General features: G+C 34.7%; 4 protein-coding genes across 5 annotated transcripts in view; 1 reads left to right on the top strand and 3 right to left on the bottom strand.

The window, feature by feature from the left end:
- Window positions 1-8,684: 8,684 nt before the first annotated feature.
- Window positions 8,685-9,395, bottom strand: LOC113751285. Its single transcript, XM_027295232.1, has one exon. It carries the CDS (start codon window positions 9,393-9,395, stop codon window positions 8,685-8,687), a length of 711 nt encoding a protein of 236 aa, XP_027151033.1.
- Window positions 9,396-31,917: 22,522 nt separating this feature from the next.
- On the top strand, window positions 31,918-33,541 carry LOC113754196. The gene has a single exon (XM_027298551.1). It carries the CDS (start codon window positions 32,038-32,040, stop codon window positions 33,316-33,318), a length of 1,281 nt encoding a protein of 426 aa, XP_027154352.1. The 5' UTR covers window positions 31,918-32,037; the 3' UTR covers window positions 33,319-33,541.
- Window positions 33,542-57,189: 23,648 nt separating this feature from the next.
- On the bottom strand, window positions 57,190-67,129 carry LOC113753846 (secoisolariciresinol dehydrogenase-like). Of its 2 annotated transcripts, none has more exons than XR_003465089.1 (3): window positions 58,810-58,997; window positions 57,774-58,695; window positions 57,190-57,469 (listed from the first exon to the last, which is right to left on the bottom strand). XR_003465089.1 is itself a non-coding variant. In XM_027298109.1 (3 exons), exons 2-3 carry the CDS (start codon window positions 58,851-58,853, stop codon window positions 57,852-57,854), a joined length of 888 nt encoding a protein of 295 aa, XP_027153910.1. In that variant the 5' UTR covers window positions 58,854-58,880; window positions 67,119-67,129; the 3' UTR covers window positions 57,521-57,851. The 2 variants fall into 2 exon arrangements, 1 of the variants encoding a protein (XP_027153910.1); XM_027298109.1 differs by lacking the exon at window positions 57,190-57,469 and adding an exon at window positions 67,119-67,129 and having other exon boundaries at window positions 57,521-58,695; window positions 58,810-58,880.
- A 4,504-nt stretch (window positions 67,130-71,633) lies between these two features.
- Window positions 71,634-72,089, bottom strand: part of LOC113753766 — a 1,770-nt gene continuing 1,314 nt past the window's right edge. Inside the window, exon 1 of the mRNA XM_027298007.1 lies at window positions 71,634-72,089. This exon is cut by the window's right edge and continues 1,314 nt beyond it. Coding sequence (XP_027153808.1) covers window positions 71,793-72,089 — 297 coding nt within the window. The 3' untranslated portion in view covers window positions 71,634-71,792.

The following is a 72,089-nucleotide window of genomic DNA, read 5'->3' as shown; positions in this document are numbered from 1 at the left end:
GAAATAGAGAATGAGTAACAGACATACTTCTGTAGTTCAAAACAAGTATTAGTCAAACAAGTTTTTCAGAGACAACAATTTCTTTGAACAGAATATGTTATTGTTTTTCAAAATTATACGTTGGCCACGGAGGTGTCAACCATACGGATTTACTAAAGAAATATAACAGGTGAATTGCCAAACCCAACAAAGCAAGATAAAAAATTGGGAAAGAAAACTCAGCAAAGCAGATAATTCCTTCAGGTGCAGAAGTAATTTCATCCAACTGGAATTAGTACAAGGCTGAAACTCTTTACTTTGGTTCAATCATTGGGAGCTCCGATGGCATGAATGCACAGGGAAAACAGAAAACTACTTTTCAAGACTACTTTCTTCATAACTGCATCTTAAATCGTAATTCATCTGACAGTTCCCCAACAATGTCACAGCTAAACAATCAAACCAGCATGTTAACAGAGAAATTTCAGTCATTTCTTGATTCAATATCCACAAAAGTAAAAAGATAGACATGGGAAACTAAAGCAAATTCCAACAATAAACTGTATCAACAAGTATATACGTCATGTCAACAGTGATTAACCACCAAAAAAAAAAAGAAATTCAGGATCATGGTAATTTTTCTTAGAATTGCCATCAAGAATTCAATAATAAGCAATTCAAGCATTAACTCCACAATAAAAGCAGGAGGAAATAAGAATCAAATAAAAAAGGGATATATTGGTTTTAAGGGAAAAATAGCAATAGCACCAAACTGAAATTTGGCCATCTCAGATCCAAGTCCAACAACATTCCGAGCCTGAAGAAGAGGACACTTAATGCTCCAAACAGTTACTTGTCTCCTCATGCTTTCTACTTCTAGTAGCACTCATATGCACACTTGAAATGAGCTTGCTAGAAGATCAAAAACTTGTGAGGTAAATGTAAGACAAGGGAATCAGGAACCCATAGAACACATGAAATTCATTTTCAAAAACTCCACAAACACTAAATCACAAATTTTATGGAACAACTGACAAGCAATTTCATCCAATCAACACATTCTGACTAACAGAATTAAAAAAAAGCATCAAACTCGTACAGCAAGAATGCATACATTAATAAAGATATGATACATATCTTCGCAATTGTATTGAAACCAAATTGATGCTACACATATAATGCCTTAACCGTTAAATGCTGTCCAAAGAAATATCCAACACTTTAACAAGAGCCGGCAAGAACTCCATCACAAGAAGGCACAAATTGAGTGATGCAGTGCAAACAGGGGTGATCTGATTTTAATTTATTTTATTTTTTTGGTTGCTGTCCTACTTTCGCATTGCAATTTTTCAAATCTTAATTGCCCCTTTCCTGTAGGCTGCAATATGGGAAGACGAGGGGAGGAGACAGGAGAAGAGGTGTTAGAGAGAGGACAGTTGTGGCGGAGACTACAAAGTCAGGAATAAATGAAACACCTCATAAATTTGTATCCGGACAATATTCTCCCTCATAATAGCAGTTCAAATACAAAATTGGCCACCTACGGAAGATGTCTACAGAAGACCAGATTACTGTTCATAACTCCAACTTCCCATTGCTATTCTTTTAGGATATAGATGACAGGAGTACATCAAATCAAACCTTTAACTAAAGGGCAGCTACACAGTAAAATGTCAACTAGAATGAGTTAAAGGATTACGGTTCGACCTTTCAGTGATCCATCCACATTACTCAAGCAGCGTTATTGCAATTCTGGAAGTCCAAAAACCAAATAGTGCCATGTTGGCGCAGAAATTTATAGAGAAAGAGGTAAATAGAACTAATAATGAATATAAGCACAGGTTCATCTTGCCAGTTTCTCTATTCAACCATCAAGAGCTTAAAAATACATGTTAAATCTTACTTCTACTACTGGATTTACTGGATTATATTAAAATCACAATCTCAAAGCCACCAAATATGTTGTCGACAAACTCCTCAACAAATTCCATGAGCTATGGGTACTAAGGCACAAACACTTCTTTGCATCCTACACAAGTAATAAGAAAAATTAGACACTCAACATTATCCCATCATTGTCAATCAGTTTCACATTTGTGCCTGCATCTAGACTTTCAGGATAAAGCCGTGGTAAAACAACTAACCTGACCTTTATTCAGGTTCACATACAATAAGAAATTACTGCAGGAAAACAATTTCAAGGCTATCATGCAGCAGATATGACCTTAAATTTATCCTAGCACTTACAGAACAATAAATCTAATGACCACACAATTTAGAACTACTTTAAGCAATCTAAATCCACTAGTTATAAGTTGAAGCTGCAGCACAAAGATGAAATTTGCATGATAGAAGAGAAGCACTAAAGAATAGAGGCCAACTAAGCTTGTATGATATCTGAAATGCATACGAACAACCAGAATAAATATAGGAACTTGAACTGCTGGACTTTTTTTTTTGGATGGAAAGTCAAACAATTAACCATTCCAATCTGAAAGTATTAGCCAGTAAAATTTCAAATTGTTTATATAACTGGTTAACACTATAACAAGTAGTACTCTCGGAGATTACATCCACTATCAAAACTATTCATAGCAAGCTCTGTAGTTCACCACCTCCCAAATCTTAATCCAAAGCCTTACAAGTGTACTGCTAAGTATTAAAAATGAAAAAGTTATCAACTTTCAAGTTAAAATTCTATACGTAACACTTAGAATACGTATGAAGCTCCTCCTATCCATCTAAATTTTACTTGTACATTTGGCCAATCCATTAAAAAAAAAAAGCTGAACTACTTATGCCACAGAACTTGGTCCCCTCCCCTCAAAATGCAATAAAGCATGCATCCAATTACCCGTACAGCACAACCAACCTTTGGATTAGATATACAAAAAAAAACTTCAAAACCTAATGAAAAAGGTACAGATTACCTAAAAGCGCATAAGAGGAAGACTGAATAAAAAGTGAGAAGCTCAATAAACATTCGAAAGTAAGAACATCATACATAGCATAATGGCAACAACAAAACATCCAAATAAAAAGTGATAATTATCATAAAGGAACTAAAGCCCCCTCAACTTTCACCTAAGTTGCAGTTTGTCCTCCCCAACAACATCAACAGGCATTTTATACCAACTAACAGACTGCGTTAAGTATTTAGATGGTGAAACGTCATGTCCCAAACACTTGCCACCTGCTTTTGGCTCAGTCAACCATGCAACTGCTCATCAGTAAACGTGCAGAAATGGCAATGCCTGTTGTCAGCTTTCAAATAGGTTACATTAACTCTGTTAGAAGGAAATATACTCGGATGAGCTGTCTTCTTCTCCACTGTCATTGAACTCTTAGCAATCAAGTGAAGCAGACTCCAGGTCATTAGATTGATCCAGATGTGACATTAGACCATTATCCCTACAATAAATAGCAAACTTTTAGTAGTCAAATGATAATTTCACTAAAGCAAAATCTAATCGCCAAGATCCAAAAAGGAAATAAATCAGCTTAAACCAATAAAATTCACTCAAAAAATAAAATAATGCCAATTTGCACCTGGAACAATGCTTGATGAAACAAACTAAGTAAAGCCTGGAGACAATGTGGAAGGCCAGCAGTCTCGGATACAGTTGTCCTGTACACAATGAAAGACCGAAATTCACCTTACCCTTAACTGCAAAATCATTCTGAAACCAGCAGGAAATTGGCCTATTAAACAAATTCTGGAGCACAATGACCAAATTTCAGCTTCATCTACATGGAATTATATAACACATATCCTGCAAATGAAAAAAAGATTAACAAAGAAATTGTAATAAACAAAGCTGAATCTTCCATTAGGGCCTCATATCCATCAGAACTGATTAGCATTGCACCTAATATTGCTTTCTTCTCTTTAGCTAATCTTCATGCACTTAAAGTGATACGTTATTTTGTAGGTTACAAGTGGCCCATGTGAGCCTAAAGTGCTTGGGCAAGAATTATTGTCCATGAGACAAACTACTGGTTCATGGACATCTAATAACTTTTGCTTAATTCAGCATTCTGATAATCTTCCAAAAGAGACGAAACAATACAGGACAAAGTTCATTCAAAGTGCATCCAAAAGTATGAATACATATAAAACAATGACCCATCAAATGATTTGACTGTGCACCTTCCATCTTCAAGAAGCAACAGAGTTTACAATTGCACGCACTCACAGTCAAAGGCAACTCACAAAGATGCACCTGACATCAGTTCCATAAGGAGAACAAAGAAAAGAGGAAGGCACATATTTAGCAATTTGCTTCCTACTGATAGCTAGATTGATTACACAAAGCTCCAGATGCTTCTGAGTTCACCCCCAAAAGGGGGAAGCGAAACTTAAATGTGTTGTGTCAATATAACTTTTGCGGAGACATAAACCGCTGAACAAGGAACTCAACTGATAGACATCACCTGCGTAAAGGGGAAGCATATCCTCCCTACCAAATGAACAGGGAAAAAGAAAGGAAAAAAAAATGCAAACAGTAACACTGCCCTGTTTCTTTCATATTTTCAAGTGAAATAACTTGAGCAATTCGTACAAAAATAGAAGCTTTTCCTCAACGTTCCTACAAAAACTAAACTTCTTGAAAACGACCCTTTTAATGGGTGATAGCTAAAGTCAGATCATGCCTTTACCAACAAATTACTCACTAATTGATCGTTATCTAATTAGAAATGGAAGCTCCAGTTAGGTACCACCATTGGATCTAACTGCTGAATCAAAAATACATCGTAATTCACTAGGCAAAGAAAAAAGGGTATAAAATGCATTTGACAAGAGCGAGAACAAAAAACACTTTTAGAACATCAACAAAATTGTCACTTAAATTTAAAAGATATAAGCTGTAAAATTTGCATAGTAATGTAACATATAGGTCATCCAGCTCAATTTTAAAAGTCAAATAACCAGCTTCATCTGTAAAGCTAATAGGACAAGAGAACGACCCATAATCCATCATATATTCATATTAAGCTCCCTGCAATAACCAGAAAACTGAGCAAACTATCTAATTTTCTATTGCCATGAATGCCTCAGGCTCTGGGTGCTATTTGAGGAGCCTGCCAACCACAATAATCATAATTTAATTTGAGTTCTTGCTTGCAGCCCAAAATGTGTATTTCAAGTTCTAGAACACACTAAGCCACACATTTATAAGTCAGTCCAAATGTGCCTCTTCAACTGGGGGCTTTACTGGTATTTGCCGATCCATAAGCTTACCAGATCAAACCACTGCCCCAAACTCCACCACAGCAAATGGAACTGAAAAAGGAGAGACGAAAGAAATATGGAACAAAATCAAATAAAAAGAAACAAAATAAAATAAGTAACACATATGGAAAAGCCATTGAGAGCTGCTTTATAATTTAAAATCCATTAAAATACATCGACAGCATGCCGCTATAGATAACAAACTTTAGACTGTCTAACTATTAAAAAAAGAAAAACTTAATCTGAAAAGTAAGAGATCAACTCAATTTTCAGAGTCTCCAATCAAAATTTAGAGTATCTGTTCTTAAGATCTCTAGCCAAATTTTCCCGACCAGTCTTTTGAAGTTGTTTGACAATATTAATATAAACTCGAAAACTAGGCCTGAGACCCTTGTCCATCAATTCTACAATGATTCCTTGTGCAGCCATAAGATTTCCTTTTGCTCTATGAAGGTCCGCAAGCAAACTGTAAATTTCTGCACTTGATTGCTTATACTTGACACTTGACTCAATCACATAGTTGTGAGCCTCCTCATATTGTTCTGAACTCATAAAAGCTTTGACAAGCGCAGCATGTGTACTAAGACGTGGTTCCGTACCGCTGACTTCCATCTTATCCAAAAGCTTTTTTGCAAGGTCCATCTTGCCCTGGATGCATGAGCTATGTATAAGAATCTCAAAGGTTATTGCATCTGCAGCAATCCCTTTATCTGTCATTTCCTCAACCACACTGTATGCTTCAGCAATTCCATTGTTCTTGCACAAACATCCAAGCACGAAATTGTAAGTCTTTACAGTAGGGGCAGTCATCTCCCTAATAATAACAGCCGCTTCTTCACAATGGCCTCTCTTGCATCTTTGGCGCATTAGTATATGGTAGAGTGAATCATGCCTTCCAGCTATTTCAATCGCAGACTTGGCCATCTCAAACATGTCCAAATTGCAGAACATCTCAACCAATGCACAAATGCCAGAATTACAGCAAGAGCCGCCAACATTATTCAACAAATCTATCATTTCCCTCACTGATTTTACAAGCGAATCCTCACTAGTACTCAATACAGGTAAAAAGCCAAATGCATTTGTATCAAGGCAAATTTTTTCAGACCTGAATTCACGCAGTAATGACTCCATGCTAGCATAATCACCCAAAAATCCACAATTATTGATAACTAGACTACATACTTCAGCACTCAAACGTAACCTCGGATTATCATTCCGAATCCATCTAAAGAAGCGTAATCCAGAGATGTTCTGGCGATTTAAAACAGTAAAAATAGGCTTAATAACCTCAATAGGAAGCTTTGAACCCACCAAGCTCAACTCAATTTCCATATCATTATCCTTACCCCCATTCTTGATTATCTCAATAATCTTTGAATTTCTACTAGGAGATGAATCAACTCCATCTCCTCCTTTTCCCATCATCTGTGTATCGCATTTCCACACCTTGTCTTTCAAATTTTCAATATTCTCACAATCTCTGCTATTCTCTGCTTCAGACACCAACAAATTCATGCCACTACTACCAGAAGATGGAACAACAGAAAATAATCGACCACAAAACCTTCTTCCATCATGAAATGGTTTTTGCACAGTAAAAGATGATCGATGAACAACTGAACAGAAATAAATACTGCTGCTGCTAGTACTAATGCTACATTTTGACAGCCCAGTCAATGATCCCTTCAACAAAGATTGAGAAATTGAAGAAAACCCAGATGCGGAATTGGAAAAGAAATGCTTTTTCAGTAGTGGGAATGAACCAAAATAGCAACTTGGAGGAAACCCATGTGAGTCATTATCAGTATTAGGCTGCAAAAAGACCTGTTTTTTCTGAGGAAGCCTGCTAAAATCACGAATTTTGCAGCAATCTGAGAGTGACCCAGTTGAGGAATTGCATTGAGGAAGTGAATGTGAACGTGAATGGAGAGCGGCATTAAGGAAGTTGGATGAGAGAAGAGAGCAGGGTTTAGAGGAGAAGTACCTAAAACTCCTTTTTCCAGAGATTCTTGATGAGATTCCCATGGTTAATAATAGCTCACTTCTCAGAAACCATCCCGCTGTTGCTCTTCTTCTGCTGATTGAACTCGTTGGTAGCGTGTAACAAATTCCTCTCCTTCGGCGTCTGGCTGCGAAAGGATGAATTGGAGACGGTACCGGTTAGAGAGAAGAAGGGCGTTAATCTCACTATAATCCCTGCAATTAAGTGTTAGTCATATTTGCCGCTTAATGAGTTTATTTTATGGGCAAAGGGGGGGAATTTCCGACCAAAACCTGAATACTGACGTGAATGCAAAAACCCGGAAAAAACCTGAACGAAATGCAATCCGGAGCGAAGTTTGTATTGTAAATGGGTCGACACGAACACCATACGCAAGTGGATCATACGGGTAACCGATGAGTATGAGTTGGATGTGATCAACGCGTTATTAAATGGTTAAAAGTTATATACACTGTTGACACATAATTTAAATTTTAAATTTTATAAATGTAGTAGTGTTCATCCAATCGTAATAGCGTAAATACTGTCAATGTATATAAGATTTACTCTTTTAAAGATTAATTTTTCATACACTGACAGTGTACACACTTTCACCGTTAGATGTATGAAACAAAATTCGAATTTAAATTTGAAACCCAAATTTTACAAATGTATCGTGCATTCAATCGTAAATCGTAATAGTGTAAACACTATCAATGTATATAAGATTTACTCTATATTTAATAGAAACTTATAAGGTGACATATGCTTTATGACCTGAATGAAAAATTATTTTATGCCTTTTATTTCATTGATTTCTTTCCAAAACATAAGCAGAAATTTTTTCAAAAGAATTACTACTTCGACTCCTTCCGAAATTTATACCAAAAAATTGGTAATTTCATCCTAATTTTATAGTTTGAGAATCAAACTAATGAAATTATATCCTTCACGTATATATGCATAGTCCTTAATTAGATCTAATCTCCATAAACCCGTATATACAATCTCTGTGATTTCAATATTTTGGTCATCATTTTTACTTCCACATTGATGAATGCTTACCTTTTTTTTTTGTCAAAAGGTCAACAGTTGATATATATGAGAAAGGTTACAATATTCCTAGCATATACAATCTACTGGCACAAAGCCTGGGCATTTTTGTGGGCTTCATTCCTAAGCCACGCAGGAAGTCTAGCTCCCATCCTGTTTCATCTATTAGGTTAATGGCAAATTTTGCCAAACCATGACTAGTGCGATTGTATTCTCTTCCAATAAATGTAAAGGAGCATCGACAAAAGTATCGACTAAGACGTATAACATCATCTACCAAAACATCTAACTGAGATAAATCAACACATCTGTGATTAATTCTATCCACTAAAACTTTGCAATATGAATGAATGAGCAAAGATGTCCACCCTTCTTCAAGTGCTTTAAGCATGGCTGTTCTAATTGCTTCAGCTTCTAGTATGGTAGCATCATTCTTCATTCCACTAGGGATTGCCCAAGCTTTGACAAGTTTTCCATTATGGTCCTTGTTGCAATGCCAATTCCCCCTCTGCTTCTTTTTTTGTCCATTGCTGCATCAGTGAACATTAGGGTGGTATGTTGGTTCTGAAGCTCTTTTGTCATGGCCTTCATTTGTACTTCTGAATCATCACTTCCTTTTTCCATTTTCACCATGTTCCACAGCTGTTTGTACTCGAGCCATTCCTCTAGAGCTTTGTCTGAGATCAGGTTACCATTGATGCTTTCCTTGCTAAAGTTCCAGGTATTCCTGGCTTTCCACACTTGCCATAGAAAGTTTATTGTGGCTTCTATGTGACTGATACCATTAGTTTTCCTTCTAGCTCTCTGCAGCGCTTCCCACCACTTCCAAAAATTCCATGAGCTCTCTTGGATACTATCCCATTTAATACAGAATGTCTTCCAAGCCTCCTCTCTAGCTTTACACAAGAATAACAGGTGCTCTAGTGTTTCTACCTCTTCACCACAACATTTGCACCATTTATCCCCTTTCCCAGTTCTTCTATATACTTCTTCATTGGCGGGCAGGATGTTATGAAGGCATTTCCACAAGAAATGCTTCAGTTTATGTTTTATGTTTAGATCCCAGACTTGATGCAATAGTGTAGGATCATCCTTCCTTGTGCTGGATCCATTATTTGGTTGCACTTTTTTGGACTTCTTGCTCATTTTTAATCTAGCTTGAACGTATCCTGACTTGATGGTGTAATCTCCACTAGTTCTATGCTTTTAAACAAACTTATCCTGCCTTTCCTAAATACTGAGAGGGATCATTAGTATTTGTTCAACCTCCTCCCGAAAGAAAGTGGATTGAATAAGATTGATATTCCACCTCTTGTTAATGATCAAATCACAAACTCTTTCTATGCTGCAGTTATGAGATCTAGCTGATTTAATCAATCCAGATATGCCATTGGAAAGCCATCTATCCTTCCAAATTAGTGTTGATCTATCATTCCCTATCTGTCTCCTAAGACCGTCTTCTAGCAAAAGGATTGCACTATGAATGCTCTATCAGATCCAAGAGGAGCCTAAATTTACTTTGGCCTGCAAGATAGAGGAGTTTGGAAAATATTTTCCTTTCATTACCTTACTGACCAGCAAATCAGGTTTTGTTAGAAGTCTCCACACTTGTTTGGCAAGCAAGGCTTCATTAAAGCACTTTATGTCTCAAATACCAAGTCCTCCTTTACCTTTGATATCTGTCAGGTCCCATCATTTTTTCTAGTGCATTTTCTTCACACCTTGATCATTTCCCCACCAAAACTTGGCCATCATGCCACTTAATTCTTTACATAATTCATCTGAAAAGCTTAAAAACCGACATGGTGTATGCTGGTAGAGCTAATGCCATGGATTTGAGAAGGACTTCTTTGCCCACATTACGCAACATCTTGCCTTTCCACCAGTGCAGCTTACCAGTCATTTTGTCTTTAAGGAATCTAAAGGTGCTATTTTTGGATCGTCCTCCAACCATAGGGAAACCAAGATATTTTTCCTGAGTAACATACTGGATATTGCTCAGTATTTGGAGACACCTTGTTTGTTTGCTTGGGAGGTGTTTCTACCAAAGAGAACGGGTGACTTCTCAATGTTGATCTTTTGCCCTGAAGCTTGTTCATAGATTTGGAGAATTCTGGTGATCTCACTTGCCTCCTTAGCACTAGCTTTGCAGAAAATTAGTGAGTCATCAGCCAAAAACAAGTGAGAGATAGCAAGGCCATTCCTGGAGATTTTAATTCTTGTTAACATATTATCTCTGCAACCAGATGTCAAGAGATTTGCAAGACCTTGAGCACTAAAAAGAAATATATAAGGGGACAGTGGGTCATCCTGTCTAATTCCTCTAGAAGGATAGACATAGCCTGATTTGTTCCCATTGATATTAAATGAGTAGGAACAGGAAGATAAGCACCCTTAAATCCACTTGATCCAGAAGGGGCAAAAACCCATTTTACTAAGGACACAAAGCAAAAACTTCCATTCTGCTCTATCATAGGCTTTAGACATGTCTAGTTTGAGAACCATATATCCCTCTTTATTACCCCTCTTATGATTAATCCAGTGGATATATTCATGAGCTATCATAACATTGTCCAAAATTTGTCTCCCTGGCACAAAAGCTGCTTGACCACTATTTATGCAATCATTCAAAACGGGTTTCATTCTATTTACAAGTACTTTTGAAATAATTTTATAAACAACATTGCATAAGCTAATTGGCCTGAAAAAGATTCAATGGCATATCAATCTTAGGAATTAGTGTGACTAGAGTTTCATTAAGAGCTTTGCACATATGGCCCAGGTGAAAGAAACTCTTAATATAGTCTCCACTAGGTCCTTTTTAATGATACCCCAGAATCTTTGAAAAAATAAGGGAGACATACCATATGGTCCTGGAGCTTTATTGGGGTGCATGGAAAATAAAGCCTGCTTAATTTCCTTTTTTGTTACTTATCTAGTGAGATGAAGGTTCATCTGTTCTGTAATTGTTCTAGGAATGCCTTGAAGGATCTCTTCAAAATCTATAGGCCACGAGCTGTTAAACAGATTCTGATAGTACTTAGCCAATTCTTCACCTATCTCCTCATCTGTTTCACACTAGCCACCTTGTTTCTTTTCCAATATGGATATCCTATTTCTTCTTTTTCTACTAGCAACTCTCATATGAAAATAAGTCCTGTTTTTGTCCTCTTTTTTTAACCACTTGCATCTGGATTTTTGGGCCCAAAATGCTTCTTCCTTTGCATATTCAGCATAAAGTCTCCTTTTTGAGGTCCATGATCAAAGACTGCTTGTTCTGTGCATTGCTAGCACATGTCTCTTCAATCTAGTCTTTAATGGCCTGAATATTGATTTTACTGTTAGACTGAAATCCTTTGTTCCATACCTTGAGAGCTAATCTGCATTCTTTAATTTTCCTTGTCATTATGTACCCCTAGATGCCATTTGTTGTTTATCCCATGCAGAATCTACCACCTTTTCCACTTCAGGGTACTGCAACCATCTTGCATCAAATTGGAATCGCCTTTTCCATTTATTCCTTTCCGGTCTGGTATCCATTAGAAGCATAGCATGGTCAGAAGCTACAGTCTATATGTGTATCAAATTTGCTCCGCTGTTGTTTCTATTCCACTCCACACTTGTTGGAGTTCTATCTAATCTTTCCTTAATCTCTTCACCAATGCTCCAATTATTACTCCAAGTCCAAGGCAATTCTTCAAAACCAAGGTCAATGAGCTCATTTCTAGAAATGAAAATTTTGAACTTTCGAAAGGACCAGTTTTCGCTTGCTCTTCCACCCTACTTTTCATCATTGGAAATTATGTCATTGAAGTCACCAATGAAAACAATATTGTTGTTCCCCAATCTTCTTCTCTCAGTTAAGATTTCCCACTGTTTTTGCCTAATTGATGCCTCTAAGTTTGCATATGACAAATACACCACCAACTATCTGATTCCTGGTTAGCAGTAATCTTAACCTCAATGGTGAAGTCCGTAAACAAAATTTTATCAATCTTTAGTTCCTTATTCCAAAAGATAGCTATACCACCTGCCTTACCAATTGGGTTTACCACAAAAAGATTTCATAGTTGACTTTTTTTCTGATTTTTTCATAATGTTTTTTTTTTAATTTTTTGTTTCACTAAGAAACACAAGATTTGGTGAGTGGAGGTTACAATCCTCCTTCAGACTAGGTATTGTCAAGAATCTCCCAGCACCTTGGTAGTTCCATGCCAAAACCTTCATATTGAGTTAGGAGACCACTTCAGGTTGGTCTTCGTCACCTTCAGCTCATTGTTCATTTCCCCTTCATCGTCCTTCTTGAGTACTTACCCTTTATATCAGTTATTGCTCATTTGTTCTTTCTCCTACTATGATCAAATAGACAAATACTCTTTTTTTGTTAACAAGTTTCAATAATCTTTTATAAACTATACACTTTTAGTTTGATAAGTTTTAACGATCTTTTGCAAACTTACTATAGTTTTTGTCTAATTTTTTAATATATTCTTGCTTGTATTTTTTTTCTTGCATAGTATTGACCATTCTTTTCTCTCTAAAATTTCTCATTCTTTGTAAAACAAAAACAAAGTCCTTTTTTAATTGTTAATATGATGATAACCCATTCAAAACTTATTTAAGTAATATTCAATGAGAAATCAAGAGTGAAAAAGAATGAGACAACATCAAACATTTTCTAGAAAAAATGCATTTTCTATTCTTTTAGGATGTTTCATTTATGATTTTTTGCATAACAAGTTGAATGAATTAATTAGGCTAAAACATGACATGACCCATTAATGAATAGGTTATGAGATGGATATGATACGAAAGTTAAATATATCATGTATGGGTTTTGACACATTTAATACAAGTGTAAATGTGACACGACATGAACACAACACAATGTGACCATTGATAGCCCTTTAAATTAACCTTTTACATTTGTATATATTTAATCCTCCAACTACTAAGAATTTCATCCAATTATCTAAACCTCTAGTAATATATACTTTTACCCCTAAGAATGCTCTATAACTAACCAACAAGTGCATGCACATGTGCGATTTGAGAGCTAATTTTAAAAACCATATTTATCATGCCAATGTGAATCGCGGTTAAAACCATATTTTCACGGCCTTTCCATTGAAGAGACCATTGGAAAATTTGCCGATGAGTTAGGTGATGTTCTAGTGGTAGTTATGGATGGCAACGGAGCAAGTTTGGAGTGGGGGAGCCCTCTCCCGTGCTTGCCCCATTTCCTTCACGGGTGCCTACGGTGGTAGACCAAAATGCTAAGGAGTTTGGCTGGTGTTAGTGTGACGCCCCCACTTCTCCCTAAGGCGAACCAAAGGGTATCCGCGGAACACCTGCCCAGCTCTCGCCAGGACTCACTACAATCCACAATTCAAAAGTTCGAAATACTTCAAATAACTTCAATATATAATTAAAGTACTCCAAAATATTGCATGCTTACAATTGGTTAGCTTTCAAGCTTAATACAATCCAAGAGAATATGTACTACAACTATCCGCTATAATACGATTTAAGGTTTTCAAAAGAAAATAATCTAGTACCATTCACGAGCACTCTTGGTCTCGAACCCTGTTAAGGAAAACAAAAACGTGGAATGAGCTACACAACCCAGTGAGGTTCCAAGACACTCCAACAGTTCTAATAACTCAAGTAATTTGAGCATACCACATGTATGGTTCAAGGTTGCATATTTGGCACCTTAACATGAGATAGTTATCATTGTACGGGTAATTTGAACATAACATAAGCATGGTTCAAGGTTTCACATTGACACATTTACAATAAGACAGTTTTCATGATACAGAAATAAACACATACTGAAGGATACGGTGTTCCAGTGGAACTATTTCGGTCAACTTCACCTTATAACTCCTTTTGCCCTCGGTTTGTCTGACCATCACCTTATCCCTCCAGTGGTAGTACTCGAGTATACCGAAACAGTGTCCCAAGGTTCCAACCTACCCGACCGAACCCAGTCCTGACTCGAGTAGGTTAGTAACCAAGGGCAGGGCCCAGTTCAGCTTAGAGCTTACAACATGCACACCTAATTAAGTAAATTGGTGTTCGGTAAAAATTTATCATTTTAGTAGGTCGAGTGAGATAAAATACACACTCGCCTTAAAACGGTGGCCGATTTCATATGAGCAATTATCATTAACACTTAACACTTAAACACATAAGCAATATGCGGTAATTCCATATGAACATGTAATTTACGATGATCAAGCAATCAAGTAAGTAGGTAATCAAGTAAATCAGTAAACAGTAAGTAATCACGGTTAATGTTAAACGGTAAACGGTAAACAGTAAACGGTAATAGTTCACGGTTAATTTGAAGACATTTATCATTTTAGTAAGTCGAGTGCTATAAAGTACACACTCGCCTTAAAATGGTGGAAAAGTTCATAGAAGCAATTATCGGTAGCACTTAACAGTTAAACACATAATGACCATGGAGTAAACATGTCATAAAACTATTCAAATCACGTACTCCTATATGGAACACTCACCTATTCAAAACAAGTGAGTAAGTGCTCAAACAAGTGTTTAAGCGTCGACTTCGAGTTCCTCTTGAAGGTCCCCTTGAGCGCCTGAGCAAATAATAACGAACTATTGCACATTATCGCTTAAAACCCCTAATTACCAAGGAAGATTGCACTCATGTACAATCTAAGAAGATATCCTATAATGAGCCTTAATATTTTGCAAATCGAGGCTCGAAGTGGGGTTTTAATAATATAAGGAAAATCTGATTTTTATCTTGAAATCAAGTGTAAAACGGTCAAGCAATCTTGAAGGAAAAAGGTGAGTTCTAAAAACTCAATTTCCTTTAAGTTTGGAAATTTCAGTTTTGACAAGCAATCTTTGAAAAATCGTATCTCATTCTCTGCAAGTCCAAAATTGGAAAACTTGGTACCGTTGGAAATTACTTCCAAAATACTAAAAGTTTCTAGAAGGCACTTTTCCATGATTTCAAATTGAAGACATTCAAATTTTGGCTTCAAGTTTCTAATTTGAACTCCCAAGACAGCTTTGGAGTTGGTTTTCGGCAACTTCGGAAATTCAGAAAAATTCATGAAATGCAAACTAGCCTCTCAAATTTGAAACTAAATTAGAGTTACAATCAAAGTTTAAAACAAAACAAATGGAACAAGAATCGAAGTTTTGAGCGCCAAGATATAGCAGCTCAAAGTTGGCTAAAAATTCCTCATTGATCAAGAATTTTCAGATTTGAAACATGAACTTTGGGACTTCAGTTGGGCATTGAAATAGACTCAGAATGGCACCAAATTTAGTATGATTATACTACCATATAAGGGATATTCCTCTGTCAAATTTCATGTAAAAATTCGTTCGGGAAGTCGGTTAACAAAACCATTAAAGTTCCACAATTTGCTAAGGCAAATCTGCCTTGCACTTTCGTTTTTCTTTTCTCAAACATTTGGCCAATGAAAATTCCTCAAACATAATTCATTTATAAAAACAAGGTCTAAGAAATATCTAAGATACATTTGGTAGGTGATTAACACCAGCGATTTTGAAATAACAAGTCCCAAATCAAGATTAGCTATAAATCAGTCCAGAATTAGGGTTTTCTTTCACAAAGACAGCTCTGAAATTCGGCCACAACTCACTCAATTCAACTCAGAATTGACCGTGGTCAGTGGCGTTGAAAACTACATTCATAAGGCTACAATTTCTCAGAAGGAATCATTTTAAAATTTTGTCCACAACTAGCTCATATTTGAGCATCAAGTCGCAGCTCAAAACAGGGCTTTCAGTACATACGAGAAACAGAACAGGCAAATTTACAAGGTTGGTACGGATCACTCAGGTGAAATCAGGGAATGCATTTTATACCGTTGGAAAATTGGAAATATCTAATTTCTAATGCCATAAATGACACTCGATTTCGACGTTGGAGCAAAGAGTTAGGGCCGAAACAAAACCACTGCCAGAGAGGCTCTGGTTACGTTTCCAGTTTTGCTACATTTTTGAAATCTCAACTTTTGGCCAACCAATTTGGATGATTTTTGGTGGAAACTTTCCACACAACATATTTACATCAAAATCAAGTCAATTGAACTACAAAAAAGTGCACTAATGGTCACGCCAAAATAGGGGCAGAATCGTCACTTTTGCTCATCTCACTTCCTTTGAGTTTTCTTTCACAACACAACTTATTTTCACTAGATTAAGCAATAATCCAACATAAATAACATCAAATCTCATCAAATCAGTTCATCAAGCTATTGTGGGATTTCATAGAGCCCACTTACAAGATTTCCAACAATATAAAGCTACCCATATGAATCTATGAAATCACAAGTGCAAAACAACTTATATAAACCAAGATTCAAGAAGTTGATCATCATTTACCTCCTTAGATGGGTAGAGGTCACTTTAAACTCAAGAAAAACCGTGAGATGAAGCTCCTTTCCTAGCTTAGGTTGATCACCAAGTGGTTTGCAAGTTGTGTGTAAATTTTGGAGTGATTTGATGAAGAAATGAAGCAAGATGATGAACGAATTTGGTCTTGTTCTTCCTCCTTGTTGTTCGGCCAGCAAGAGCAAGAGAGAGAGTGTTGTGTGCTGATGAGAAAGCTTCTTGAGGAAGCTTAAGTGTGTGGCCCAAAAGTAGTTCAAAGTCAACTAGGAATAGTGCGCGGTCGTGCGCGTTTCGTGCCCGATTCCGCTCGGGTTCGCTTCACTTGTGCACTAAACCTCCAATACACTTTCTTAAACATTATAATTATTCACTCTTAATAGTCTAGAATAATTTCTTAAATCTCCAATTAACCGCTCCGGTTCGGTATACGCGAACTTTCGATTTGCACGCGTTACGGTGAAGCTTCCAAGAAATTTTTATAACGATAGTATAACTAACTAATACTTGAGTACTTAGGCATAAAAATACCTATTTTAAAGCTAATGTATAAGTCTCCAATTTTCCAAACTCATTGTCCCCTCGAATCGATTATTGTCTCCAAACGCGCATTCACTATTCTCACTAAATGAGCTTTCAAAAATTAAATTTTTGTATCAAGTCATTTTAAAAATACACGTAAGCCATAGCTCCATGTAATTGGCTCTAAAAAGATTGAAATGAAATATTCGGGGCAACGGGCAATTAAATATTTAAATAATCTAATAATAGGAGTTTAAAATAGATAAATTTGCGAGTCCTCACAGTTAGATCAGGTACGCCATGAGTTTGGTAGGGGATTCGGTTGATGTTAGACTAAGGAGCCAAAGGTTGGTGAGGGTTCAGAATCTAGTTTGGTTGTTGAATAAGAGTAGGTCTATGATTGGAAGAAAAAGTGATCTTAGGTATTAATATGTAAGTAAGGACCCGAAACCTAATAACTTAGGTTTTTGGGTCAGAATTGAGTTCTTAACTTACATATTGGACTCTTTGATAGGCTCTCTCGAGATTTTTCTCCCTAATAGGATCTAGTAGAAGACCCTACAAACAAAACAAATAACCAAGGATAAATGGCTGGACGATAACATGGTAGATAAACTCCTCAATCCCTGCAGACGGCCAATAGCTTCCCTTGGCCATGTTAGGAAAATGGGTGTATGAAATGGTCCGCAAACATAGGCAACTTGTCTACTTAAAGACTGGGGGAGAGAAGAGAGAAATGTGAGAAGAAGGATATGACAGATGCTTTGGTATTCATCACGAGAATGAGTTGCGAGAGATAGAAAATCGCTTGACAATTATTTGACATCCAAATGGGTCTTTTCTAAGCTAAACATTTTAGTGTTCAAACTTATTTATTTATTTAAACATGTTTGAAATTACATTTAAACTTCACTTATTCATCTTTAAGCTAAACACAAATAGGCCTTTGTCAAACTAACTACAGTAGCTTAAATCTAATTTTTAATTTGTATTCATCAAACAAAAGTTCAAATCAAGTTTGGAATTTTATAATTACTCAAACTTGTTATGTTTGGCTTTTCTTTAATTGCTGAACCAAATTCAAATGAGCTCTGAACAAATATCAATTCAATACATGTGTGGAGTAGTTTGGCTTGCTTTTAGCCCTATGTGATATTTGATGGATATATTAAGCCTCAACCTTAAGGACTTGGAGGCCATAAAACTAAGGCTATAAAATATGGTAGGGCTACAATACTAGTGGTATGAATGATTAATTTGAACTTGAGAGAGAAGGAAAAAAATATGAACAAGAGGAGGAGGCAAGTATGTTCTGGTGGTCTATATTAGGGTAAAAATAGGGTTTTGACCACAATTGGCTTTGTTAGGATTACAATATTGTCTATATTTTTATTAACTTTAACTATAGAAATAGGCAATAAAAACAAAAAATAAAGTGTTATTTGAGACTGTTGGATGGCCAAAGGTACACCAACATGAAAATTCGAGATCTTAAATAACCATCACATTTATAAAGTTGTAATTTTAATAAGTAGTAGGGGCATTATTTTTCATTTCACAAGATTTAAGGGAAAAAGTCATTAGGTGTTGTAATTAATTAGCATTTCCCCTTATAATTTACTCATTACTTTTTGAGGTTTTTTTTTTTTTCTGAAAATAAGGTTATTCTCGAAAAATATTCCATGGTAACTCAATTTAAAATCATATATCTTTTCCAATGTATTTAGTGTCACATGGACTTTGAATGAATATGAAATATAAATATCTATTCCAACATTTATATCTTTATATCCTATGCTATTTTTATTTTTTACTCTATTTTGTTATGGCACTATAGTGATAACTTTTTCTATACAAGGCGCATTGGGTGGGAGTCTCTCCCTCCCTTTGCCTATCAAATCCTACATTTTCTTGGTGCCTAGTTACAACTTAAATTGAAAAAAAAAACTTAGTTATAGTTTAAAATAATGATCTGGGTGACTGCAGCCAATTTGTCATCAAAGAGGAAAAGGAATATATTTTTACTCGCAAGGAAAAACTAGAGTGTATAGTGTAACACATGTTTTGAATCTAAGTCGACAAATGCTGAGTTTAAGTTTGATACGGTTTCTTAATAAGCCTAAAATATATTTAAATTAGGTTGAGGAATGTTGTGTGTAAGTTGGGTTTGATTTTTTTTTTTTTTTTGACAAAGAGCAAATTTCATTAACAGATCGCTGAAAATCATCTAACGTAATTTGATTTACATCTATGTTCTAATAGTAGGTTAAACATGCACTTGAAATAGCAAATCTGTAATTTAACAACAGATAAGTAGATCTAAATGATTTTGAACAGATTTAAAAAATATAAGAAATTTTCAGATTGCCTTCAAATAAGATAAATCACTGCAACTCGCTTCTGTACATATATCAATCGTTAGATCTACTAATCAATGGTTTCAAACTCCAATAATGATGATAAGATCTATCGAAATAAACCCAAGACCTAAAAAATTTCAGATTTGACAATCAGATCTGAAATAAATTTGGATCAAGCAACAAAATGAGGATAAAACAGAAAATTCTCACTAAAAACTTTTAGGAGAAACAGAAAATTCTAACTAGGAATCCCTAGGAGAAACAAAGGGCTCTCACTAGAAACCACAATGATCTCTCTTCCGAAGGGGAATGCCTTCTGAAAAGATGAGAAGAAACAGAGAGAGAAGTTAGAGGATAGGAAAGAAGTTGGGTCTGATTTTTTAAGAAGTCAAAAATATGTTTTAGTGTTTGCAATTGGTCCAAGTACAGCCACAACAATTTTCCATGAGCTCAACTCAAGTGTCAGCTTGAGATTAGTTTCAAAAAAAAAAAAAAAAAAAGTGTCAGCTTGAGATTCATGTCTTGAAAATATTTCATAGTCCCATTAGGGAGCCAGTATCATTCAACAATGGCAGTGATTAATATTTTAAATGTTTGGCACACATTGCAATTCAAGGGTGTGAATATATCAAATGGTCAATTCTTCATGTGATACCCCAAAGAAATTGTAGCATCTCAAGAATAGTCCGCACAAATCACGCCTCAAATGCCACCCGGTTATTTGCTAGAGGAGTCCTAAAAAATCATGACGTTTCAAATGCATCCTAACAAGTAAATCGGGTTACTTATCGTTTCGAAAAAAAAAAAAAAAAAAGTAAATCGGGTAAAATCACAATCAAAATCAAAATCAAATTCGAATTCTCTATTGTGGCAGATACTTGGGAAAATTCAACAATATCTTTAGGAAACCATTTCCTCAATCTATATCGAATCTTTAATTGTCACATAATTCAAGGTTCACCTCTTGAACGAACAAAATTTTTACAATTCATATCTCAACTTGAAGGTATGACATCAAAAAGAACATATAACATCTCCATATTTTTTGATAAGCCACACAAGCTTTCAACAAGCCCTGATGTTGGGAATCCATCAAAGCACTCAACATAAGCTTGCCAAAATGTGTTTGATTTTGCGAATGAGATTGTTAATTTGGTGATAATTATATAAACAGTAATTTCAATGAACAATATTCATGTATAGTGTCTATTTTGACTTTTTTAAGAAGAAAAAATTGTGACCACATTCAGATAATTTAGTTGATTGGTAATATTTTCAAATCAAATACTACTTTCCCTATAAAAGAAAAATCTTGTAATTATCCTATCCTATTGAAAATTAATTTAAATTACAAATATGGGATACTTAAATAAAAGGTGATTTTTATTGATCTTTACAGTTTGATTGAGACATTAATAGCCAAAAACTTTGAATCTCAAGAGTTTATGCGGACTTGTGAGGTTCATAGTATAAATTCTTATCATCTTTGGTTTATTGTACTTGAATTTACATCCTTACCACCATGAAAAGATAGAAACACACACTTTAAGTATCAATATCATCCACGCAGTATGTTAATATTCTTTTCCAACTCTCGTCTCATTTAAATCATCTTAACAGACAATTACTTACATATTTTAACCAAATATATTCTTCTCCCTGAATACATTTTCACTGTTGCCACTGAAACACTTTATTTTCACTTTCACTTAGAATAGTATTATTACAAGTTCAAAAAAATAGTGGATAGTGAAACTAAAGTAAACAAACCATTTAGAATTTGTAAATATTGATAAATGAAAATATATAACTTCAATCTTATTGTTAAATTTTATTTATTTTTAGGATGAGATCTACATGTGACACACCTACCGCATCATAAATATATTTTATAAATAACATCGATCAACATTTCGTATGTAATTAATTAATAGTAAAAACCTATTACTTGATAAACTGAATCTTATTATTATACTTTAAATGCTAACTAAATAAATCAATGAATTTGATCATATTAAATGAGAAATGAACAAAAAGTTTAAATTGTAAAAATAATAATTATCTACAATTTAGAATATTACCAAAATATTTTTTTCAAGTTAATGCGTATGCTTTTCCTGCTAATCATTCTAGATCATCTAATGTCTAGAAATCTATTTTGTATAGTATTGAAAAGAACAATTTGAACTACGTAAGTTGCCAAAAAAAAAAAACCTTGTCAACTTGTTCAGTTGATTAGTGTAGACATGTATTAGAATTGTTATTGTTGCGTGTAACTTTTTCCTCTTTTTTTTTTAGGTGATGTTCTTGGGATCTTGACTATATTGGCAAACACAACTTATTCTCTAAACTTGGTAAACCTATGAAGTTTGCTTATAGTAACTTTAAATCGCAAAAAGATGTCACAGAGGGTTTCTCAACCTTTAGAGATATTATTGTCTCTCTTCCTCTACATAAAATATGAATCTATTAAGTTACTGAATTGTTAAATATTAAAATCTAACATTTGAGAGTATTTTGCATTAAGTAATAAGTAAACAATTTACCACTTATTGTTTTGAGTGAATTTTACCTAAACAATTTAGAACCACTTGATTAATTAACACATTCTATTTTTTGTTATCAAACACATCTAAACATATTGAGGTTTGAAACTATTAAGTTTAAGTGCTGAATTTTAGGCTATCAAACGGGTCTCAAACATGCATAATCTTGCATCCACTTTTTTGATATAAACAAATTGAGCAAAATCCATGCCTCTCTTCTCCGAGAAATCTTGAGTTTTCAATTTCGATTGGAACTTTCTCAAATCCCACAACTTCCTCAACCCTCTCTGTTACAAAATTAGTCAACATTCAAACCACATCCATAACACTTCTCATACAAAATCCGATATAACAAACAGTTAAATGACAAACGATCGTGGCCATTATGAACATGAAATTAGCAACTTAACAAAAAGCAAAACATATCCCGGAAAGAAAATCTGGGACAGCAGAATCAAGAAGAATATTAGTCAAGAAGTCAAATGAATGCATTAACTGAATGACTGACTGACCTTCATCTCATGAGGAATCTCCTTTCCAGTCATGACTGTTCTGTTTATTGATATTCACTGCTAAATCTTCACAACGGCTTCAAAGCCAGAAAGGCTGCTGGTACGATGGCTGGTTGATGAAACAGGAGTAAAGATTTCAATTATTGGAGATATTGATGAGCAAATTTGTGTGCGTGTTTGTGAGTGCATGATACTACTAACCAAAAAGCATAGCTTTTTAACTGTTAGTTCACCACAACCCTCCGCAAAACATGATTGTACGATTAACCGAAACTATAAGTTTTCTCTACAAAATTACTTCACGGTTCATTGATGACCTTTGTACAATTAATCAAATCATCTCTTCATCGTCGAACAGAAGAAAGAAAATGCTCTAAATGACAAAAGGAATGGAAGCAATAATACATGTTATAGCCAACATTTCAACCAGAATCAGTTGCAAATCAATTTCTGATCCAAAATTTGCATGTCCTCATACAGATTTGCCAATGCCACAGCACTACTAAAATTAGCTACGTGGAGAAAATCAATCCACTGAATAGATTGCATTTACCATATATTCATAACTGGATAATTTTGGAAATCTCGCTTGAAGTTTCTCATAACATCACTTAGCTTCCCTTATGTTTCTAAAATCTCACTTACCTCCTTTACCAGTTTGGCAGATATATCCTTATCAAAAGTCACAAATCAACAACATTACCGTTGCACTGTTAATAACTATTTAACCAAAAAGTCAAAACAAAAAAGAATTCTTAAACCAAAAAATGTAGACGAAAAAAATCACCAAATCGCTATTCAATATTGGTCCATATTTTTCTGTATTGAGGTGTTGGTAGGATAGTAAAGGACGTAGATAAATTAACTCTAGACAAAGTCAAAACTTAGAAGAATTTTGACAAGTAATTATTGCCTTCAAAAATTTTTTGTGACAATTATAAGGATGTTTAGAAAATATATTTTGATACATGATGTAATTTAAGTTGCATTGAAAATTAATACAATCTCTTCATACATGTGATTTGTAATTTAAATCCTACTTACAAAAAAATTATAAATAAGTCAGAACTAAAAAACTTAAAAAAAATTATCTATATATATATATATATTCTATGTTTTCTTTAAAAACATCTTTCATTATACTAGGTAATAATGGTTGTACATCCATAAAATTACAGGTTATTGCATTTATAACTACTCATATTTTCATCTTTTACTTTTTAACCTTTTTTTATTTTTTTTATTGTTGTTGTAAGCATCATAAATAAGATAACATAAGGGTAGTATTGGAACAAAAATTGTATCTTTCTTGCATTTCCTCCAAAGGAGCTAAATGTTACAAAAAATATCAATCTAAGAGAAGATGAGATTTTAAAATTTTAAGGGGTGCTAAATTAAATTATGAGAAACATCAGGGGAGATTTCTGAAATTATCCCATTCAAAAAATACTACTTTTAGCATATATTCAGGCTCAATAGTCAATACTCCTTTAGGCTTCGACTACCTGTTGCTCCACAGGGAAGAATGCTCTCCCAGAGGAGCCCTTTATCCTCCATCTATAGATCCAAAATGCAGGATTTGGTTCCAAAAGTTGGTTTCCAGAAAGCTGGTGCCATTCTACTTACTAGTGCTAGTGATGTGCTATATCCAATAAAGGTATAGCCGGGCAAGATCATCGGGCCATCACCTCAAGAAGCTCGACTTGGCCCCGTTAAAGTTGTTGTCGTGATCCCTTGGGTAATTGCTTGGAAGATGAGTCTCGTGAACTTTATTTGTCATCAGCTATCCACCCGCATCTATCAAATTTAGTTATATTAGCATATTGACCGTGTCATGCACAATTTGAGGCAAAAGAAAAAAATTTCTCATAACTTTCAATTTTGCTTTACACTTTTAAAATGTACTTATATTTGTATCTTCAAAATAAAAGCACCAGGTTTAGTTATATGTGATATAAAATTGGATTGAATGGTGTCAATTTTTTCTTTAAAAAAGTTTATAGTTTATTCCATATTCACCCTCCACATTGAAAAGTAAAATTCAAAGCAAAAGAATAAAAACTTATAACGTGCAATTTGGTTTAACATTTTTAGAATACATATATTTAACTTAACCTCCCATATTATGAAAACTATACAAAATCAAGAATTGGCCACAATGGTTGCAAATATTGGCATATAGAAATGCAAATTAAAAACCTAATAGAAATATCTTATAATATCCTCAACAACTACAAAAAAATAATAAAAAATATTTAGAATATAAAAATGACATGGTTGTGTTATATATTTACATATGAAGAATACGATAAAAAAATGCACAAAATAGTCAATAACACCCAAGGTTATTTGTAGTGGTTGGCTTTTACACTCTTATTCAAACCTAATTAATTAGTATCGAATTTGGATAAGATATATACAAATTGAGTAGATATAGTTTACAGTGAAATGTTCTATATCTTTCTCTTAAACTATATTGTTATCTTTTTCTCTATTTTTGGTAAGACTAGCATTGTTTTTAATTTTATCAAAAATAAAAATTTTAAATAAAATTTTCCACTTTGAAGGATGGTTAGGACTTTTGTTTTAATTTAGTGATTTCATAATTTAGGTTTCAGGAACATTATTGATTTTTAAATCCATTACTAATGAATATTATTTCTTTTTTATATATATATAGTTTGTCCTTTCAGTTAGGATTACTAGTTTGAAAGGTAAAATATTATAATTTGCTATTTTACTTTTAGTAGGACTTATGATGTTTCATCTTTATTTGTCTTTAATGAATAAACTTCAAACCAAATTTGTATATTAGTGGAGTAACTTTTTATATTTAAATTCAAAAGGAATGACGGAATATTTAATAATTAAAAAATCCAAAAATCTAAAATAAAAAAAAAAAAGAATATGGAGTTGGAAGCATTATGATTTTACCATCATCAAAATCCAATTTTGCATCCTTTTCACCTTCCTTGTTTTTCATCTTTTGTTCATTAACTTTGAGGCATCCAAAACTTCAAATGAAGTGTTGGGCTTAGACGCCATACCACTTTTTTTTTTTTTTTAAATTTTCAGTAAAAGAAAAGTGAGACTTAAGAAACGCGAGGGAGCACAGGGATTTGACTCGAGAATCTAATTCCTGATACTTCAACTTTAATGAGATGATCAAAATATTCTCGGTGGATGCCATACCACTCGCTAGTGCTGGCTGGTGTTGTGCTATATCCAATAAGGGTATGGCTGGGTAAGATCATCGGGCCATCACCTCAAGAAGCTCGACTTGATCCCTGTTAAAGTTGTTCTGGTGGGCCCTTGGGCAATTGCTTGGAAGCTGAGTCCCCTGAACCATATTGGTCATGCTAGTAGGCCCCCTTGCCAAATAACTCCCCCCTTACCCTGTCCCGTCCTCGCCCCCTTCCCAGCCGGCATCCGCCCTCCTTGCCACCTTTATTAGCCAGTCACCACAGTTAGAGGTGCTCGAGTTTCATCTAGCAATTAGTTATACTATACATACAGCATTGTAGCTCATGCTATGCACGGGTTTACATTTCAACATTTAAATTGAAGAGTTAAAATTTGAAGCGAATAAAAAATTTTTCATAACTTATAATATAGTTTTACACTTTTAAAATATACTTATATTTATTTATTTAAAATAAAAGCACTAGGTTTAGTCATTTGTGGTATAAAATTGGGTTGAATGGTGTCAACCTTTCTTTTGAAAATGTTTATAGTTGATTATGTATTCATCCTCCAAATTGAGAGGTAAAATTTGAAGTAAAAGAGGAAAAAAAAACCATAACATGCAATTTGGTTTAACCTTTTTAGAATATATTTAACTTAACCTCTGATAATATGAAAACTATACAAATTGATCACAATGGTTGCAAATATTGGCATATAGAAATGAAAATAAAAAACTGATAGTAATATCTTATAATATCCCTTACAACTACCAAAAAATAATAAAAAAAGATTTAGACTATAAAAATGACTTAGGAGTGTTGCATATTTACATATGAAGAAGACGATAAAAAAAAATACACAAAATAGTCAATAACACCCAAGGTTATTTTTAGTGATTGGGTTTTACACTCTTATTCAAACCTAATTGTGTTGAATTTAGATCAAATATATACAAATTGAATTGATGTAGTTTACGGTGAAATGTTCTATATCTTTCTCTTAAACTATATTTTTACATTTTTTTTAATTTTTGGTAAGACTAATAGTGCTTTACTTTTACTTTTATCAAACATAAAAAATTTAAATAAAAATTTTCACTTTGAGGGACCGATAGGACTTTGCTTTTGATTTAGTGATTTCATAATTTAGGTTTCAGTTCTAGCACATTATTGATTTTTTAAATCCATAACTAATGAATATCCCTTTTTTTATTTTCTATATAGTTTGTCATTTTTGTTAGCATCACTAATTTGAAGGCTGAAATGTTATAAATTACCGTTTTACTTCTAATAAGACTTATGATGTTTCATCTATATTTGACCTCTCATGCATAAACTTCAAACCAAATTCCTATATTAGTGGAGCTACTTGTTACATTTTAAATTCAAAAGGCATGAAAGGTATTTAATAATTAAAAAAATCCAAAATTCTGTAAAAAAAAAAAAGAATATGGAGTTCGAAACATTTTGATTTGATCATCCTCAAAACCATTAGCACTCTTTTCGGCTTCCTCTGTTTTTCATCTTGTGTTCATTAACTTTGAGGTATCCAAAACTTCAAATGAAGCGTTGAACTCAGATGCCATACTACTTTTTTTTTATATATAGTAGAAAAGGGATGAAATTTAGGAAGTGAGAAGAATAGAAAAAATTTAAATCATATATCTTGAATTCGTGACTAAATCCTCGACAGACGCTACACCACTTACTAGTACTAATGCAGTGCTATATCCACTAGGGGCATTGCCGAACCAACGGATGTTAATGCAAGTAGAAGAGGTTTGCATCCCTTAATCATGAGATATCGGGTTCGAAACTCATGAAAATGAAAAAAACAATGTTGGGAGAGCTTCTCTGCAAGGGGCTCGACCCGATTCGAATAGGATTAATCGCAAATCGTAAAACGGATACGGGTTATACCAAAAAAAAATATATCCACTAAGGGCATGGCCGAGTAAGATCAACTTGACCCCTGTTAAAGTTGTTGTGGTGGTCCCGTGGGCAATTGCTTGGAAGATGAGTCCCCTGAACTCTATTTAGTCACCCTGGTTAGAGATGCCCCAGCATAATTTCTTGGAAGATGCGTCCCGTGAACCATATTTGTCATCAGCTGGCCGCCCTCGGTAGAGAGATGCCCCGGTACCATCTAGCAATTAGTCATATAGTACATAGCGAAATTTCCACTTTCTACCTGGCTGTGGATTGAAAGAACTTGCAGTCTTGCATGGGGTCTCTAGGGATAGAAAAATCAAATCATATGATTTGCAGCAACTTTCACGTTTCAAACTCACGAACACTTAACCACTGGGCCAATGGCTCAGTGGCCACCAGGGAGGGACTTAAGTCCCTCCTTGGGCTGTAGGTTGAGGGTTCAAACCTCACCTGCAGCGAAAAAAATCTAAGGGTTGTGCCATAGCACTCCCTTGATCTAGTTGGGTCTGTATACCCATTAGCCCCTAGCACAGCCTCCTTAGGCTCCCCCTCCCCCTAGATTAGGATAGAGTAGATTATACAAATGTATCGTTGCTGACAAAAAAAAAAAAAAAACTCACGAACACTTGTGTGTACGAAAAATATATAGAACTATATGAGTTTTACAGAATTTAAAGTAGGCCATATTCAAATTGCGAAAACATGCTAGTTCAAAAAAACCTACAATCCAAATTGTTTATTCGCATCAAAATTTTAAGAGATAAATGGACTAGATAAATAGAAATTTACACATCCCACAGCCTCGTCTGATAGACTAAAAATGTAAGTCTTCAATAATTCTTTTCCATCCGTACGAGTAGCATATGGGATGGAAATCTTTCATTTTGCAACCTAGAATTGTAACAAAAATATTTGTAAAGGAATAATTAATGTTTGTTGACTTCTATTTATTTTCTTTTATGGAACTCATTTTAGGAATTTAATAGACAATAAGGCCGCTTTAAATCGTTTGATATTGATGGTGGGAATACTCCCAAGTCGGCAACTTTTTTTTTTCTTTTTTGTGGCTATCACTTAGAAGAGCTTTTTTTTCTTTTTTTTTTGGAAATGGTATCTTTGTTTTTGTTTTTTTTCCTTTTTTTTCGTAATTTTTAAGATTTTTTCAAGTCTTCATTTATCAAGCTTTATAGCTATTTGCAGGCATTTTGTCATCCATGCACGGAGATCAATAATCACGGAATGTTCTAGGGTTAATGGCTAAGAGGAAACATTTGATTGAGATTGTCTTTTTTGTTTTTCTTCTTAATGGTTTTTTTTGTTTTTCTTCTTAATGGTAAATGTTACGCGTCCTAGAGAATAGACTAACTATCTTTTGCTCAATTGGGTTTATTGGCAAGGTTGCTCATTCCTTTCGTTTAGGTTTAACAAGTTTTATTTCAAAGTTTGAAAGAGATCGTTTTGTTGGGTTTGGGTTTTACCCCATCAACCTGGATAAAACCCAAGTCCAACAAGTTTTCTGAAGTCTTGTAAGATTACTTTGAAATGTAACAAGATTAGTGTGGGGAAAGTATGGGGGTGGAGAAACCAAAGCGTTAATTGCATTTTGCACCTTGAAAATGAGCACGCTTAGTGCTTTGTAACCTAAACTACCAATTTCCACATTTTACTACCTTGAAATTTCAATTTTTGCACTCTAGCTCAATCACCTAATCTCAGGATGAAAATTGCCGAATTTGGTCTGCCTTTTGTGAAAAAATTGTTTGCACCCTTCAGATTTCAAAGTGTACCCTTGAATAAGATGGTGCCTTAAAATGCTTTGTATATCTAATTCCTTTAATTTTGGAGAATTTCAGAATAGATTCATAGAAGAGAAGATTTTGCTTTTTGGCGTCCTAGAAAGGTGAGAGAAGTGAAGAGTATGGTTGATAAGAACGCAAATGATGGTTTTACAAGTCGTGCCTCTCGAGATATATTAGAAATGAAAGGATAGGTATGTCAATCAATCTCTCAAACTATTGTAGTTCAGGTAATTGAGCTAAAGTGCTAAAATTCGGAAGTTCAAGATGGCACCACGTAGAAATTGCTAGATTGGGGAGCGATGCGCTAAGCGCACTTAATTTAAGGGTACAAAATGTAATTAATCCTTTTTGGTTAAGGTGCTGCGTTAATCCAGCATGATTTGACTTGCCCGCCATAAACTTTTATAGTCTCTTCGTTAAAAGCAAAAATTAGCTTTGTGGTTTGTTCTGTATGTCTAATTAAGAGAGTAAATTTTGTCTTGGAACTGCTTAAGATAAACCATTTTTGCATGGTGGGACATGTAACCTTGCTACCTACCTTACATTTTTAATACTTTTGCAAATTGAAAATCAACACAAGCAAATTTATTAGATTTCTCTTTGCTCAAAAGCTACTTTTTTTTATGACATCTAATTCATACTGAATTTATCATTTAGGGTCTGTTTGGTTGGAAGTAAAATGTTTTCCTTGGGAAAATATTTTCCGTGGAAATAATTTTCCATGAAAATCATTTCCCTTTCATCATTTTCAGGTGTTTGGTTAGCTTATTGAAAATATTTTCTTACTTCATTTTTCTAGTGTTTGTTTAACTTTTGAAATATTTTCACTTTTATCTCTATTTTTACTTTCTACACATTATAACTACATACTTCTTCCCATGCAAAATAAGAAAATTTATCTCATTGTTTAAGTTTAAAAAATCTTGGAGAAAGGTATATATGAATAAAAAAATATCTCCTTAAGCAAATAAATAAATTGTTGGCCATTTAGTGTCAAATATCAATCACATGCAATGCTTATTGTGGCATATATCTTGCACTCTCACTGCTGAAAGTTTCTCTAGAAAAGAATGTCCCTATTATACATAATTAATTACTAGCATAGGATGAGTAGGATGAGATTTTTTTTTATTTTGAATATACTAGGGGGAGGGTTGGGTGGTACGGGGGAGGGAGTGTAAGGAAGAGGTCTTGGGTTCGAGTCTTCCTGTTTACACTAAAAAAAAAAAGAACATACTGCAAGATGATTTCAGTAAGTTTGGAACATACTATAGGCAAGATGCATGCATTTCGGAAAACAACTTCAGGAAGTTGGGAAGGGAAGTTGTTTTCCATAAGATGAGTGAAAATATTTTACATAGGAAAATGTTTTCAGTAACTTTTGTGCAACCAAACACGGGAAATTAGGAAAATATTTTCCTGGAAAACATTTTCACCCGAAACAAACGGACCCTTATATACATACAATAATATTTAATGTATACTCCCTCTCATAGCATTTAGACACTTTTAAATTATTTTTTCCCAAAAAAAAAACTTGAAACTCCTTTTGAATCTTAACGACTATCTGTTGAATTACCATCAAACAAACCTAAAATAATTTAATTTTAAAGAGACTCTTCAAGGTAAAATTATCACTTCATGAGCAAGTTTTTTTTTTTAATTCTTTTAAGAAAAGAAATTTACTTAGTATAGTGATGTAAATCACTTATTATACTTTTTTTCAAACTGCACGTAATGCAACTTCAATTATTACTTGTCAATGAGTTCTTGATTTATTGAATAAAGTTGAGATTTCAAAATCTAAACGTTCTAAATTTAAATTCCCCTCCTCCCACCTCGTTTTTAAATCTCATCACTAGGTGCTGGAGATAAAGAAAACCTAAATTATCAGTTAGCATTTTTTTCTTTTTCTTTTTCTTTTACTTACCAACTTTTTGTTGTGTGTTGGGGGGGTGTGGGAGGGGGTAGAAACAAACGGAGCATAGTATTCTACTTGAATGGGTGACAGCTGCCTCGACATTATCATGCATGTCCTTTTGGATTCAGATAGCCAACGAAACCTTGTCGTTTTTTACGATCCATTTTTTATGACAGCCATATAAATCTTTTATATAGTAATAGTGTATGTACTAAGTAACTCGAGATGAATATTACCTATATAAAGTTTAATATTTAAATGTAAATTAAAATTAAAATAGCGAGACTTACATCCAAATTCATTAATATAGTGTAGGAAAAATTAATTTTAAAAAAATATTATTTGACTTTTTTTTTTTATTATTATTTTAATAGTATAATTTTTATTTATTAAATTATATTATAAAACAAATGATAGGACGGTAAATAACAAAAAGTTGGAGTGTAAAACACATTTTCCTTAATCCTTGTACATTTTCGATGATTTTCATATAGTCTAATGTCTCCATGTCTCCAACCTTTATATAAGCATCAGCACTCGTCGTTCTTTCTAATCATATCTGAGTTGATTACTCAAATCTTCATCCATCTTCTGAAAACCCAGCCACCATGCCATCTACTCTATCTCCCTCAGATGATAAATATCTCAATGACCTTCTGCAACTCGCCCATCCTTTCCTCCGCGGAGAGCTCGAAAACGTGGACAAAAACCTTCCTTATCTAGTCTCAGTCCTGCGCTCAGTTGGGGCAGGCGAGTGCTGGCACAAGCATGGAAGTTTTCTTGAACATCTGTTTGATATATATCGCATTCTCAAGCTGTGGAAAGCCCCTGATGCTGTTTGCCTTTGTGGGCTCTTTCACTCTGCTTATTCCAATTCCTATGTCAATCTTGCCATCTTTGATCCCTCCACCGGTCGGGACGTAGTTCGTTCCCACGTCCAAGAAGCTGTTGAGAGGCTAGTCCACATGTTCTGCATTGTCCCTCGTCATCCTTTGATCCATGATGATCTTCTGTTTCATTATGATGATCAAGAATTGGACGAACACCTCAAGTTTTCGGAGATTTCTCTGAGGAATGCGAAGGAAAAAGGATTGTTTAACGAGGAGGAAAGTTGGAGAGTAAAACTCAGGTCTGTTCTGCCTGCTGATGGGGTAGTAGTGAAGCATATCAGAACAGGAGAAGAAGTTCCAGTTTCGCGAAGATTGGTGGCTGTGTTTCTCCTGATGACAATGGCAGACTTTTCAGACCAGCTGTTCGGTTTTCAGGATGTTTTATTTGAGAATTCAAATGGTCGTTTGGAATTCTCAGGCAATAGTTTCTATGGTCTATGGCCAGGTAATGGCAAGCCTGGATTATGGCTGAATTCAATATCAAGAATGGGTGCACTGTACGCCTTGATTGTGAGAGAAGAGGAGATTTTCCTTGAGCAAAGGAGAAGAAATAATGGAGGGGTTATTGTTTTAGCAGATGATAGAGATGAAGAGCTTGAGCTAGTAATCCCACCCGTATTTGAGAACTGCACAAGAGTTTTGGATGCAGAAGAGCAGAAGATTGGGAGGGAGTTGTATTGGGAGGCTGTTTTTGAAGGAGACAAGATTGGGTTGGAGAGAGCTGAGGAGCTGTTGATAAGGGCAATTGAGAAGAACCCTTTTGTTGGAGAGCCTCATGTGGTTTTGGGTCAGATTTACTTGAGCAAAGGGAGCTTTGAGGAGGGTGAAAAAGAGGCTCAAAAGGGGCTGAGAATGATTTTGGAGTGGGGAAGTCCTTGGGATAAGAGGATGTCTTGGGAAGCATGGGTTGCATGGGCTAGACTTTTGGTGATAAAGGGAAAGGAGAAATCTTGGCCTAATACTTCTTGGGGCATCATCCACTTGGGTCTTATAAAGTGAAGAGTGTTTGAATTGGATAAGATTGATCACTGCTATGTTTCGTATTAACTAGTGTTATTCCAACTTAATCTTGAATATTACATGATTAAAATATCAAATAATGTTGTTGTATCCTGACATTTTGTCAAGAATATATCAGTGTACTATAAGGTTACCAAGACTATTTGGAAAATGTTTTGTCTTGCCAATATTCATGTTTTATTGAGTAGTTTTCAATAGTGAACTTGAACTATTTGAGTAAATTTTAAATCAACTGAGTTTAAGCAAACAAAAATAGGTAGGTCCCAAGGATTATATCATCTTTTTCTATATATATATATTGAGGAATTCCCCAAGATTATATCTTCTTATCGAGTAATTGTGTCTATTCATTTAACTAAAAATTCACGAATACAACAACATACATGATTATACGCCAAATAATATAACAGATACCACAAGTGTTTGTATGAAATCACAATCACACCAACATACATTCCTAAGTAGCGACCAAATTAAAACCACAGAAACTTTGTAATTAAGCTGAAGGAAGGAAAAACTATAGTTTTAGCAACTGATGGATCAGTCTCATCTTTGCCGTAAAGGAATACGAAGACAACAATAGGCAGCCATGAGTATGAAAAGCAAATTTTCGCCCAAAAGAAAATAGAAAAGCAAATTTTCGTGCCTTTGTTGCTTTTTCTCTCATAGCCAACGTTTTCATAGAGGAAAAAAATTGATTATTTTGTCGTTAACAATTTAATCTCTTTTTTCCCCTGGACCACATTTAACACATCTAGACAAAGTCTAGATTAAAGTTTGTCAATCAGATTAATAAGAGATGAAAGACTGTTTCTCATTCACTCCTATTGTCCCATCTTAATTATGAAGATCTTGAATATGCAATAAATTTCAGCTAATATTGTATCTGGTCAAGAATATCTTAGTGTACCATAAGATTACAAGCTTATTTGGAAAGGTTTTGTTTGCCAATCTTCACCTTCATGTTTTATTGAAAAGTTTCCAACAATGAGCTTTAACATTTTGAGTCAACCCTCTCTTAAAAATCCTCTCTCATCCCATGTATAATGTTACATGTTGTTCTTGTATACCACTTTGTAGTATGCCAACGTTCACCTATTTATAAACTACATTATTTGGACAATACCCAACTAATAACACGAAATAATTGTTAATTTCTAATCTAGTACAGAATAGGAAATAACTCCTATTCCTAAACTCATACAAATAGGAAATTCTTTGGTTACTACTTCAAATAACTAAAATCAATAAGGAAACTAGTTACTTGCATACAAAATAAGAAATCTGCCTACAAGAAAAGTCAATTTCCTAACACTTGCTATTTGATACAAGTGCAAATGCATGCTAAAGCAATGAAATGGAAAATAAATCAAAGAACAAGAAAATCAACAAAAATAATGATAAAAAACCATGAAGTCGAAAACCTCCCAAATTAGTGTTCTCTGATAAGATTTTATTCATATAGAGTTCCCACACCGTTTCTAATTTTTGTATATTCAAAAGGAAATTAAAGGACACATATGCACGCAATTGATCATTGTTTCAACTAACTGTGCCATGTGTAACAAAGCTTCTTCTTCTTTTTTCCTCTTCTTTTTTTTTTTAAACAATTCTACATACTATTAACAATAAAATTTTCAATTGTTTGTGGTACCTCCGGATTAGAATTGCTGACAAGCTTGAGATCAACTAAAGAAAGTTGGGGAATGTGTTTATGCTTCTTCTTCCATATCTCACGACATTGCTTTCGTTTTGGTCTCTTCTAATGGGATAGTTCCCTTAGGGCATATCCCATTTAATTGCCACAATCGAGTGATTGAATCATCCTGGCTATCATCTTCAAAATTGAATATTCCTTTCCTTTCTCCAGGTAATAACTGGGTCTCATCCGCAAAATCCAAGTAAAAATTTTTACTTTTGTTTATTTACATATAACTGTAGAGATTTTTCCTTGTCTTGCCTTAGAAAAGCTTGCCAAAATAGTATGATTTTTGAGTGAATGATGATCAAATGCCAGTTGATGATAGATACCAATGCAATCAATAACATCACCATTTGGGCTCTACCATTCGAAGTAATCATGCATCGATCTCTCAAATAGATGGAAATCATACTTAACTTTTCAATAAATTATACAATTGAATACAGGATCAGATTACCAAAGGTGCAAACAAAAACCACACAAAGAAAAAGAAAAAATGACACAAGCACAAGCACAGAGAGTGATAGAGATCTGTCCACAAGATCATGAAGACAAGCATCCTACGAAAAAGGGAGGAAGTAAACTCATCACGGATCATAAGAGGGATAAATGGACTTGACAGGGATCTCCTTCGACTGGTTCAAGGTTTTCTTGACCAAAATCTTCTTGCTTAAGGCATCACATAAACTAATCCGTAACTGATTTAGCAATATAAAATAATGCAATATAATCCCTTCATTACCTTCAGACTACATGACTGCAAATCCGTAACTAATTTAGCAGGTTATTGGAGTTTATGGTAAGTCTTAATATCCTTGAAACTATCTGGTGTGCTTAGGGCTGCAAACGAATCGAACCGCTCGCGAGCCGCTTGAGTCAAGCTCGACTCGAGCTCGATCAATATCGAGCTCGAGTCGAGTTCGAGCTGGCTCAAGTCGAACTCGAGCTCAAAATATTAAACTCATGAGCTCGCGAGCCGGCTCGCGAGCTCGAGTATATATATATGTATATTTTTTTTATTTTTTTATTTTAAGTATATATATATTTTTATATTTTTTATTTTAAGTATATATATATTATATTTTTTAAATTTAATAGTAAAATTACATATATATCTTTAATATTTTATTATTTATTAAGAAAAAAATATTTATTTTATTTATTTTTTAAAAAGTAAAATAATTATTTTTTATTTTTTCGAGTTCAAACTCGAGCTCGAGCTCGAGTTTGAAATTGTCAGCTCGTCGAGCTCGAGCTCGAGTTCGAGTTCAATGAAATTATGTCGAGACTCGGCTCGATTAGACCAAAACTCGACTCGACTCGGCTCGTTTGCAGCCCTAGGTGTGGTAAACTAATTGTCCCATAATTGTGGAAGCTTCCATGAATACCTCCAAGTTATCCAATCCAATTTATCATCTGCATTTCGGTCTTCTTTCAAGCCCATTAGGGTCAAAAAGTTTCCGCAAATTTGGGTCTAGATCTATTATATTCAGTTTAGGCCCACCCATTGAAATGCCTACATACTTTCTCTATAAAAAGGAGGGATAATTTTAGAAATCTCCCTGAGCTTTCTAACACTTTTATTGACATCCCCTGAGGTTCTCAAAATTTCATTGACCTCCCTTGATAGAAAATTGGGCCCCTTTGCTGACATCATGAAGGCAAAAATTACTAGTATGTCCGATGAAATTGGGTTTATTACTACTGTTTAGTTGGAGAAAATGGCATCTAAAGTAGTTAATTAAGCTTAACAACAATAACAAAAATTTGATGGCTAATGCATAAATTAAACCTAGATCAGTGAGGAAGCGCCAATTGAGCTACAATATTGGTGCCATTTTTGTGCCTGCTATGATTTGACAAGGAGATGGGATCATTTATGTGACATTCTAACCATATGAAGTACAAGGGAAGATGACAGGTGTCGAGCCTGTGCAATAGTAAATACTTGCTTAAATAAAATATAAATTTTGTATATAGTGGTAAGTAGGATCGAATTCACAGGGACTGGAAAAAATTCATTTCTTTTAAAGCCCAAAGTAAATGGGGATTTTTATAAAAATGGAGATAATTACACAACTCAAATAAAGAAAAATACTAAATGACAATTTATTAAAATTGAAGTAATAATAAATAAACTATAGCTAAGAAATAACTTAAAAAATGGTTTACTTATTGATTATTAATGCAGTAATAATTTCATTCACTCACTGATAAACAAGTTAGAACTGCTAAACACGCAATGACAATCAACTTTTCCTTACTGTATTGGGGGTTAAGGTACGATCGTCAACCACTTTCCTAATCAAGAAATAATTTTAGATATGACCTTATAGTTTAATTTCCTAATTGCCCTAAGAATTAGAGAAACCCTATTCTACCAAATAACATGCTATGAGGGTTATTTTAAATTAGCCCATATGTCCTCCTAATACAAATCCAATCATACCGTTGTTCGTCTTTTTTTCTTTCCAACTGAGGGCCACCAAAAACTTTTTTTTTCTTGTCAAGAATCCCCATTGAAATAGCTCTTTCAGAAGTACTAATCAATCCCATAGCTAACGGAAAACTTTTCCCATTTTATCTCCTACTTTATAGCTTTTTAAAAGCAGTAAACTCGTAAGTGGAAAAGGAAACTACCAACGATAATATTCAATGTTTCCTAACTAAATATTCTACTAACAAAAATAGGAATCTTTTTAATCTTCAACTAAAGTCTTACTCAGAGTTCAACTCGAATTAGGAAAGCTCCATGTGCAGGAAAATCTTGAGCCTCTCGAACTTGACAGCATGTCTTGACCGTGCCCACGTCAAACTGGTAAAGAGTTTTCTGGAAAATTGCCTCAATTAACCACTTTTGCTCCACTTTCCTATAATCAGCACCATTAACCAAATATACTTAGAATCTATCAATTAATACAATATTTGGCTAAAATCAAGGGAAAATAATCATAAATTTAAAAACAAAAATGGAACCTATCAGAAGAAATATATACAAGAGAAGAAACAGAGGAAAAAGAAGAAAAAAATTTGGAGGAAATTGTATTAAACCAGTGCTCTTGATATGCATTGGAGTAGCAGCAGCAAAGTGAAGAATTTTGTTGTTCTGAAATAGTTGCAACCATAGTGGTACAGATATGAATTTCTTTGTTACTTTAACTTTCCTTTATTGGTGTTGCTTGATCAGCCATACCACCTTTGATTGTTGCCTAAGTCTTGATATTGAACATTCAATTTGTTTCTTAAGTGGCTTTTTGAGTTGATCATTGACATTTAAGTCAAGACATTACATATTATGTGTGTTAACTGAAATTTTGAGTTGATCATAATGTTGAAATCTTGTGCTATACGTATGCTATGAAGATTTGTTGATCATAATAATTCTTATGTTAATGAAAGTTGAGTAGCCTGCTGCTGAGTTATATAACTAATGTTTCTAGTTTCTATATGAATTTTTGTCAAACATGCTCTGTTTGTGATCATCATCATATGTGAATGCTAAGATTGTAGGATGGGGACTCTTGCCACTGCCTATAACATTATGGTTCACTCTAATGGGACAAAATCAGGATTTCATAGGTGGATCCAACTGGTTATAAGTATATCAACTTGCTGTTTGATGTAACTGAGAAGGCACTGAGTAAAATGCCTGGGAATGTTAATGTGCTTATGCAAATGAGATTTGAATTTCCTAAAAAACATTGCATGATAGATAATGATGATGATTCAGTTGCTGAGATGTTCAAAATACACAAGTCTAAACTAGTAATTAACTTGCATGTCTCTGATATGGAAATTATTCTAGCTGATGAAGAGAATATCTCAGTGAATGTGAGAGTTATGAACAAAGAAGATAATTTAGGCATTGAACAAATTCCTAGCAGGGCAGTTGTAGACCTTGGAGAGTCGGATGATGATTATGGTGACTCTAGCTCTGATTCTACATAGAAACACAACCTACGTAGTGACACTGAGGAGAAAGTAGTTGATGAAAGGCCTTAAATGCATATAGTGAGGACAGTGATACTAATTTTTCTGATTTTAAGGGCAATGAGGCTAATATTATGGTTCCTGATTCTGAATTTGAGAAAGAAAATGAACCTATGAGACAAGTAATGAGACAAAAAAATATGGATTTACAATAGCAAAGATGAGATAGAGTTTCAAAAGAGTCAGTTATTCACTAATATGGATGCCTTTTGAGCTGCCTTGAAAGACCATTCATTCAAAAAGGCTTTCCCATTTTGAGATTAAAGAATGAGAAGAGTTGAGTTACTGCTATCAATGGTGTTGACGGATGTTAATGAAGAATTCATGCATCACCAGTGGCTGATTCAATCACTTTTTAGATTAAAACTTATCAGACAAAACACATTTGTGTTATGAACAAACAATGTGCTAAGCCCACATCTGACTGGATGGCCAAGAAGTTGGTTTCTGTTATGAGGGATCATCCTAATATGACCAACAAAGGGGTAGAGACAGAGTTACTTAACTATGGTGTGAAGCCTAGTAAAATGCAAAGTTTTAGAGCCAAAAACAAAGCACTAGTTGAGATAGAAGACACACATACTGAATCATATGAGAAATTGCCAAGATATGCTGAGCTGCTGAGGAAATATAATCCCAATAGCATATGTAAAATACATTATGACAGGTCAAATCTCTTAGTTGAGCCTATCTTTCTAAGAATTTTCATCAGTTTAAAGCACAAAAGTTAGGATTTCTGGAAGCGTGTAGGCTTTTTGTGGGGTTTGATGGTTGTTTCTTAAAGGGTCCATTTGGTGGTGTACTTCTCATAGCAGTTGCTTTGGATGCAGATAACAACATATTTCTTTTAGCCTTTGCTGTAGTTGAATGTGAGAGCAAGGATACTTAGAGGTGGTTCTTCTACTATTTTTCTGAGTTTTTTGGACCACTTGATAACATCAAACCTTTAACATTCATGAGTGATAAGCAGAAGGTAAAATTTGTGTCCATAGCTTTTCATGTTTTAGGGCCTGTTTGGAACCTCAGTTTTTTGACAAGTTTGTTTGCTACTAGTTTTTTAACAACTTTTGCTACAGGAACTCCAAAAAACTTGCAAAAAACTTTTGGGAGCTATCTGAAACTTTTAATGAAACGACCTCGTTTTGGCCTCAAAAACTTGCAAAAACTTTTTGGTCATATACTGAAACGACGTCGTTTTGGCTCATTGTTTTGCCCGTCTTCATGAACAGCAAAGTAGAAGATCTCTCCATTTGTGTCAGCTCGTTGCACAGAAGGCAAGCTGCCCTAGTTGCTGTACCTCTGGAGAACACCAAGCTACTCTTGTTCGTCGGAAGCTGATAAACCCAAAGCGAAGCCTTGGGTGAAGTTGGTGAGACCTCTATTGGTTTAGTAGTCTTGCAGTCGATCCAGCTTTGTTCACCGAAGGTTCAGCATTTTGGAAGGATCACTGAAGTCCGGCAAAGCCTACGGTGGCTGATAGTTGTGTCCTCCACGACGGTCCGCCCTGCCACAACTGCCCTTGTCCTTGCCGCTACAAAAGCCCTCTACTTTTAGGTGCCAAACATCAATACCACAACTTACTAAATTGAGCTAGGCTGCTCCTTTTGTTTTTAGATGCAGCAGATTATGTGTATTTCTCGGTAATGGCTGAGTAGTCGCTGATTCTTTTCCATTTGCTTCATTTTTTTGTTAGTTTTCTAAATCTTCTTGGCGAAAAGTAGTTGGTGGGATTCTTGCTAATTTTTATGCCCTTTGTGGTACATTTGTTCTCTTTCTGATCTGATAGTGCTAGAATTGCTTCGGTATGTGTTTTTTCATCATTATTTTTTCTCTTTTCTTTCTTTCCTTTCGTGCAAAATGTCATCATTATTTTTTCTCTTTCTGATCTGGCATACTTCGGCTCACATTCTTGCAAACTTCACCACATCATTTTGTAACTGGAAGTAATTTGATGTATACTTGAGGTAATGTTGGAAGTCCAGAATTCTTCAGCAAGGAAAAATTATAAGTTTTCCCTTTGTCATTCTTTATGTTAACTTTAGCTATTCATGAAGCTCCAAACGACTCGATCAAAATTTTGAATCTGGTTGTTCATGGGGGAACGACAGTTGTCAATAATTGCTGAGTGTTTGCTATAATATGTCAACTAGGAATTTTCCTAGCTTAGTTCATATGCTATAATATGTCAACTAGAAATTGCTTATTATGATGCTAATACCAGCTTTATGATTCTGTCATTAGTTAATTTCTCCCTCTTGTCTGGCCCATTTTGTAGTAGTTATTTTTTGATCTTTTCTCTTTAAGGATCTCATTTGCATCTAGAGCTTCTGGTTTATTTCTTTTTTTTTTTACCATCTAGAGATGATGCATTTGGCCACATCATTCACAGTTGAGTGGATGTGGCATTTATAAATTTATGGGATAAAATATCAGCTTATTGTGCTCTAAAAGGTTTTTTATAAATTTGAAGACTGCATGTAGTTACATTTGATTTGTCCGTGGGTGAAATTGGTTGAGACAAGTTACAAGGAGTTGTCGTATTAATGAATCACCTGGGACTGCTTCTTCCCTAGTGAAATGTTTAGATGATATGCTAAGAAATAGAAAGTAATATTGACAAAGGATAATGTAAGTTTCTGCTTATATAGGATTAGCTTGACAAATCTTCTTGCTCTTTATCTTTTTATGCAATTAGAAGGTACGTTCAGAATGTATTTGCTAAGGCTAAATGAAAACATTAGTCTCAGCGAGTGTTTTTATGACATAGTGGGAAAGATATTGCAACATTGAGAAAGTAAGTTGTGCAGTTGTTCTCTTGAGAAGAGGATCACCTTGAAGAAATTTTGTAATCCGGCTTGTATCTGTTTGATGAATAAGTTATATTGCATAAGGTTCAGCCAATACATTTGAAGTCATTCTGGTTTGCTTACTAGCAACAAGACAGCTCTTGAGTTTTCCTTCTCCAGAGTGTTGGAAGTTGAAACATATCATGGTAAACAAAATTGCATGAGTGGCGAGATGGTAAACAAAATTGCATGAGTGCCTCGCCACTCATGCTACTGTTGACTTTTCTACAACTTTGAACACAGTATTCATTTTATTTTTGTGTCTTGGTCTTCCTGTGCCTGCCCAAATAAAAATTGAAAGTCAAAATGAAATAAGTAAATGGACAGAAAAAAGTACCTTAATGCTAACATTCTATCTACAAAAAGTTTCTTGTGCAATATTTTTGTTGTGTTTTGATTCGAGAAAAATAGGGTTAGCGTAATATATGGCCAATTCTATGTTTACTTTTTAATATTTTGAATGTGGAATTCCATTAGGCAATTTAGCGTAGGTTTCTGCTTTATTATAGAAACAAATAATTAAGCTATCCTCTACAATTTGAGATGCAGGCATACTTTCTTTTGTTAACAGGTTTATACCGCTGCGCACTAGATCTATTTCTAGAGGTTTGCATTGGGGAATTTCAATTACTGTTACCTGCATGTTGGACTGTTTCCTTCTCCAGAGCTAACTACCTTATTTTTTTCACTATTGGAAAACTCGTACTTCCTGATCCTGTGAGCGCTTGCTGGTCCGAGTGTGGAGAGAAAGACTTACAACTTTGTATCACCAATTACTTCAAGGTATACATTTAGTGTTACTATTTTTTCCAACCCTGTGCTGTTTATTGGTATTCATTACACGTGCTTCACCTGTTGTTCCAAAATTGCTATATATGCTGTGAAAATAGATGCTAGTCTCCCTTTTGCATGCTTTATGGCCAACTTTCGCTAATAAATATGTTGTGCATAAAGATAAGAAAACAAATGGCAAGTAAAGCTGTTTCATCAAGGCAAGGTCGAGCCCAATTTCCAATGGAGAGAGAACTTGAATTTGTGGAGTACTTGGTGGAATTTAAACGAGCTAATAGAATGAACAAGGGAAACCTGAAGAGTAAGGTCTTCCCCGCAATAGTTGATAAATTTGCTAAAAAAGGGTGCCACTTTGACTTATCTCAAATCAAGGCAAAGTATTATGCATTACGCAGTCTCACACAAGAATACAATCGCATGCGATTGAGGGTTACTGGGGCCGGCTGGGATCCCTTCTTGCATACTGTAACCATGGACGAAAGCAAATGGCAAGCTGTGATTAAGGTGGATGCATTATTTTTTCCTGTTGTGTTACACATACTTTTAGATCAGCCCTAATTTTTTGCGCCTACATCTTATGTTCTTTTTGGTGTTAAATGTGTAGGAGAATCCATCATTCGAGAATTATCACAACAAGGATTGCCGTGTCTTCTACATTTTGTTGGAGGTGTTTGACAAAATGGATGTCCAAGGGCGATATGCAAGGGATTCAAACTAACCATCAGTTGACATCAATGCTGAGATAAAAGCGAGGCAAAGTCAATCACCAAACAATATGGGTGGACAGGGCCCAGAGCACGTGCACTTGACTGATGATATGAACCCGCCTATGCAGTCAATTAGGAAATCGGATGCCAAACATTCAAAAGGCAAAGGGAAAAGGAAGACGCTGGAATCTTCATCAGCCAGAAATCAAGACAGCGACCTCCCGCGTGGTCTAAGTCGCATTTCCTACAACAATGCAATATCTTGGATGGATGCAACTTTCGCTTTCGATCGGAGCACGTCCCGAAGCATAGATGCCTCACCTTTCCCACCTCCCCTACCTGTTGCTGTTGCTTCTCCCCCAGTTTACTTGGATGATGACCTTTATTCGGTGGCTAAGACAAACGAAGCCTTAGGAAAAATAGAAGGCTTACTCGATAAAATAGCAGTCACAGCAGCTGTGACCTTGGCTGATTCCCTTGCCCATCGGAGGATGTTTTTGAGTCAGAAGAGTGAGGTTAGGAAGCGGTTATATGCACTAAAGATTAGGGGGGGCAAACTAGATGACTGAGACCATTTCTGCCTAGGGGGTCTTCCCCTTTTAGATTGCTTTGAACATATGTGTTAATGTAATAGATTTTCATTCGTGATTGCCAGATGTTTGTTTTCTTTGTTGGGACAAGTTTAAACAATAACAGCTGTGACTTTTCATGGTTTGGATCATGTTAAGACTTACCAAAATAGTGCTCCATTTCAAATACTTGACTTGTTCAAAATAATAAATATAAGTTTTACTTCAATATAAGAGTAACTTCTAAGTTGATATACTTGTTAATTATTTTATTTGGTGCTTATTCGTCACATGTTTTCAAGGTGTAGGTGTTACCTTTCTCGACATAAATGGCTAGGGCTCCGCTTAATTTTGGAGTGAATTTAGATGACCCAGATGATGCAAAAAATGCTGCAAGTGTTATGCTAATACTATCGTGGCACTTTCAAAGGCATCAGGTACCAAGGACAAGATAGCTAGTCCGAACAAGTGCTATGTCAGGTTAGGGCTGGGTTGACGAGCTGTTAGACGGACATTGCACTAGGATGCTCGAGAACATGCACATGAATGTGGCTACGTTTATTCAGCTATGTCGGATATTGCGGGGAGGTGGATACATTACTGAGGGTTCCTGTGATAAAGTGTCTTTAGAGGAAGGAGTAGTAGTTGCTTTATATGATGTGAGCCATGATTTGATACAAAGAGTGCAAGGTGAGTGATTCCAGCATTCCACTGAGACAATTCATCGACATGTGCGTCGGCTGTGTCAGGCCTTAGTGCAATTAGCACCTATTGCACTCCGACATAGGAACACAGATGCTACTCATCCTAGAATACGGAATAATAGGTGGTTTTATCCCTGGTTTAAGGTACTTGCCCCTCTCCCTAAAACTAATAAATTAAATTGCATATAACTTATGGCAAAACTTGTAATGTACGACTGCATTGAGACTATTGATGGAACCGATGTCTCGGCAAGTGTGCCAAGAGAGGAACATGATGCCTTTCGTAATAGAAAGGGCACGATTTCACAAAATATTTTACTGCATATGACCACGATATAAGGTTTGTATACGTCAGAATTGGTTGGGAAGATAGTGCCCATGATAGTCGTGTCTTGTTGGATGCTATTTCCAATCCCAGTGCAGTATTTCCCGTACCATCGATTGGAAAATATTACGTAGTTGATGCAGCGTATAGACACATGCCAGATTTCATGGCCCTTTTCAAGAGTGGTCCAAGAAGGAGGTCACAGACGGCACAGAAAGGATTGTTTAATCGCAGCCATTCTTCGGTTCGGAATGTGACAGAGAACGTTTGAGGTATGAAAAATGAGATTTAAAATTTTAGAAGGTCCTATGAAAAACTATCCTATTGAGGCACAGAGAAGCATTGTAGTGGCATGCTGTGTACGACACAATTTCATTAGGGAGATGCAGTCATATGACCTCTATTTGACAGATGCTGCTAATATGGATGTCGGAGGTACCGAGGGAGCTCAAATGCCACAATTTCATGTCACTCCAGAAGCACTCCATAATTGGAAGGAATTACGAAATGCAATGGCTGATCACATGTGGATGCACTGAAATAAGTAGTATATGGTGGCCTGTCCTAATTTCCACACTGATTACTGTAGGAATCTTGAATGCGTAATCTTAGGAGATATTTTAGGTAAATTGAATGAGTAATCTTAGGAGATATTTTAGGTAAATTAGTGGAGAAAATCAAGATGAATAAACTGTCTCTAAAATTAAGGGAATTAGGTGTAGACTTTCCTTGTTTAGTGTACCAGAAAATTGTATATATAGATTAGAATGAATTGTAGGAAATATACAGAATTAATAAAATCTCTTTGATTCTTTTACAACATGGTATCAGAGCTCGTCTAGGGTACTAGAAAAAATACCACCTTTGCTTCTTGTCAATTCCAGCCTTAATTGCTGGTTCCTTTCTTATTCTCTCCAGCCTTCATTGCTGTTCCTTTTACTATTCATGTTTTTCTTCCTACCAATTACTTGATCCTATTCAATCATGGCGGATGCTACATTCTCAACGCGACAATTGTTTTTAACTGTGGAAGAGGAACAAATTACACGGAGCACAACAGAGGTTCAAAACATCCAGGCAGCATATAGACTAAATAAAAAAAATTATTTGAAGTGGTCTCAATTGGTTTGAACATTCATGAAAGGAAAAGGAAAGTTGAGTCATCTATTGGAAATAGCACCGGATAGTGAAACGGCGGGGTTTGAAGCATGGGAAAAAGAGGATTCAATGATCATGTCTTGGTTATGGAATTCCATGATTCCTGAAATCAGCTATAGGTGTATGTTTCTTCCTACAACAAAAGCAATTTGAGATGCCCTTCATCAGACATATTCCAAGATTAATGATGCAGCTCTTATCTATGACATTAAAAAAAAGACAACTGGAGCAAAACAAGAGACAAAAACAGTGACGGAGTATGCCAATTTTCTGCAAAATCAGTGGCAGTAACTGGATTATTACAGGACACTTGATTTGAATTGTAGCAAATATGCAGTGTTTATCAAAAAGTTCATAGAAAGGGACCGAGTTTATGATTTTTTGGCTGGCCTAAACTCTGAATTCGATCTTGTACGAATTCAAATTCTGGGCAAGCCAGAATTTCCCTCTCTAACCGAAGCAATACCCCAGGTACGTGCAGAAAAAAATCGCAGGGATATTATGTTAGAATTACCTTCAATGGAAAATTCAGCTCTTTTAAGTTCCAAACCTCAGCGGTTGGTACTGAAAAAGGTTGCTGCGGACAAGACCAATCAAACAAGTGGGCAAAAGAATCGCGAGGAGTTGTGGTGCACATATTGCAAGAAACCATGACACATCATAGAACAATACTGGAAACTACATGGGAAACCACCCACTCGTGAATGGGGACAGAAAGGTGGCCATCAAAGGCAGGCTCATGTGTCGATTCAAGATCCAATTCAAATGTTTGGAGGGTTTAGTATGGAGGAAATTGAGAAGCTTAAAAGTATGTTAGAGACAGTTGACAAACCAGCAACTAACAATTCTCAACCAAGAAATCAGGGAATGTGTTCATTAACACTTTCAAGTAAGGCTCTATTCTCTTTTACGTTTAGTGTTTTAGACAATGAGTTTAGGAATGTCTCAATTCTTGACTCTGGTGCTACGGACCATATGACTCATATTTCAAATAAATTCAAAACTTATAACCCCTGTCCTAACAATAGAAAGATTGTTGTTGCAGATGGCACTACAACCACAGTGGCAGGAATCGGAGATGTCCAAGTTACTCCAAAAAATTGATTCTTAAAAATGTTCTTTATGTTCCTCAATTATCTACAAATTTGGTTTCTGTAAAAAAACTTGCCAAAGATCTAGCTAGCTCTATTATATTTGATGAATCCTGTTGTGACTTCCAGGACCGGGGCTCGGGGAAGAGGATTGGACTGGCTAAGGAGCATGATGGACTCTATTACTTGGATACATCAAATCAACCAGAATCTAGTAAATTTGCCCTGTCCACATTGTCTTCACTCTCCAATAAGGATGTCATCTAGTTACATCATAGACATCTAGGCCATGTGTCTTTTTCTGCACTAAAAATAATGTTTCCCTCCTTGTTCAAGGAATTTGATGTTCAGTCTTTTCATTGTGATATTTGTGAGTATGCTAAACACACTCGTGTACCATTTCCTATCAATAATAAACGATCGTCTTCTCCTTTCTTTTTAATCCATAGTGACATTTGGGGGCCATCAACTATTCCAACCATCTCAAGGTCTAAGTGGTCTGTCACACATTTATCAATGATTGCATAAGAGTCTTTTGGATCTATTTACTCAAAAATAAGTCTGGTTTGAGTCATATTTTCCCTGTTTTTCATGCAATGATTCAAAATCAATTTGGAACCAAGATAAAATACTTTTGTTCAGATAATGCTCGTGATTATGTCAATCAAACCTTGAGTCCATTTTTTCAAAAAGAAGGAATTATACATGAATCATCCTGTATCACCACTCCACAACAAAATGGAGTGGCAGAACGAAAAAACTGACATCTTCTTGAGTGCACTAGAGCCTTACTGTTTGAACAAAATATGCCAAAAGCATATTGGGGAGAAGCTGTACTCAAATCAACTTATGTCATAAATAGGATTCCTTACAGGGTCTTGGGTTTTCAAAGTCCACTAGAGAACCTATCCAAATTCTACCCCTATATTCGATCTTCCTTTTATCTCACTCCTTGAATTTTTGGATATACTTCCTTTGTTCATATCCATAGTCATAACCGTGGGAAGTTAGATCCTCGTGCTCTTAAGTGTGTTTTCGTGGGGTACTCATCTACTCAAAAGGGTTACAAATGTTATCATCCACCTACTAGAAAACTCTATGTCTCGGCAGATGTTACATTTGTTGAAAATAAATCCTATTTCATCACTCATTATCTTCAGGGGGAGTTAGATACACTTGAAAATAAGGAGTTAAAATTTCACCTTTTAGAGTTGTCCAAATCTGAGTCATCCAAATCTGAATTTCGAGAGTCAATTCCTCAATCTGATGTGGTAGAAGGAAACAAGGAAGAAGATCGTAAAATCTATTACTGGTTCCGGTTTGACCAAGTGTATACAAGGAAAGGAGATCCCATCGTAGTTACAAGGCAAGAACAATCCTCTGAACCAAGCTTCGGAAATGACGTAACAATGAGTGAATCAAATCTAAATTCTACACCACCGATCGACCATTCTTCCAGCATTAAATCACCTTGTCATGAGCCTCTTAGCCTTGACCAGGACCTACATCTACCTGTTGCTGTAAGGAAAAAAACCCGAGAATGCACCAAAAGACCCCTATACCCATTGTCTCACTTTGTGTCTTTTGAGAAGTTTTTCCCAAGCCATCAAAACTTCCTTTCCACCTTAAATACAGTCTCTATTCCTAACTCATTGTCTGAAGCATCATCAAAGAAAGAATGGAGACTTGCTATGGAAGTAGAAATGGATGCACTAGAGAAGAATGAGACCTAGGAATTAGTTAAGTTACCAAAGAACAAGAAAGTAGTGGGTTGTAAGTGGGTGTATGCAGTAAAGTTTAAGACAGATGGGTCCCTAGAACGCTATAAGGCGAGATTAGTCATAAAAGGATACACACAGACATATGGAGTAGTTTATCAGGAAACGTTTGCTCCGGTAGCAAAGATGAATACAGTAAGAATTCCGCTGTCCTTGGCTGTTAATTTTGATTGAGAATTGCAGCAGTACAATGTGAAGAATGCTTTTCTTCATGAAAAATTAGAAGAGGAGATTTATATGAGCATTCCACGGGATTTAGTGGGGTTGACAAGAACAAGGTTTGTCGGTTAAAAAAGACATTATATGGGCTGAAACAACCCCCATGTGCTTGGTTTGGATGATTTGCCAAGGTAATGATAGCTAATGGTTACAAGCAAAGTCAAGGAGATCATACTCTGTTCATCAAGCATTCAGTCTTCGGGGAAGTTACTGTTTTGATTGTATACGTGGATGACATTACAGTGACAGGAAATGATGAAGTAGAGAAGAAAACTTTGAAGTGGTGCCTAGCCAAGGAATTTGAAATAAAGGATTTAAGAAAATTGAAGTATTTTCTAGAAATTGAAGTGGCTCGATCAAGGCAAGAAATTTTTATTTTTCAACAGAAGTATGTTATGGACCTGCTCAAGGAAACAGGCATGACAGCGAGCAAACCAGTTGGAACTCCTATTGAACAGAACCACAAATTAAGTGAGGCTTATGGAGATAAAGTAGTGGACAGAGAGATGTACCAAAGACTTGTTGGGAAACTCATTTATCTCGCACATACTAGGCCAGATATAGCTTACTCAGTCAGTGTTATTAGTCAGTTTATGCATGATCCTAGAGGAGTTCATCTACAATCAGTTTATCAAGTGCTTCATTACTTAAAGGCACATCCAGGGAAGGGAATTTTATTCAAAAAAGTCCTGAGATTGATTTGGCAGTTTACACAGATGCAGACTTTGCAAGGTCTCCAGTCGACAAGCGATCAACTTCGGGATATTGTACATTTCTTGGAGGAAACTTAATATCCTGGAGAAGCAAGAAACAAAGTGTGGTAGCAAGGTCAAGCGCTGAAGCAGAATTCATAGCTATGGCAGCAGGGGTATGTGAATTATTATGGGTTAAAATTATCCTAGAAGACTTGAGGATTCAATGGAGCAAACCGATGAAGCTATACCGTGATAACAAATCTGCTATAAGTATAGCTCACAACCCAGTGCAACATGATCAGACGAAACACATAGAGATAGACAGGCACTTTATTAAAGAGAAGCTAGAAAGTGAACTGATTTGTACTCTGTATGTTCCGACAGGACTTCAACTTGCAGATGTGATGACAAGGGACTGTATAGCAACATGTTTCATGAGAGTGTTGTCAAGCTGGGAATGGACGATCTATATTCACCAGCTCGAGGGGGAGTGTAGGAATTTTGAATGAGTAATCTTAGGAGATATTTTAGGTAAATTGAATGAGTAATCTTAGGAGATATTTTAGATAAATTAGTGGAGGAAATCATGGTGAATAAGCTGTCTCTAAAATTAAGGGAATTAAGTGTAGACTTTCCTTGTTTAGTGTACCAGAAAATTGTATATATAAATTAGAATGAATTGTAGTTAATATACAGCATTAATAAAATCTCTTTGATTCTGTTACAACAATTACTTGATTCCCACGTAGCCCAAACTAGTTTTTTGTATAATAAGACTCTTTTTTAATATTTGTTGAATATTTGGTATGTAGTAATTGAAGCCTTCTGGTGATATACTTGTTTACCAGATTCCTTGCCACTTATATGAATGCGGCATTTTCACAACTTCCCCTAATTATTTTGGCAAAACAAATAATTTGCATACTTATTTGAGATTCCATATTACTGCGAAATATATGAAAATCGACATGTTTACCTATTTGTATCAATTGGTTGAAAAAGTGAAAAAAAAAACTTTGCTACAGTAAATTTATTAAAAATTATTTTTTTGCTACAGTAAAGTTTTTTTACAACTTCTACAGTTATCTACAGTAAAGTTTTAGACAAATTTTCAAAAAACTCAGGTTCCAAACGGGGCCTTAATTTGGAAGTTGTTGCTGAGTCATTTTGTTTTGGTCATAGGGATTGAACCTTGCTTATGAGGAAATAATTCCTAAGGCAGTTGAAAGGCATTGCTGCAGGCATATATGCAGCAATTTCAAGAGTCAATTTCCATGTATCTTACTTAGCAATTTTTTCTAAAAGGCAGCTAAAAACTATGATTCAATAGGACAAAATGATGCAATAACAAGTATTAAAAACATTAACATAAATGCTTGGAAATATATGGATAAAATCCCAAGAATTGCCTTGTGTAGACTTGTATTCTCAACTGAGTTGAAATGTAACCATGTCACAAATAATTTTACCGAGTCTTTTAATGCTTGGATTGGTGATCTAAGAGGAAAGACCATACTCACTTTGGTTGATGGTTTAAGAAGAAAGTTCAAGAAAAAAAATGCACAAAAGGTACCAGAAAGGGTGTACCTTGACTAGTTACATTACTCCCAGAATTGTTGAGAAACTAAAAGAAATTGGCCAAGAATCAAGAAAATGTGAGATGCATATGGCCAGTGAAGACACATTCGAGATTGGTGATATGGACAGAACCTACATAGTCAACTTGAGCCAAAGAATCTGTGATTGTGGTGCTTTTCAAATTTTTGGAATTCCATGCAAGTATGCAGCATTAGGAGTTATATACATAGGAGAGAAAAACTAGAGAACTACTATGAAGCTTGATTCACCAAAGACATGTACTTAAAAACTTGCTCCCACATGATTCATCCCATTCCTGATGTGAAAAGATGGCCTCCTATGCCTGAAATCATGCCAACAACTATGTTGCCACCACCTCTGAGAAGAGCTCCTAGTAGACCAAAAGTACATAGAAGAAGGGAAGTTGATAAAACTGCTTGCACAGCACAGGCAAAGAGGTCAAGCACTCTTAAGTGTGGAACTTTTGGTCACAACAAGAGTACTTGAAAAGGAGCACCTGTGCCGAAAAGGAATAGCAACAGTACTCCTGCTGAACAGGTATACATTGGCCAAAATATGGTAATAACAGTTGTATCCTAACTATTACTTACAACTATACTGAATTTGGAATCACGGATAGCAAACAGAAAAGGCAGATGAGGCAAAGGAATGGCTAATGCAGGCTTGTCAGCAGCTGTTCTCTAGGTAAATTGCGGTTATCATAATCATTCCTCCCCTACCTGAGTTATATACATCAAATCTCATTGTAGCTTACATCTCATGTTTTAGGATCATGCACAAGGAAATATACCTGTTGTACACTCCAATCAAGGGAGCAATCAAAGTCCTCTAAGTCATAATGGAGCAATACATGTTCAAGTGAATGTGCAAACTACTACAACTACTCATGCTAATAGAAAGGTATGCCAATGATCTGCTATCCCATATTTTTGTCAATAACATAACTAGTAGCTACTATTTTTTGTCTAATGTAGTTTATGTCTCAAATGTAATAGAAAGAAAGGCCTTTTGGACACAATCCTGCAAGTCCTGCAGCAAGAGTTGGTGGTAGGACCAAAAAATCCAAGTCTGCTCTAACTAATCCTGTTGTTCCAATTCCACCGCCATTACATCTCAAAATGCTAATTTGTTAGCATAAACGCATCTACAAATTAGCATCCAAAAAATCAGTAGTACCAGTAGTTTCAGCATGCTGTTTTGAGAACTCTGCTGAATTCCAATTGTTAGTTATGTCTACTTGAACCTCTTTTGTTAATGCTTTTGTTAATGTCTTCTTACTTACAGTCATTAAGAACTGTAGAATTGCAATCCTCACCATTTGCATATAGTGTTTGATGTAGATGGTGTTTTGTACTATTGGATTGTAGTGATGCACACGTGCTCTTCTTATTGATATGCTTAAGACATTTTAGCTAATGTAGTGTCCTTATTTGATCTTTACTTTCATTTGCTTTTCATACATAACTATTTGCAAACTTGGCATAGTGGATGACTAAGAAATAATGAAGCTATTCATTACTTCACTCTGAAATCTAAAAAGCTATGTACATGGGTTTACATTGGTGCTTAAAAGAATTCCAACTAACTTAGCCTTCTGGTATGAATCTCCTATCACCAGAAAGGGCATCATTTAGTTGGTACAATCTTGCAGCAGATTAACATGAGTTCATTGAATTGATTTTATAATAGAGTGAGGTTTATAGCTAATAAATATTTGAATGAAAATAAATATAGCTAATAGTGTGAGGTTTATGATGATCAGCACATTCCCTGAGGCTCTTGGTTTCAGAAATTACTTTGGCTCTTGCATTGGCCCCTCAACTTGCTTGACTGGAATGCCATCTCGGTTTCTACTATTAACTAGTCCTCTCTTTGCATTGAGGTTGCTTCTTTTGCTATTTACTTCTTCTTTTTCACCTCCATCATACCATTCAAAATACCTGCACTTTGCACAACGGAAATACAACTTGTCCAGATTCTTTTCACTCTCTGATATCATCACGGTTGCCTTGCGATTACAATGGCAAAACTTGTTTTCAATGGAGAAAGATGTGGGTGAATTCCATGATTCTCCCCTATGGCTTGAAGAGGCCATAGTTGCAGGTAAAACTTTTAACTCTGAGCTCTAAATGCAGCACAACAAATTAACTTTGTTAGCACTCCAAAACTTGTAGCAAAGAATGATAATAGGTTGAGGGTGTAGAGGTAGTTAAGCTGCTTTATATACTATTGCTACTGAAACAAAAATTTGGCCGTTGCAATTTGCAGCTAGCCGTTGCAATTGCTGCCAAATAACTGTTACAAGGCAAATCTTGTGCTTACAAGTTTTTGTATTGCACTTACACCCCCTCAACTTTAGTAATCATTCTAATAATTTAATCTTCTACTAATACAAGGAAAAAAGGGCATCCATGGAATAAAAATACCTTCTCACACATGAAAATAGTATTGTAATATGATTTGGATTGCATTGTTACCAAAAACTCAAAAGCAAGAGAGTCAGTGAAATTTTGAGAACCTCAAGGGATGTTAGTGAAAGTGTCAAAAACCTCCCCTGAGATTTCTGAAATTATCCCTAAAAAGTAATATTAAGACACGCCAACTAATGATGTCATTTACTAGCGAATTTGGTTTGAGTATCTTGTTCTTTTTTTATTTTCTATTTTTTCAAAGAATGAATTATAAATGGAAGAAAAAAGACAATAACGGAAAATGAAATGTGGAGGGTTAAATTTTCCTGCAAACAAAATGAAGCACAACCCTTCAATCTGGAATGGTCTTATTACCTTGTTCATTGGGATGATCGCACCACTTTATTTAATTTTATAGGATAATCACATATGTATACATTGTAAGAACACGAACCCCTGCATTTTGCACAATGGATTGATTCCCCAGTCCATTTGTATTTTCGCTGATCCGCGTGTGCCAATTTAGCATAATATCATTTCATATCTTAATCCTATTCTACCGGTTAGCTAAAGATATTTAATCGAGTTAGATATACATGGTTAACAAAGAAAATAATACAGCTTATGTCCAAATTAAAAGGGAGATAGGTTCATTAGTTAATAATTAAAAGGGAGACAGGTTCATTAGTTAAGTTCAAAACTTGAATTGGTTTAAGTTCAAAGTTGAACTTAGTTTACACGTAAATGACTAAATGGTTGGTTGAAGTTCAGGTACCTGTTAATTTAACCAACTAAACACATATGCAGGTAGGTTTGGGTAACTGCCCTTTTGAAAATTGAAAAAGATACTGAACCTATTTTCCAATTAGGTTGTGGTAACTTAATTATTTGAAAATTGCAGGTTGCTTATTCTGTTTTTGATTTGGAATAGTTTGATTTTCTCAATTATCCACTTTTTTAGGTTTTTTTTTTTTAACTCTCCTAGGGTAAACACTAGTTTAGTACGTCAAATATGGTTTGAGTTGGATATATTTGGGAAATTCCAATATTTTATATCATAGAGTAGAGTTTTTAATGCATCGAACTGCTTGTGTATATGTTTCTATTTACTTCATTCAAGTTCGGAAAAGACTCGATTATATAATAAATAATCGAGTTCAAATATAATGTTAGACACATTTAAAAATCAAACTGTACATGAACTTGTTCGCAAACTGCTCGAATAGATTCATGAATACATATATAGTAAATATAAAAACCTTATACATGGTTAAATATGGGCATATACACCTTGTATTTTTCTCTTAAAAAAGTAATTATACACAACATTATTATTATTATTATTATTATTATTATTTATTTTCGAAAACAAAACCAATTTAATTACATCTATGCTAAACAATGTATGAGAAATTTGTGGTTTCAAGTGAAGGTGTTGGATATTCCTTTCACGAGATTACACAATTTGAAATGTCCTTGATGTCAAATTTCATCATAAACTCAAAACCCACAGCCAAAACCTAAAACCCTTTATGCAATTGGAAATCAATAAGAGAAAAAACCACTACCTCATTCTCCCGATGATCATCATGATGGAGACGCCAAACTGCAAATGCAACATCATTGTTGGAATTTTGCTTGAAAAAGAAGAGAAGAAAAATCCCAAAAATCCTTGAACAGATATTTGATTTAGTAAAAAGGAAAGAAGTGTTAACATCTAAAATCTTGCCTCTTATACGTTATCTTGATGTCATTTTTGGAGGACTTCCTTACCAAGGCAGTGGTGGCTATAATTGCTATCGCAACATTGACTATCCATTTACAAAATGAAATCAACCAATTCTGATTCTTGTGGACTTAGTGGAATGCTTAAAACCCAAATCTGCCTTTGTGAAAATTGTGGTTGACATCTTGAGGCTTGATAGAGTTTCTACAGGAAGATACGCATTAGTGCATATGAAAAACCATGGCTAACAAAATAAACCCCATTAATACACCCAATTATCCTACTACCTCTGAAAGTTTGGGCAGACCCAATTGATTATGGGTTCACTTAAATTGTATTGCCTATAATCCAATTATCTTGGCCTGGTTATGTTTTTGACTGGATATTCTGTAGGTAGAATACTTTTTTCTTGTCCTTTACTTTTCCTTCTCTTTCTTTCTGTTTTTTTCCCCCTTTTTCTTTTCATTTCCTCCATCTTCTTCTTCCTCTGGTTGAGAAGATTGCCACTGCTCGCCAGCAGCATCGTTGACTAGCATTGACTTTTTTTGTTGTTGTTGTTGTCAAATACCATACACGGAGAAGGAATGTCAACCCTTATTTTAGTAATTAAACTAAGTAAATGAATGAAGAGAGAAGTATAAACGTAACTTGGGATGATTTTACATGAATCAACTCATTTTTGCATGCTAAAATATAAATTTCTTTTTCTCAAATTCTTGCTTGAAAGCAACCCACATGCATCCCAACAATGGTGGGTCTGCCCCCGTTACATAATAGTTTAAATAAATCATCTCATTATTTACAGTGAATGACACCCAATCTTCATCAATCTAGATCTAGCAGTGATTTTTAAAATCATATCAAGACTTACTCTTTTTTCCAAAGCCAGTTAAGACTTTTGGTATTTTACAAACCTAGATCCATAGGAAACCACAAAAGCCGGCAACTCATGTGGTTCCTGAGAAGACTTATAAACTACCCCAAATCCCCCCCAACCCTCGATGTGGGATAACAGCCCAAGCAGGTGAGCTGCTGTTAAGACCTAAAGAGACCTCACTTACTCCATTGTAGGAAAAGTTTGTGCCTTCACTGGTGCCGTACGTCACCAATTATTTCTTGAATTCTTTATTGACTAAATTATATGTTAACCTCCTTAAATTTGTTACTTCATAGTTTGACCCCCTAAACTTTTTGTTTCGGTTTATTTTGCGTTTTCCCATCCTTGCAAAGTACCCAGAGAGGCTACAAACCATTGAATCTCATGTTTAGGACCTTCAACAATTTTGCTTTCTTTTTTTATGTGGAGTACATTTTCAAGTGAGAGATTACCTTCATTTCTACTTCCTATGCATGATTTTAGTTATGTGCTATTAGCCTTTATCAGAATTAAAGCAACATTGTTGCTTATGATGAAGGCCAAACTCACGAACTTGATAAAGGTATTTTTCTCTAGGATTCAACCTTCGACCTTCCAACCATTACAAACCATGAAACTTGTAAGGAAATGGCATAATATAAGCCTCCAGAGACTGATTATATTCATGAGATTGAGTGAATACGAGAGCATAGGTCCCATCAACTATTCAAATTATAGAAGCAACAGAACAAGTCTTATATGATATAGGCTCTATGGGTTTAATAAGAATAATTACCTTGGAATCACTTATAAAAATGATACAAATTTTATACACCTCCATTGGGTTGATTGGAGGAGATAAGAATGCTTTATGGTGGGATGAAACTGTGCCTGCTGTATTTGCCTTCTTTCGTCGCTGGTCGTAGGCTATTTTACATCCTGATGAAAATCGAGTACTCATCCTACGGAAATGTGCAAAGCTGTAAGAATTTCCAAACATTTACAGATTTCGTGGCAGTATTAAAGAAAGAAAAGCAATACCAGGTTAGAGTTTTCTAGCTAGGAAGGCGCAGGACACCAACCATGCTTTTGATTCTTTTATTTTATTTAATTATATGATTGATTTTCTACATCATCAACAGAAATTTCCAGGCTTACTTGCTCATTTCTTTTTCCCATTGGCTCAAAAAATGGGAAAAAGAATTCATTTTAAAATTGATACGAGATAAGAAATTGTAGGAAAAGGAAAATATAAATGTATCTCACAATAGCGATATGCAGCAGCAGCAGCAGCACTTCGTTGACATCTTAAGGCAGAAGCAGAAGCAGCAAGTTCATCACAATTCACATTTTGCTTGGAATTGGCAAGCTCTTGCTCAACTTAGCCTCTTTCAATGCTATATTGGTTGTGCTATAACCACCATCAACCACCAGATTTAATCCGCTTATGTACTTGGATTCGTCACTTCCAAGGTATAATGCAGCTTCCGCCACATCTTCTGTTCCCACAGTTGCCTTCTTGAGATTTGCTATTGCAGAAACAAATCCCTCTATTTCACTCCCCTTGACCATGGGTAATGCTCTCTTTAGCATTGGAGTGGGAACTCCAAAGGGAGAAACACAGTTTACTCGGATCCCATATTGTCCCAATTCCACACACAAATTCTTGGCAAGCCCCAAAACGGCATTCTTGGACGCAACATAAGAATAAGGGACATCACCAAAAGTCATTGAACAAACACTGGAAGTTATAATAATGGATCCCTTCTCAGCTGGAACCATAACTCTCGCAGCATGCTTAGCGCACAAGAATGCTCCAAAAACATTAACATCGAAAACCCTTCTAAAGTTCTCGTGATCTGTCGATTCTGTACTGTCTTGATCAGGCAAAAGGATCGTTCTGTCTGATCCATTTCCAGGAATTCCAGCATTACTGAACATTATGTCAAGCTTGCCATACGTGGAGATTGCAGTGTCTACTGCTCTTCTTACGTGTGATTCATTCGTTACATCGCAGTGGACGTAGGAAATGGCTCCTTCGGGATTAAGCTCCTCACAAATGGCACGACCGAGATCATCTTGGATATCAGCAAGGACGACTTTAGCGCCATGCTTGACAAACAGCCTTGCAGTGCACTCTCCAATCCCGCTGGCGCCACCAGTAATCACTGCCACTTTATCTTCAAGCCTGTGAGATAAGATCAAGCAGTTAGATTTCCATTTTTGTGCTTCAATTAAGTAAAGTTGAAGGACAAGAATTGAGGGTGGAAATTGACGGTGAGCAAAGGAAAGGATAACTTACCTTCGGAATATGGCAGCAGAAGGAGGTGAATTGCTAGGAAGCATCCTCACTTTTTCAACTTGCAAAGTCTGCTATCGAAATAATGGATTTTATAGAAATTCTTGCCGACATCATACAATAACAGGCCTTTTTCCTTAGTATAGAAAATCGGGATGTCATATTTGATATTCCAAAGATTTGTAAGTCAAAGTTCACTAATTAGTGGGGACTGGAGATTGCATCATTTATGTAGAAAAGCCAATATCTATATAATAGAACTGTCTGTCTAATAGGTGCTTACAGAATACTTGTTAAAATATATTTTAAATGTTATATTTTTAAAATATAAAAATAAATAAATAAATAAAAAAGAAGATAGATAAGATTAAATATGAAAAGTATATAAATATAAAAAAAGATAATAATTATTAATATATATATATATATATAATAATTTAGATGAATACTTAACGAGTGCTTTAAGTGCTTCCATTAGAAAAACCCATAATATAGTACTACGGGATAAACTGATCAAAGATATAGGCAGAATCAGAAGCGCATCTCGAAAGTATTTTAATTTGTCGCACATATACCTATTTGTCCTTTTCCCATTATTTTGAGGAAAATGTCACATCAGTCAATTAAACTACAAATCCATTCCAGCCCCATGTTTTGTGCGGTCAACACTGCTATTTGGGTATGGATCTTTATTTTGCTACTTCATTCTACATGAGATTGGAAATTGAAGTTTCAACACTGCAAAGTTTACGAGTATACATTACAAGTTGACTTTTTGTTTTCTCAGTTATGCACATTATCCACATTGGAGAAGTGAATACAATTTGGTAACCTATTTTTGTTCTAGCTAGGATTAAATACACAAGCCCTATAACATTTGTCGTGTGATTTGCATTTTCACTCTTGACGTTATTTATACTTCACTTTGCCACCTCTATTAAGTAAAATAAGCTTTGACTGTTAAAACATATCAGAAGTTCTAAGTTTGCCTGTAGTTTCATTTCTTTCCATTCTTCTTATGGCCGAGCTCTCTTCTGATCACGCATTTTTAGTGCTGCAATTTTTACCTTTAAGAACTGAGTTGCCAAATTATTTTACTTCTATTTAAAATAAAAAATCTCATCAGAAACTTCACGAAATTTGACACCTTGTTGCTATTCACTGTATTACTCATAAAATTATTGTTATCAGCCAAAGAAGGTGGGGCACAAATGTGGCAAAATATCTTTTTTTTTTCTTCTTTCGACACTCAGTATTTGTCTATCGTATGTCTATTCTTACTCCTACTCCTACTCTATCCTATTTTAGGGGGATCCAACTGGACCTATGAGGAGACCGACGGGGACTGAACCATCATCGAACCAAACGTGTGCACTACACACCCGTCTGAATTTTGGAGAGCCATACCTATAATAATTAGTGGGAGGCAATTAGTGGATTTTGAACCCTTACCTCCCACTCTACCAAGCGTTAAAAATTTGATGGTGGCCAACTCCTCTAACGGGAGTTGGTTGTACTAAATGTGGCAAAATGCGACGGGTGCACTAAATGTGGCAAAATATCTCATATATGAAAGTTGTGGACATTTAAAAGTTGTGGACATTTGAGGAGTACTTCGTATATTCACACTCACTCTCTCACTTGTAGCACTCTTCCTCGCTTTTGTGTGACCCTTAATATTACACCACGTTTTGTAGCGTAGCGTTTTGCAGGATTACACTTTCCACGAAGCCATCGAACTTGTGAAGGGCCTGTAACCAATAATTGTGTAACATGGGCCAAAGGCTTGACAGAGAGCCAACCCTATACTTAGATTGTGTAACGTGGATCAAAGGTGTGATAGAGACCCAAAAGTGTGACATAAATAACTTGTTATTCCCTCGTCTTGCTTCCGTAGTCTTGTTTTTTTTTTTCTCTCTCTCAATTTAAAAAAAAATAGTTAATTTTATTGACAAAACAAATCTAGTCTAATATTTTTTTTAAAATATCCTTCTATTAATATTAGGAGTATGATTAATCACGGTACATTTACTTTAATTACAATAGCAATAATAATAGGTATGTTGCACTATTCAAAACATATATCAAAGCAATCATTGATAGAAAAATTAACTGTATTAAATAAGATAAGTTATATTTATTGATAATGAAATATAGTAAGTAAGGATATTTTTACAAAATTAGAAGTTAATTATATTTTTTAATTAAAAAATAGATTATAATTTAAAACGGATGAAAAAAAAAACAATACTTTCAAATTGGAACGGAGAGACGACGTTTTATGATTGCTTTATGTGGACCAACCTCACTGCTCTTTTATTACGCTCAAATGGGGAAAAAATCTGTTTCACGGCAACAAATCTCAAGTCCGGCTGTCGTTGACAAGTAAATGGTTTTGATTGCATTATACTGTAGCATTGCAAATTATTGCTTTAAAAAACATATTGTCCTAGATGTAGGCCTGTCAACGACCCGGCCCGGATCCGTGAAATTATTACAGGTATGGGTAGGGATTTAATTCAGTTATCCGGACCCGGATCCGTTTTGTCAAACAAAAAAATGAGTCGGATACGGAATATAGTATTCCGACCCGTATTAGACCCGAATCCGGATATAAATGGATTAATAATTTAAAAATATGTATATTTATCAATATAATTTGATTAGGGTGATGTATTTGAGTAAAGTCAATTTGATTTATTTTCTTATTTGATTTTTTTTTTGTATTAGTTAGAAATTAGTGTACAAATATATTTTTTTCTCATTTTTATTAGAAATTGTAAATTTTCATAATTTTTTTCGGGTAGACTCGGACCCGAATCCGAGACCCGTCGGATCTGGATTCGGAACATAGAGTAGAAGACTCGTCGGGTAAACGGGTCGAATCCGGATCCAATTTGGTATGCCGGGTCCGGGTCTGGAATAATGAATTCCGGCCCGGACCCAGCCCGTTGACAGGCCTACCTAGATGTAAAAGAATATGACCTAGAAGGAAATCTGAATAAGTTTCAAATAAAAAATATGCCCGGGATATTGTGGGGTTTGGCGGAGGTAATAAGAAATAACTTTAACTAATGACAAGGTAACATACAAATGTGAACCATGGAACCCAGAACATTGTCTTCTGTTAGAGTGAGGTTGCAGCTAATTAGATTTCTTTTTCTTTGATTCTAGAGGAGATTTAAAGTCTTATAAGGAAAAAGTTAAAAAAAAAACTAAGAAGGCTTCAAAGAGGTTTCGAAACCGAAACCTATCACTAATACTCCCTTTGATGATATTTAAATCTTCGTTCCAAATTTATAAATCTAATTACCTCATTTTCTGCAAGTATATAGATCGTTTATTGAGTATAGGAGATATTAGGCGTCGATCTCATAGAAAAAATTGTCAATTATCGATGTGAATCAAACTTCTTTATTATTTAAATGATCATAAACAAAGCAAGTAAATTTATACTACTAACATGAAATAAAAGTAAGGGTAAAATACACTAAACCCCATTGTAGTTTGGGTTATTATCATAAAATCTCCTCATTGTTTGAAAACCCCCAAAGAACCCCCTCGTGGTTTGGACTAATTTGGGCAATGAACGGAAATCGTCCAATTTGACGGAAAATGTGAAATTCCTATATTAACTTTGTTTCAACCTATACTAAAAGTTAGTTTAAGATTTACATAAGATTTTAAAAACTTTCTCACTTCATTTGCCTTGGTTAGTTAAAAACAGTTAGCATTAAGAATTTACTAACTATTCTTGTAAGTGAAATTACTAGTTAAATGAGTTTATTTACCTTGGTTAGTTATAATGTATTTTTCAAATGTATGTGATAACTGCTTTCGTAATTATACTAACCACACTTATAACTACTCACACCTACTAACATAATATGAAACTAATTATAGATTCATTAGATCCGATGAAATTACCTGGTTAAAGCTACAAAGGTGCAACCTTACATTATTGAGCTAACCCCCCTCAGTTTAACATTTTCATGAATTAGTATTGAATCCCAAAGTTCATTGGTAAAACAACACTTTTAGACAATCCCAATTAATAGCACAAATTTAATCATAATTGTAACAACAAAGGTGCTAGATAACATGCTCAAGAAAAAACTCAAATAATCATGAAAAGATTATATAACAGTCATAACAAGATCATCCACACTCCCAGGTATCAAAATTAACAAAACATGATGAAAACGAAACAAACATCAAATTTGTATTAACACTAAACATGAGATTCAAATATAAGAAATAAAGAGTTGATGAGATTAAACCCCTTGTTACTTGTGAGCATCAATTTCTTCGTCTTCAATCCTCAATCTTCAATTAGTCTAGCTAGTACAAGAATGGATGAAAACTATACTAAACTATACTATACTAATGAATTAAGAAATTCCATTGAAATGCTATATCTTTTCTAGGCTCCAAAGTTGTTAAAATGAGTCTTGAACTCCCCTGTTTATAGAGTAGATGAAAGCTTTAGCTTCTTGGTCAAATGAGACAGGATGTCAAATTGTACTGTTGTCGTGCCATCAACCATTAGTTGCTCCTTTAGATTTTTCAAAGTTGATTTTGATGAGGTTTTTGCTTCATTTCAAATTTTAAAAAGCTAAATATCTCATTTTCAACAAATATATAGATTGTTTATCGAATACAGGGGATATTAGGTATCAATCCTATAGGAAGGATTGTCAACTATCGATGGTTTTCAAAGTCGTTTATTATTTAGATGATCACCAATAGAGCAAATAAATCTAAGCTACTACATGAAACAAAATTAGTAAAAGCGACAAGAAAATGTGCCTATAATTATGAAATTCCTATCTACTCATACAAATAAAATTACTTGTTAAATGAGTTTCTTTTCCTTGACTAGTTATGCCATAATTTCAAAATATATGTCATGCTTTTACCTATGTATCAACCATACCTATAATTACTTCACACCTACTAACGTGATATGAAACAAGTTATAGAATCATTAAATTCTATGAAATTATATGGAATAATCACAATTAATGGTACCAAGTTAATCATGATTGTAAAACAAAAGTTTTAAATAACTTGCTCAAGAAATAAATTCAAATAAGCATAAAAAACTCAATTAACAATCATAGAAATTTCATCGATCCCCTAGGTATAAAAACTAGTTAAACATAAACTAAAGGAAAACAAGAACCAAGCTTGTATTATAGCAAAACAATCAATACAAGAAATAAAATGATAGAACAGATGTCACTCTTGTCACTTAAGTTCTAAACTTCTCTATCTTCATCCTCAATCTCCTCCCTTGTTTAGATAGATACAAAAATAGGATACCTACACTTATCTACACTATTAAACTAAAGAACTAAGGAAAACTAGTAAAAGCTACATTTTTGTAGTAGTTTCTCTAGACTTCAAAGTTACCAAAATAAGCTCAGAAGAGGCCTATTTATAGAATAGTAAAGTTTCAAGCTATCATGTTTTAAGTTGTGCAAATTATTTCTTAGAATGGCCAAAAGTTAATTCTTGAAGTCTCCATGATTTCTTGGGCAGCTTCCATCGAAATTTGATTAGAAAAATGGTCCAAAATGTTATGTGAACAAGTTGCAAGTTGCACAGTTGAAATATGAATACAAGGGGTGGAAAATGGTTGGGTTGTCACATATTTGATTAGCCTATTGCCCTCCCCATCAGGTTTGCACTTTTCTGATGATTCTAGAAATTACTCTATTTTTACATGAACTTTAGCTACAAATTTCTCAATGATGGAAGTTGAACTAAGTCTTCACAAAACATTAAAGTTGTAATGCTTTGAGTTACCTTTCCAATGCATCAAGAATCATGTCATTTGAATGTTCGTAAGCTACTAAATGACTAAAATACCCTCAATAAGTCAGAACCTTGTTTCAGAGTATAGCAACAAAAATGCATGACTGTATTTCAGCTTTTTAGTCATAAAAACATTTGAACTAAACTTACAAAATGTAACTCTAGATCTTATATTTAACATGGTTCAAGAATCATTTCAATCCAATACTTGTAAATCAAGTTATAACTGAAATACCAAAATGTATCAAGGTAGTCAAACTTTTCTTCTTTTGAACTTGCTTACATTTCACACTTTTGTTTACTTGAAATCACTTCAAGTCATCAAGAATCATCCAAATATCTTCTCACTTTACTTCAATTGATGATTGAATCATTAAAATCTATAAAAAAAAACATAATGTTTAAATCACTTAAAACCATAGAAATGCAATTTTTCGTATTTAAACCACAAAATGCAAAATTCACTAGAAACCTAGTTAAGTAGCTATCAAAATGACTAAAACACACTAAAAATTAAATAATAATGATAGGGTGCAAAAATACTATTCATTTATGATTATTTTTCTCTTGATTGTAGCCAAATATTGTTTTTAATTGATGGATTCTAATTATATTTGGTCTTTAGTGCTTATTATAGGGAGGTGGAGCCAAAAAAGGAATAAAAAGGATATTTGTCATTAAATTGCTGCCAAGACTAGATGATTTGGGATTCGCGCGTAGAAGTTTCCAAATCCGAGTCGATGTCCAAGCGAGCGCGAGGTTGAAGATTGAGAGAATTTCTTTAATAGTTATTTTATTTTTTTAGGAAACAATTCACATTATCTTAGGACGTTTTTCTTTTTCAATTAGGAGATAGAATTGTTTTGAACTAGAATTTAGGAGGAGAAAAGTCTGGCCCCCGTTTGACTAATACTTCGTAGGGCAGAAACAATAAGAGGAGAGGGCAGCCGCTTGGCTTTTCTCTGGTCTTTAGTTTTTCTTTTATCAAAGACTTATGCGGCTGGCTTTGGAAAAATCATGTGAATTGCTTCTATTGGTCATACGCAACTAAGTTCTTTTTTTTAGTCAAGGATTAATTTGAAGACGCGGTTCCAAACATCTGTTAGATCAAATTATTTTTATTTATTTCTTTTATTCATTAATATTCGTACGTTTTTTGGTTTAATTTCTTATGATTGTTTTGTTATTTGAATGTCAAGGGCACGATATTCGAATTAACCTAATAATCTGCTGCCAAATTAACATGTTAAATCCGTAATTGTTTGATTGGTTAATACCAGTGGCGACTAGCGTGATTGGTACCATGTTAAGGAAACGTATGATCTAACTTAATCAAGCTCTCGTAGCATGTTTGTTGGTTAGGATTGGACTTTTCTAATTCTTAATGCAATCAAGGAATTAAATCCCACAGTCGTACCTAGGGTTATTTCTTTGTTAGAGAAATAGTTAACGATCGTACCTTGGCTATCGAAAAAGTAAGGAAAAGTTGGTTGTTTATCGTGTATATGACAATTATAACGAATCTATTAATGAGTAATTAAATTATCTTTGCATCGATGATCAGTTGAATGGATCGTGTTTGAAAAGTTGCACCTTTAGCTAAAATCGTATCTACTATTGATTAATTCCTATTTATTTCGGTTAGTTATTTTATTAGTTGGTTAATTAGTTGTTTTTATATTTTCTAAAATTTCCCTTATTCGGGACTCTAGAAGAAACGAATTATCCCCAGTTCCTGTGGATTCGACACTACTCACCGCTATATACAAATTTTTTTTTTTTTTGCGTAAGTATTTATTAGTGTACAGTCTCGACACCTGTCAAGTAAAACACACTAAAATCATGCAAGATAAATACTTATCAGATTCTACAAGCCTTCATGATTTCTTAGGCAATTTCCACCAAATTTTGATTAGAGAAAACATTTAAAAAGCTGTGTGAAAAGTGTAAGTTGCAAAACTGACTCAGGGATCTGCGAGCGTACCTAACGGATCGCCTCCCATGTTTCTTCTTGACATTGAAAGGCGAGATTCAGGGATCCATGAGGTGTGGCTCGCGTTTCTGATTCTCATTTCAACTTTTGAGAAGTTGTGCTTGGATCCTTGAATTGGATAGACGTGAAGCGCAATCTATGTTTCTGACTGCCAAATTCTTGTTTCCACCTTTCTTCACCTTTCGCTTCGATTTCATATTATAATCATCATGGAATCAACTCCAATTTATTACTTTGACTTCACATTGATTCGAATCAAACATTCATGCAACAAGACCTATAAAATTATAATTTTGCAAGTTAAATTACTCAAATACAAGTTTTGACTAAAATTAACAACTTAAAGAAACAATTGCTTAAAGGAGTCAATTTTCATCCTTTTATTCTAAAAACATACCAAAAATTAAGTAATAAAACATACTAAAAACATACAAAATAATCACTTGTCACCCTCCTCCTATACTACCAAACCCCTCCTTCCCCCATTCAAAATAATCACTTAGATTACCATACTAGTTTGACCCAAGGAAAAAAAATAGCGACAAGTACAGCACTGATCAGAACAAGGAATTGCTCACACTTCTTTTTAGCCATTGAGAAAGAAATAGCCACAAGAAAAGATCAGGCACATCTGCTCAAAAAAAAAAAGAAAAAAAGGAAAGATCAGGTACATATATTTAGGGTTAATATCAGAAACCTCCCTTGAGGTTTCTTCTAATCACATCTAGTACCCCCCATGTTTTTGAAATCACACTTAGCACCCCTGGCAGTAGAATGTGACAGGTTGTCCTAATCAAAAGGTGAGAAATTACCCAAAAACCACCAACACTAGACAAATTTTTAAGCGGGGAAATGCTGGAAAACCAATGCTGCTGTAAACAAGCAAGGTATAATTCCCTTTGTACCAAATGCTCAAGCTACTCTAAATGGTGGATCTCAAGCCGAAACTTCTGTTAGCATTAATACTGCTGCAATAGTGGCCTCTAACACTATTACCAGCAGTTTCTCTATGATGTTTTGAGAGTGCTAAAGGTTCCCCGCAATCCTTGCTTTTGGTATCTGAAGTAGTTTAGGTACTAGTCTTCTTAGCTCCCAGCAATACTGAAGCAATGTTAGCTTTTGTGGACAATTTTTTGATAAGTGGTGCAATGTGCATCTGATTTATATTTCCTGCCACTTATGGTGTTGTTTGACTAATCTTAGAACTACTTGTGTATAGTTTTGTGCATTGCAATCCTCACCATCTAAACAACTAGTTGTAGATGGTGTTTTTGTTCAGAATTGGATTGCAATATAAGGCTTACGTATCATGTTACCAGACCGATCCAATGTAGTATCATGGACTATGTAATTAGTGGAGAAGGGGCAGGGACGGTTACTGCTGTTAAAGGTAGTATAATTACTCGCTGTTGTTCTAGTGTTACAACGTGTACAAATGATGTTACACCGTGTGGCAACGGTTACTTGTGTTAAAGGTAGTATAATTACTCGCTGTTGTTCTAGTGTTACAAATGATGTTACACCGTGTGCAAAATGCACACAAGCTTCCGGAGTGCAACCGTTCCGGCCCCAGGTCCATAATTAGTTATGCATCACTATATCGCCAAAATCTCTGATAATTAGTTATAACATTCTTTTTATTACACTTTTACACCCTCAGCTTCTAAATTAATATCATATGCCTATTTATTTCTATTTTTATCTTCTAAAATTCACTAATCATTTTGGGCTTTGGGTAAAAGTGGAACAAAAATAAAGTCTCTCTCCTACAATTCATTTTTTACTACCATTTTCAAATAGAGGGGCTGACAAGATACCAAAGTTGTCATTCCAGGGGTGCTAAGTGTGATTTCAAAAACATGGGGGGTGCTAGATGTGATTAGAAGAAACCTCAAGGGAGGTTTCTGATATTAACCCATATATTTATAACCACATGTTATCCTTAAGATATTCGTCATGTTTGACCTGATTATCTTTTTTTTTTTGAGTGATTTGACCGTATTATCTTCATTTGTGAGCTTTCGGTAATGTCTGTCGTTGAATTAAAAAAGAAGACATTTTGTAGGAGTTTGCAAAGCCTAGTCTCTCGAGATCATTTTGCTATTACAGTACTAATAAGTAATAACCCCAATTTTCTCATGTCTTTTCCAAATAATAATAAATCTAGGGTCGCTCTAAGGCCCAAATTTTTTTTTTTCAAAATAGTGCAATTGATAAAACAAAATTTTGCGTCAATCTTTTCAAGTAGCTTGTTTTTTCTTTTCTTTCTTTTTTTTTTTTCCAAAATAGAAACTCTAGACCTTTGGAGGGCTTCTGAGTAACAAGAAAGAGTACAATGGATTTGTTTGGATAATGGAATTATTCCAAATAATATTTCGCTTGCATCATAAACACAATTTTCAAACCACCTTTTTATATTTTCAATCATATTTTTATCTCACATACATCACATCACAAAAAGTATTACAGTAATTATTTCAAATAATAATCTATCCAAACAAACAAACTAGTGTTTAAGGTCACTCCATCTCTTACACCTAAAGTTTTCCAGCCATCATTCATCTAGTGTACAGCATAATTGAAAGTGCCTCTAAGTCTAACAACGTGAAAAAAAGAAGCTTTCATTTCTTATTAATCTGATTACCAAATTTTAATCTATGCTTTGTCTAGATGTGGTAAATGTGGTCCAGGGAAAAAAGAGATTAAATTGTTAACCACAGAATAAACAAGTTTTTTCCTCTATAAAAACCTTGGCCATGGGAGAAAAAGTGCAAAGGCACGAAAATTTGCTTTTCACATTCGTGGCTAGGCTATTATTGTCACCCTTTCCTTTACGGTAACATGAGACTGATCCATCTGTTTCTAAAAGGTTACCCTTTGCCCTTTTACTTTTTTTTGTGGGGGCTAATTAAAAAGTTTAAGTCATTTTGATTTCGAGACTATGAATTACTTAAAGATGGTGTGTCCACTTATTGTGTTTGTTGCATTTTCCAATTTGATGTTACGTTAATGTAATTAGTTAAATGAATAGACAGGATAACTCAATAAAAAAGACAGCATATATAATCTTGGGGAATTCCCCAACATATATACATAAGAATAGAACCAGTGACGGAGCCAGGATTTTTTTTTTTGGGGGGCCAAAATTGAAATTCCATTCAAAGATGACTAATTCATATATATATATATATATATCAACTCTCATAATATAAACTAAAATTGAAAAAATTTAGGGGGGGCCAATTTTATTTTACACACATATTTACATATTATGAATTAAAATTCTCAAAACTTAGGGGGGGCCATGGCCCCCCTCTGCCCCCCCTTGGCTCCGTCATTGAATAGAACTGCCAAAAAAAATCCAAAATCCAACATTCCGTCCAACCCGTCCATTAATTTTAAAGGATGGGTTGGATCAGTTGGGTTATGGGTTTTGTTAAGTTGAGTAAGAACAACTCAACTTATTTATTGGACGGGTTGGGTTTTTTAATTTGAACACTTAATAACTAATCTATTTAAAAATAATTCAAAACAATAAATATAAGATTCAATACACATTTGCCCAACCACTATTATTTAGACATATGTTAACAATTCATTGACCAATTTGTATTTAAAATTCTCATATATATGTTTTCAATCAATTTTTTAAATTTTTATTTAAAAGAAAAAAGAAACTTGAAATAAAAACTCATGCTTATTTTACTTTTACAACAATAGTTAAACTTGCTCAACATCTATAATAATTTATTATGCCTTTTAACAGTATGTTGTTTTCCTCCCTTTTTTTTATTGTTGTTCTTCGATTGTTACTTACTGCTCTGTTTGTTAATATTGCATGTACCTAGAATAGAATTTTAAATTTGTTCTAATTGCATTCTTTTACTTTTCTTTCATTTGTTTTATTTCATTGTTAAGAATTCCTCATCAATATTATAATACAACAAATTATATGTCTCTTAATTACATTTTTTACCATAAAATAATCTAGCGTTCAATAATTTAAATATATAGAATATTACAACTTACAATAGAACAAATACGAATAGCAAAAGTGTTAAATAAGTTGTGATAAAAATAAGTTTCAATCAATTAGTGGTATTAAAACGTATAAAGTAAATAAATTTTTTAGTCAATCTATTTAAATGTACAATTTATTATCTAAATTCGCAATACAAGCAATATAAAATATTATTCTTTTTATGATGTGTTTCCAAGGAGTTTAAGAAATGAGTGTGGGTTTGTGTGTGTGAAAGTGTGTTAGTGTGTGAAAATATATTTATGTATGTGAAAATGTATTTATATATGTGAAAAAAATCTTGTTGTGTGTGTAAATGTATAAGAGAGAATTTATGTATCACAATGTATTAATCAATATGTTGGGTCATATTTGGATCATGGGTTTGAGATGATCCATTATCATCCAACCAAAAATCAACTCAATCTAAAGTTAGGCGGGTTGAGTATAGCTCATTTAAGTAAAATCCCAATATCAATCCTCCCAAAATTCGTCAACTCATCCAATTGTCAAGTATACATAAGAAGATATAATCCTCGCTTCAAATTTTCAATTTCGAAATTATCTTATACCCTGTATTTATACAGAAGCTATATAAACAAGAGCTAGACGGGATAGAAGGTAATTTTGTAAACACGGGACAGAAGGTAATTTCGAGATAGAAGATTTGAAATGATCCCTTCAATCAACAAATCAAAGGTTTGCTTAGATTGATAGGACAAAGGATTTGAAGCGATTTCCTCGCTAACAAGTCAAAGGTTTGCTTAAATTTTCCCTCAGTCAACAAGTCAAAGATGTGCTTAGATTTATCAATGCATCAATACGTATTTAGATACATGAGACAAAAGGTAAAGATAATTTTGGTAATTTTGGGACAAAGTATTTGAAGCATATATTCTTGGGATCTATTTTTTCTACTTAAATTCAATTGATTTAAGATTTGCTCAAAGAGTTCAAGTTCACTTCAAAAACACATGAATATTTGCAAACAATACATTTCCAAATAATCTTGGTAATCTTATAGAACACTAATATATTATTGATAAAATGACAAGATACAAACATTATTTGAACATTTAGTCGTGCCATATTCAAGATTAACACTAGTTACTAAGAAACATAGTAGTGATCAGTCTTATCCAATCCAGACACTCTTCACTTAACAAGTCCCAAGTTGAGGATGCCCCAAGAAGTATTGGGCCATGATTTTTCCTTGCCCTTCATCACCAAAACCCTAGCCCATGCAACCCATCCTTCCCAAGTCATCCTCTTATCCCAAGGACTTCCCCACTCCAAAATCATTCTCAGCCCCTTCTCAGCTTCTTTTTCACCCTCCTCAAACTTCCCTTTGCTCAAGTAAATCTGACCCAAAACCACATGAGGCTCTCCAACAAAAGGGTTCCTCTCAATTGCCCTTATCAACAACTCCACAGCTCTCTCCAACCCAACCTT

Source organism: Coffea eugenioides, chromosome 11 (assembly GCF_003713205.1).
Source record: "Coffea eugenioides isolate CCC68of chromosome 11, Ceug_1.0, whole genome shotgun sequence".
Classification (NCBI taxonomy): domain Eukaryota; kingdom Viridiplantae; phylum Streptophyta; class Magnoliopsida; order Gentianales; family Rubiaceae; genus Coffea; species Coffea eugenioides.
Note: the sequence above shows the minus strand (reverse complement) of the source record. Positions and strands in the feature narration are given on the sequence as shown.

Coding starts and splice junctions, on each gene's coding strand:
- LOC113751285 (XM_027295232.1), bottom strand. CDS start 9,395: ATGAGCAAGAAGTCCAAAAAAGTGCAACCAAATAATGGATCCAGCACA.
- LOC113754196 (XM_027298551.1), top strand. CDS start 32,038: ATGCCATCTACTCTATCTCCCTCAGATGATAAATATCTCAATGACCTT.
- LOC113753846 (XM_027298109.1), bottom strand. CDS start 58,853: ATGCTTCCTAGCAATTCACCTCCTTCTGCTGCCATATTCCGAAG. Junction 58,696..58,809: donor TCTGCTGCCATATTCCGAAG/GTAAGTTATCCT, acceptor CTTATCTCACAG/GCTTGAAGATAAAGTGGCAG.